General features: G+C 34.1%; 1 pseudogene; it reads left to right on the top strand.

Annotated features, from left to right (window-relative positions):
• Positions 1 to 34,518: 34,518 nt before the first annotated feature.
• On the top strand, positions 34,519 to 41,585 carry LOC133193077 (uncharacterized; annotated as a pseudogene).
• The last annotated feature ends 30,504 nt before the right edge of the window (positions 41,586 to 72,089 follow it).

The following is a 72,089-nucleotide window of genomic DNA, read 5'->3' on the forward strand; positions in this document are numbered from 1 at the left end:
GAGTTTCCTTCCCGCTTGTAACCACAAAAACGTGCATGACAATTACTCTGATCTCTGAACTGGTGAGGAATTAGTGCTTGGAGGTTCTCCCGCATCCCATCTACATCACCTTTGTTTTTGCCAAATGTGTACTTGATACACTTATGGAGATGCTAAATTACCTGATTACTTAGACTCACTACCTTATTGTTGCGTACGTCATAAAGAAGTTTGACAATGTTTAAATACAATGATTCCTGTCAATTTTATTTAACAGTCAAACCCATATCCTTTTGCAATCGCGCAACAGGAGTGTTATCACCATCACCCTCTATAATTTCCGTCTATAATTTCATTCTATTTAATTACAGTCGTACCTTGTTGGATCATGTCCTTGATGGCTTTCAGACCCGCCTCACTTTCCATTGCCCCCGCAGATCCTTTGTGGTTCCACACCCTGCGATGTTCTCTGACTTTTAGCCCTGGTCTATTTCTCATCCATCACTTGAATATTCCACATATACGATGCTTTGTAAAAGTCGTCAGAACCTTATTCTCCTTGCTCATCATGAAGGTAGGACCTGTTAAAAAATCTGGGTTAAATAAAGATACTTAGTAACAAACGTTCACAACTTTAACAAAACATATATGATTATTTTTATGAATTTGGAAGATGATATAATAATATAAGAAAAAATCAATGACATTTTTTTTTATCAGTTATTGATTTATTTAGCATATCCCCCAGATAGGTTCTTTTTGTAAATACCTGTTAAACTTTACAACCTGATCACCTGCAGGGAATACCAGACAGGGCATTGCCACCTGCTTCATCTTCTTTATCCAATGATGAGAACACTTTTTTTTGATCTAGAGACTTAGAGGTTTATTATGAAAACAATGCAAACACAATATTACTCTGCAGTGTGTTCACTTTATAATATTTTTGTTATAACATGTACTCCATTTCATTACCATAAATGTTGATGTTGTGTTCATGTTAGGTACCTCTGCAGAGATTGTGCAGCTAGCCTCTGTTTCTGGTGACTACATCATTAACCGATATCTACCAAGCTGTGCCATCACAACATCTGCAACAGCAGTAACAGGCTTTCATGTTGTAGGAGGAGAACTTTTTTTCCACAAAGGAAAGGTACAGAGTGTTGAAATAGAGACTTGCCTTAATGAATTTAAATTGTGGTTGAGTAAATATCATAGACCCGTCCTTGTGTGCCACAAAGGAAAGGCATTTGATTCTGTTATATTGATTAAGACATTATCAAATCACCCAGCGTATCATTGCCCATTGAGGGTTTTGTAGATACTCTACGTGTATTTAGAGAAGTTCTTCCAAAAGGGACACATACAGACTAGAATCACTGGTGCTAGGTACAATGTCTGTGTCATACAATGCACATTCAGCTGTTGAAGATGTCTAGATTTTACAAGCATTACTAAAGCATCATGACTTATTATCTGAAATATTGTTGAATCATAGTCTCAGTGTTGATTTTATTTCTTCATCAATTGAATATAAAGCAAAGACCACTGAATGTTTGAATTCTTTGCAGCCTTTGGTAACATGTCTTTCAAATTATATGATTAAAAAGATTGCACAGTCTGGTTTAGCATACAGTAATCCGAAACTTGCTTTTGACAGGGGAGAAGCAGAGGGCCTTGAAAATATTCTTTCAGAGAAGCCGTCAGATGAAAATGTTAGAGTTACAAAAAATAAATAAATTGTTTCCAAACTTATCACCCACTTCAGTACATAGAGCTTATCAATTACAAGTATAACTTCTGTATTTGATATAAAATCTGCAATATAATTAAAATTTGAGATTTCATGAAAGTAACCTGAATATTATGACTTTTTTTTCTCGCATGGCTTCAACTGTAAGTATTGATACTTTATTAATTTAAAGATGCTAAAGTGTTTTCTGTGAAACTCTAATGAAGTGTGTAAGTACTCTATTATTATATTTTAATCACTTTATTGATGCCATCTGCATGTTTTGAGTGTGTGTTTTTTGTCCCCCGCTTTCACTGAAAGTGGGAGATATTAATTGTCCCCCGCTTTCACTGTAGTGGGGGATATTAATTTGGGTCTAGCTGTCCATCCGTGTGTATTTCTGTCTGTCTGTAACACTTTCGATTCCGTGCGATATGACGAGAACCCTTTGAGCTTTCGCAATGAAATTTTGCATAGCAACTCCCTATGGCCTAAAGAATAACCCTATATATTTTGAGGTCAAAAAGTCAAAGGTCAAGGTAATAAATTCTGTCTGTTTTAAAACTTTCCTTTCCGCGCGATATCTCGCAAATTCTTTGAGCTTTTGCAATGAAATTTTACATAACAGCTCCCTATTGATTTTGAGGTCAAAAGGTCAAAGTTCAAGGTCGTAAATTTACAAATTCCGTCTGTGTGTAACACTTTCGTTTCCGGACGATATCTCAAGAAGCTTTTAACTTTTGCAATTAAATTTTATACCATAACTCCCTATGGCCTCTCTTACCCCTCTCAAAGTGTCCCGTCCCGTTTTCTTTTTATTTATTTATTGTATTAAAAGTCGCTTGGCACTATTTTCAACACAGGGGCGTGTGGAGAGTTATTTCGTATAATACAGGTTGTCGGCGGACTTTATATTCTAATTACATCTATTAGAACTGTTTAGTAAAAACTAAATTAGACAACATTTATTGTGTAAAATTTTGACAATATCAAACCTGAATATAAACATTACATGTGACTTAATATTTGCATTTAATTTACCGTATAATCAAGTGCCTCCGTGGTCTAGTGGTATATTGCTAGTTGTTTGTAATATTATTCTTATTTGTTGTTCACTAATAAAAGATAAGGAAAAAAATTATGTTGTTCGCCTAGCAAGCGAGAGGCCCGGGTTTAATCCCTGGACGATTCTCTTTTTTTTTTAATGTTTTTTTTTTTTATTTACTAAATGATGCTATTCAACATGTGAAATGAAAAAGTTATGATGTCTGGCGTGTACAAACTCATAAAATCATTATTACAGTGATAAATATTCTGTATATAGTATATTAAAAAGAATAAGCAATCAAAATTTTATATCCATATTGGCTTTTTTATAATTTGCTTCAATATACATGTATACATTTAATAATTCTACAAATACGGGGGGGGGGGGGGGCAATGCCCCCCCCTCCCGAACTGCGCATGCTCTTTTTTTTCGGGGCGGGGGACACATATTCTCTGAATTAGCTTGTTATTTATCATTTAGGCGCATAATTTTTTGTGACATTCTCTATTTTTGTTTTTGTATGTTTTCTTTCATTTTAGTTTTATAAGTTTATTTTGTTTTGTATACGTTTGTCTACCTGTTGTTTGTGCATCTTTCTTTTCCTCAATCTCTCAAACCCTTGCTACTGATGTTGTGTGTTTTACATGATGTTCACTGTGTATTGCTTTATATCATTATGTGTATTTTTTCCTCATTCTACTGCTTCATTTAAATACATGTATAATTGCTTCTTTTTGCACTAAAACCTGTAAGTATATTTTCTTATCCATTTGCTAAATATGTAGCACTGCATACTTTTTTTTATGTATATATCTACTAATAACTTCATCTTCTTGGGCAAAAAATATTTTTAGTTCATAAAAAATGATCTATATGTAAAATTTTCATATAAAAGTACCAGTTTATTTAGGCCCTACCATATTACGAAAGATCACTCTTCAACCCAGATCTTCTGAACCAACATTTTTGATGAAATTTTTTATACTTTACTTTATCAAAATTTCTTTCAATTTTTCATTTGCATGTCATTGATAATCATGGATAATTTCTATTTATAGATTTTGATACAGTTTTAACCACCGGTTTTCAGGAAATAGAACTTGAATGTTAAAAAATCACTTTTTTCAGAAATAATAACAAAATGTGTGATGAAAATAAAAATCATTTTTTATTTCAACTCTTGAATAATAAACTGGAATGTTTCAAGTGAAAGAAAACAAATTGAAAATTGAAAAAAATGAAATTTGTTTCAATAATACAAAAAACATTACAATAAAGGACAAATATCTGCATTCTTGGAATGTTGTTAATGGTTCTATACATTTGAGAGGTAATGATATCAAAAATATCACTAGGTGTGTTATTTTGCCATAAGTGCATGTAAAGTTAATGTAAAGGTTACCTATTCCAATTTTGACTTTTTTTCAGAAAAGCCAATTAAAGGTATTGTAAATATTAAATTTACATTATCTTTACTTGTTTTGTAAAGCCAAATTTTCATGCAGTGTACCATTAGCTGGACATCTAGTCAGACCACGTTATGCTGACCGCACCAGGGATAAGCTTTATGAACGCAAGGAATGTCAGACATACTACTATAATCGAGGAGCTAAGGAGCTGAAACCCTTATCAGAAGAAGATACCGTTCGTATTAGACCCACAGGAAATGAAAAGGGACGGAAAAAAGCATATGTTCAGAACACAGTGATATACGTTCGTACAAAGTGAGAACTGAGGATGGTCGTGTATACCGAAGCAATAGACGTCATCTCCGATTTAGTCGAGAGCCATTCCGTCCTGATCATGAAAATTCAGAGTCTGAACTGCTGACCGAACAATCACAGTGCAATGATAATCCAGTTCCTACAATAGTCAGCAATGAACCAACACCAGCTCCACCAACATCAGAATTACGCAATACACAAGATCCGTACCCGTTCAGCGTCCCAAGCAACCAGTATCATCAAGTCCAATGAAAACACTTAGTGGTCGTGTAGTTGTGAAACCAATGCGTTACCGTGATGTGTAGGGCAAAGGTAGATAGTGAAAGAGGTAATAATAACTCCTCGTCTACTTATTTTAAAGATTAGCTTAGACTTCATGTAAATAATCACTTGCCTTAGTTAAAACACACTGTTTGTAGTTTAGTTTGCAAAGGAAGACTGTGTTGAGGGCATAATAATCCCTAGTCTCCTTAACAGGGCAAATAGCCTTGTATTTGCTTATTTGCTAGTCAGTCTTGATTGTTTGTAAATCTTATTTCTCATTCTATGATGTAATATTGCATGTTGAATGTACACAATGTTTTGTTTCATAGTGATTTGATGACGGTTTCAAACATTCAAATGGACAATCATTCAAGCACAGTAAAGTTTCAGTATTAGCAGAAATTTGTAATCTTAACATTTTAAAGAAAGGGAGATGTGACAGTATTCTATATATATAATGACTACTCCCTATCATTATTATGCATGATACAATGACTGATCCCTTGTCACGTGTTCAATAAAAGTGGAAGCCATGCTTGTTACTTATGAATCTAAGAACTGATTTATGAACAATTACATCGTGAAACAGTTACAAACCGACGTCTCATAAGAAGTCAAAGAAAATGAAGCAATCGAAATTGTCACATCATGAAAAAACCGTGAAAACGTTGAAAGCTGCTCTTGAAATATTACTGTAGCCTTTCAGCATTTACATGTGGTGAGTTAAATCAGCTAAATTAATTGGTTAAAACTAGTGCTACAGTTAGTAGACGCTCACTTATTGTATCCAATCTCCCAAAGTTTTTTACCAAGATCATAATTAAGAAGTTATTTTCCTTCGCTCTACACACTGATAATATCAGTTATAATTCAAAAAAAATTAAAATATTAATAAACGCAATGTACAAAATTAATATAGGAATCAAAATTATAATTTGTCCCCAAACCGTAGAAAACATTGTCCAATGTTTCCACTTGATAAAAAAAAAACTAACACCATGAGTCAAAATGTCCAGAAATTTATCACTTTAAAATGTCCATAACACACAACACAGATGTCCAATAAGAATGTCCGATTTGTTTATTAAATAATGACGAAATGTCTCTTGAAAAACGGCAACATCCACTTGACCAAGATTTCTGTATTTCGGCGACATCTCATGGAATACGTTGAATTTCCCTCAAATTTGGTGACATCCTGTAACATCTACTGGATGATAAATGCCCCGTAAACTCGGTGACATCTACTGGATAATGATTAATGTCCCTTAAACTCGGTGATATCTATTGGATAACGATATCGGTGACATCCTAGATATGAATATTTTACGCTTTTTTTACCAATCCTGATCTATCTATTCATCTACCAGAACGTAGGTATTCTAGTTAATTTAGCTATATCATAGGGACTAACTCACCTCAATAGGTGCCAGACATGGTGAGAAACTATGGATAATAGGAGATGATCCTGATCACGAAGCGGACGCCCTTCCACTAGACTACCACGACCGGACAAAAGAGAATAAAATTGTTAAGTCTGAACAATTGAACAAGACGTACAACACAGTGGAGGAGACAACTCTTGCGATTTTAATTAAACCTTTAACTTGACGTTAAATTTGATGTTAACCATAAAGCGTCAAAATGACGAGCGATACGATCCCGATGTATTTAAGGGGAAAATGGGATTAGAGGCGTTGATTGTGGTGTCTTTATGAACACCAAATCCTATCCTTAATCATTTGCGCATTTTCTATAAACCCATCCCCATAAAATGGAAGAAAATATTGATTGATTGATTGATTGTATGTTGTTTAACGTCCCATTCGAGAATGTTTTGCACATATAAAGACGTCACCATATACCTGTGATGGGCTTCAAATTTAGACCTTTACTCAGCACTCAGGGCCATTGAGCAGTGAGGGTTCTTTAACGTGCCAACGCCTACCCTGACACGGGGCCTCGGTTTTCAAGGTCTCATCCGAAGGACCCGCAACTTTCACTTCAAAATGCCGAGCGCTTGGCGAAGGAACAGTTGCTACCTATTTTTTAATCGACTTAGGTAAGTCGCGGCCGTGATTCGAACACACGACCTTCCGATCACGGTGTGAGCGCTCTACCGACTGAGCTACCGTGACGGCCTGGAAGAAAAGAAAGATTATCCCTTAAATTTCTTACATTAAATTTCTTTAATTTAATTCCTTAAATTGTATTCGTGATATATCAAGGCATTTTTTATCTGAAAATTTTTATGCTACATTGCTTTTTTCACGTTTCAATTCGCTACATAACATTGAGATTACCGGTCTGTCTTTTAAAAATTAATATAATCCAAATAAATACACATGTACTGTCTTGTTTTTCTTTTCTATAAGAAAAAACATATCGATATCGTTTTTCAGAAGGTCACTGATCAAAGAAGAACAACTCTAAAAATATAGATGTAGGCTGCCCCCCCCCCCCTTTAGTTGAGTTATTCTTTCAGTTTTTCGAACAAAAATATTTTTAAAGAATACACCAGAATATACACCTGATACATTTACTGAGAGCTCTGATGAACACAAGAACTGAAAGCCATAATATATACAAAGCAAGTATCAAAAGTGAGAAAGAATTATTTTCTGAAATTAAATACAATCATTATGCATGCATCCCATTGAGGCAATTTTTCACTGTAAACAGTTTCAGTTAGCATTTCCTCGAATAAAAACAAAACAATTGATTACCATTGTAGATGATTATTCAGACACATTAATAATTTTATAATGGATGAAGAATTCACAGTTTGATATATTGAAGTTAATACGGGCGAATTTCAGTTTTATTTATTGAAGCAACAGAAGGATGCAATATCGGGGGAGGGGGAATCCCACCCTCTCGTTCGAATAATTAAGAAACTATATATTCCATTTACATTAAAGGAGAGTTGTACATACACCATTGTTGGTTCACTTTAAAAAAATATAATTCAGTGTACATCGAATTCATATAGAGGTGTGAAACTGATTTCTCGTACATGTGTTTATGGACTACAAACCAGACACGTTGACATAAAGTCCTTAGAAAATGAGTTTCACTAAATATGAAACAAAATACAATATAAAAAAAATATAAGTTGTCACTGTTTATTCTGCATACATGAATGAACGAATTAGTACTTCAGGAATTCAATTTACCAATTATATCTGCAGATGTAACCGATGTTTCATCAAGCTCGAATGGCCTGCGTTGCGAAGAAGAAAGAAGGGGGGGGGGTAAAATTTCAGAAGTTGCTTATTCATCTTCATTTAAATGCAAATGTTAAGTTTTAAGTTTGTGATAAAATATATTGTACAATTCGAAAACCAAAAGATATTTTCCAGCTTGGAATTTTTATGTGTATTTGTAGATTAATAGCATTGTTTTCGTCCAAGTCTGAAAGTCGCTGTGAGGAAGGTAACTTGCGGAGAGAGAGGGGCGGGGGTCCACTACAAATTCAAAACGTGTCGTTTAAAAAATTACAAAAAATTATCAAGATTATTATGACCACCAGTTACACGAAGAAAGTAATTTTTCCAAAATTAAACGATAGGTTTTTTCATAAAAAAAATATTTAATTTGAAAAACACGCGTTTTGACCATCGTTTTTCAGTTTAAATTGTTTTTCTCGATGTGTACCTTTACAAAAATACTCTGTGTGTTTAATAGTTAAACGAATGAGTCACTGAAATTTCACAGTTAGGGTAACCTGACATTTTTTAACCAGAAGTCTCTGATGAGGTAGCTCTACTGGTCTGTACGAAAACATGTAACAAAGAAAAAGTACACAGCTATGTTAAGGCTGTCCGAAAGGCTTAATATGCATTAGATATATACTATTTTATTCTAGCTATGTTTTGATTTCAATTTGTAATCTATGTATGCATGCACAGTTATATTGTAAAGAGAGTTAAATAAGGTATTATAAAAATTCATTTTTGTGATGTCACATGACTGTGTTGATCACGTGACGGACACTTATAAATTTTCTTCAATGTTGCACAAAAATCGCATCGGCACAAGTGAAACACAAAATTATTGTGAACGGCTTGTTACATAAATCAATTAAACGTATTCTTGGGGATATATAAAGTGCTGGGGGCAAGTCTGAATTTTATTTCGTAAGAAAATTTTTCACGAGAAATTCAAGTTACCCACATACAAGGGGTCATTTTCCACTCTTCATCACAATTTATACAAAATGGAATAAATTACATACAATCTCCCAGCAAAATTTAGTTAGAGGACATATTTCTCTAGTAGATTCACACAGAATATCTTCAATTAATCCTTATCATTCACTTGTGACAGTCTAATATATATATATTAGATTTATAAATTCTTACTCTGTCTAACGACGTGTAAGGGGGAGCATTTCACATTCTTTTTTTTTTGTAATTGTTTGACTGCAAATATTCACCATTATAACAGCCTTGAAACAACAATCCATACACATGATTTAAACATCAACGTAAAAAATTCTACATGTGATGTGAAAGGAATGTGAAAGTTATGACACTTTCCCCGTCATGTCTGCTCAATTTGCAGTGACTTGACGTCATATGCATTTATGACGTCATATCTAGGTAGTTCAGAGAAGTTACTACGGCTAGTACACTGTGACATTCTCCGGACAGCCTTATCCTAGCCGCGTAGCACTTGGATTTGAAACCTTGCAACATTCAGCTATAAAAAGAATTATGTATCTTAGTGTAGTCTACTTGTGTGCCAAGTTATATTGAAATCAGACCAAAACTGTAGGAGGAGTAAAGTTTTAAAGGAATTTCACAGAAATTTCTATTTCTAGTAGCCATGGCAAAACCGTTCATCAAAAACTGGTGCACTAAATTATGTATCATAATGTAGTCTACTTGTATGCCAAATCATATTGAAATCAGACCAAAACTGTGGGAGGAGTAGCATTTTTAAGGAATTTCACAGAAATTTCTATTTTTAGTAACCATGGCCACACTGTTTTATCGAAATCAAAAACGGATGCACTAAATTATGTATCTTAGTGTAGTCTACTTTGTGCCAAATCATATTGAAATCGGACCAAAACTGTAGGTGGAGTAGCATTTTAAAGGAATTTCACAGAAATTTATATTTTTAGTAACCATGGCAACGCCGTTCATCGAAATCAAAAACCCATGCACTTAATTATGTATCTTGTGTAGTCTACTTGTGTGCCAAGTTATACTGAAATCAGACCAAAACTGTAGGAGGAGTAGCGTTTTGAAAAATTGTTTACAGACAGACGGACGGACACCTAACTATCGCATAAGCTCTTCTGGTCTATGACCAGAAGAGCTAAAAATCAGGGATTTTATAGTTAGTCGGTTGAAAATTTCTTCTCCTCGTGAACATCCAAAGGGGAGTAACTTTTGGAAGTTCCCGTTCAAATACCAATCGAACGATTTTGTCCAAAATGTGCATATTCATAGTAGATATAGTCTTGTATAAAATATACAAAAATGGAGAAAATAAAAGGACAGGAAATTTTGGGGGGCGGGTGTGTTGTACATCTTTATCCTGCACACAAAAGGCTCGCCATGAGAGTACCACATGAGAATGGTAAGTAACGAAAGACTTAAGAAAGGAGGACATCTTCAAAATGGAAAATTGACATTTTCAAAATGGAAAACTGTAAAAGAAATTGCTAGAACCATAATAAAACTTATTTATAAGTTCATAAAAACGGCGTATCTGTTTACACTTTAAATGGCATAAAGGGGGCTATCAACTTGGGTTGACTTCTCTAAATCCTTATTTTGAGAAGGGGATCTCCATTGATAAAACAATGTTATATTTTCTAAAATAAAAAAAAAAATCAAGACTACTCTGAAAATACGTGAGGAGTTCAACGAAACCAAGATTACTTTTACGACAAGCAAGACAATGGTGGAAAAAAATCATGAAATACAACAAAACCAGCTAAGAGCACGTTTTGTTTGTTTGTATGTTGTTTAACGTCCATCTCGAGAATTTTTCACTCATATGGAGACGCCACCACTTGCCGGTGGAGAGCTGCAAATTTTGTCCTATACTCGGCACTTATGGCCATTGAGCAGTGGGGGATCTTTTTCATGCCAGCAACTACTGCGACACGGGACCTCGGTTTATACGGTCTCATCCGAAGGACCGGTCTGCACGTCCCACAGTGGGATTCAAACCTGTGACGTAAGGATCAACTCCCTACTCCGCGACTCTAGAGCAGACGCTCTAACCACTGCGCCAGCTACGAGCACGTAGTGCAGATGACAAGAAAAAAATAAAAGCTAGCCTATCGGAGATAGGATAAGGGGCAGATATACATCGATTTTTCTGTTATGATTCGTTAATTTCCTCTCTGTTATTCGTCTTCTATCTTACACATCAAATTAATTATAATTTTATTTAGATCCTTTTCTTATGAAGATGTTCTGGACAAACTGAGCGTGTAAAGATTATAGGCAAAAAAAAATAAATAAATAAACAGTAACCTTACTGCAGATGTACAAGATACGGCAAATCACATTCCAAATGATAATTGGGATTTTACGTAAAATGGTAACGTCGTTTTTAATCCCTTATTATAAGTAGTCCATGAGAAGAAAATTTTACTACACTACAGCACACCTACAGGAAACTACCCATCGTATTTTCAACGATGAATTGGCTACTATATGGAAATGAAACAGGAGTTCTGGGGAACAGGTTCGTTTTTTTTGTAGAAACCACATAAACCACAGGACAACTATCATCTAAAAAGTGAATTTGATAACTTTGAGGAAAAAAATAGTGTGACAGATTAGAAGGAAGTAATTGAAATAGAGTTTTGTCTCTTTATTACGGAGATTTTTTTTTATATTCTTATAAGGGACACAGTGAAAGTCTTCTATGGAATTTGTAAGAGTTTCTTTTAATTGAGGTGTCCTTATCAGAGCGTTCCGTATAACCAAGATTAGGAAAAAAAACAAAACAAATGAATGCCAATACAATGAAACGTGTCTAGAGGGTTTCTGAGTCGTTCAGAGCCCATTATCTTATTGATTGGTAGTGTCAAAATTTGAATGGCGCATTTTTTTTTACTTGGCATTCAAACATTCATTTATAAGTTAGTCGTTTTAAAATCCTCAATATAGACAACCGTGTGAAGATTTGATCAATACTTGACAGACCTCAGTGCTTTTGCAGAGACCATTTTCAACAAAAATTGAATAAATAATAAAATATAACTCGAACTTAAAAAACGTGGAGGTGAACAAAATACAGACACTTACGAAATATATACATTTATTTTTACTATTAGGTATTTTTTACATAAAAAAGCAAGCGAGGAATTTTTAACTTATAAAATTAGACTATAAAACATGATACTCTGAATGAGTCAGAATAAATTGTATGTTTGCATGGAAGGATATTAGATAATAATATTGATTGTATATTGCTTAACGCCACGTCAACAGTATTTCAGCCTTATTTTGGCAGAAAAGGTTTTTTTTTAGTGAATGATTATTGAAAATATTAAAACCCATTTCTATGTTGTCTGGGTATAAAAGAGAAATTATAAGCTTTGACCTCAGTGAATGCCAAACATTGTTCAAGTTAAAGCTTAAAGATTTTTGGATTGCTTCACAAAATAAAAGGTAAGTTTAATATAAAAAATTAAAAGAACAGTCTCCTATAATATTAAAAACTATAGAAAAATAAGTACATTAAATCATTTAACTTCTTTTGCAAGAAATATACTTGGTATGCTGATCTTGGTATCAAATATATTTGCAGGGTGTCCGAAGGTCATTTCAAAAATGTCTCAAAACACGAACAGACAGAAAGCCAGTACATACGAGGTATATATAAGAATAATAAGCTATTGTTTTGTTTGTTGTAAGTCCCTTTAGGATTTTTTCACTCATGATAGGATGCCACCAATTGCTCAATGGAAATTGCGAATTTAAACCTATACTGTGCCACGCGGGCGAATACAAATATGTGAAGAGGGTATTAAACATGGACCCCTGGAAATACCAGACGTGGGATCAGATGCCTAGGATTAGCACTGAATAGATTTAAACTTTTACTAAAATAGTAGAAACATTGTTGAAGGTTTCAGTTTTGGAGGAGTGACGAAGAGGTTTGTTATAACGAGGGGAGATAATTTTATTAAGGGTCAATTAACGTTCAAATACGCAGGGTAATCTGCTTAAATGTTTTGAGAAATCCTATCTCATGGAGTAAAACATCTTTAAACTCAAAATCACACGGTGGAAAACGATAAGAAGAAACAGAAGAATATCAACAGGTCTTTCCAGTGAAATACCTAATAATTAGGAATATGAAACTGTTTGTTGTTTAATGTCCCATTGGACAATTTTTCACTCATATAAAGACGTCACCGTACGCCGGTGGATAGCTTCAAATTTTGACCTAAAGACGGCATTTTCGGCCATTGAGAAGTGAGGGTTCTTTATTATGCCAACGCCAACCGTGACATGGTACCTGTTTTTAAGGTCACACTCGAAAGACCAGTGACTTTCACTTATTCCGGGAGCTTGACGAAGATGTTTCCGTCTCAGTCTTGAAACGGGACCGGGAACGAGAATCGAACCAGGTACCTCCAGATCACGAAGAAAACGCCCTAGCACTAGCCTATTGCGACCGGTAGAAACAACGAAAACAGTAAGTTCTTCCGATATACACGGGAGAACTTATAAAAAATTTTATCTCGGGTGGAAACTATACAGTAATTAAATTGCATATTTCTGTTCAAGGAGACAACTGAAAAAGAAGTCTGCGGAAGTAATGTTTTGGATAGCCTTGAACGGGCGTCAGATTTTTCCCAGATACAACTGTCACAAGAAGAACAATCTTCCCAGGTTTGAATTTTGTGTATATTTCTTGCCTAGATGAGGGCATCACCTTATGATCTTGGTCTTCCCCTTTGACCTGGACCTCATTTTTTCTTAAAGTAGTGTTTGGCTCAGTTTCAAAGAAACTATTCAGAATTTTTTTTTGTAAATCAAATTTCATATGCTGATACGTATTAATGTAAGCTATTCAACTTTTTCATTTTGGGGGGGGGGGGGGGGATGACCTTTTCAATGACCGTGACATCATTTTTGAAAACAATTCAAAATATTTTATCCGACTTCATATGCCGATACATAGTGATGACAGCTATTAAAGTGCATCATGACTTCGACCTTCCTTTTGACCTTGACCTCAATTTTTCAATTAAAATTAAGCTCAGTTTTAAGAAATTTTAAAGATATCTTTAATCAAAACTTCAGCTGCTGATACATATTAATGAGAGCTATTCAACAGCATCAAAAAGAAATTTGACCTTCATCTTCCCTTTGACCTTGACAACACTTTTCTTAAATTAAGGTTTTGAACAGTCTCAAAGGAACTTTATATAATTCTTATAATTTAATCAAACTTCGTGCACTAAAACAAAATTTCATGTTGCATTACCAATGAACCCCCACCCCCACCCCACCCCGGTGGGGAATGGCTTGTATGGAGGCGTATTAGTGCCAGTTGGACACTTTGTTACATGTATTTTTCATTTTTCACAATTTAATCTGTAAATTGAACATTTCATCTGTAAAATTTACATTTTAATATGTAACAGATTAAAGTGTCAATTTTACAATTTTAAAGTATAAAATTTTACAGCTTAATGTGTCAATTGTTAATTTTATAGATTAAAGTGAATATTTTACAGATATAAATATTAAAATTACAGATTAAAATGTAAATTTTACAGATTGGCACTAATTTGCTTCCGTACCTATCCGCTATATTTCTAGTTTTGAATTAGGTAAACGAGTTAGTTGATTTATTTTTGAAGGCAGTTGGCGAGAAAATAAACCAGAAACGGAAATGCATTTCAGTAGTACTCAGCATTTTCCTTTCCATATTCGTAGTCCTGTCCATCATATATATAGGACTGTACTATACCAAGACAAGGGAGTGTACAGAAAACTGTAAGTTCTCTTTTGTTTCTACTGAGAAATTCTGAAGGAGATGTGTATATGCACTTGCTTCTTTGAATTCCCTAATTTCTTCAATTTCCTCTTTATAATTAACTCGGTTCCAAACGCAGGCGTCTAGATACATGTAGCTTTAATCCGACTGACAAAATAAATTAATTAATAGAACTTCTAAAAAAAAAAAAGGTACCCAATTATGCCTTTGGTATATTATTAATGAAAAAGGTGAAGATAATGAATAGTTATCGGTCTCAAAAATCCATAAACAATACAAAATATGTAAAGAGGACTTAAAACATTCCAGATGTGGGATCAGGTGCATAGGAGTAAGCACCCCCTGTTGATAGGCCACAGTTTGTCACTTTTAAAAAACTTAAACCTTCAGTTGGCAATAACTTATGAAAGGTTAGTACTAGAACTTTTATATTTCACAGGTGCATTTCTTGTGACACCATCCATTGTATACAAACAATTTTGACCTTGAACATGTAATTTGACCTCTTTTGAAAAAAAAATTACCTTGGTCATAACTTTTGAACAGTTTGTGCTAGAGCTTTCATATGTGACATGTATATTCCGTGCACTAACAAGACCTTCCCTTTGGTAGCTTCCAAACAATTATGACCCTTTGACCTTGACCTTGGAGTTTGACCTTCTTTTAAAAACTTTATCCTTGGCCATAACTTTTAATCGGTTGGTACTAGGGCTTTCATATTTCACACTTATATTCTTCGACAAGACTTTTCCTTTGGATAACAACTTTTTTTTTAATCTCTTGACCTTGGAGTTTGACTTGCATTTGAGAAACTTTTACCTTCGGGGGCATCAGTGTTTCACAAAGCCATCTTTTTCCATACTAGAATCGAATCTTCAAATTAAAGAATTCCGATAAGCAAAAGAGTCGGATCACTAATTTTAATAGGTCCTAAATATAGGGAACCCCGATCCTTCAACTGGCATCGGAATTTCATAAATATTATGAATTCTGTAGAGGACTATGCCAGGCAATGGGCCAGACATGAAAAAGAAGACTTTGACACTTTGTCAGAATGGATTAAATGTATCAGATGTATGTTAAAATCGCTCATAAAAAGATTGAGGGGCAATATGAGAACCATCTATCCTTCTGTATTCAATAATCCAGAAGTGAAAAAAGAATTAGATAGATTACATGATCAGTACGTACTGGTCCCTGCTGACAAAGCAGGTAACAACATTGTCTTTGTTTGTAAGGCCCATTATATTAAATGTATTTTGGAGGAACTTAGATTTAATTCTACAAGTGGTAATCCAACTTATACTCATAGTTCCCTTTCTAAGGAAGAAATTCTTCAAAATCATATGTCAGTTTTGAATATTTTTAATATTCCAAAAAACCAAAATGAATTTGAACTAGTGCTAATTGTAACGAGAACCGTTACAGATGTTCCCCAAACGGCTCCCCAATCCTTTATGATGCCCCATTCCCTACAAGCTTCAATAAATTAGACAATACTTTTGTAATATAGATGGACACTTTATTTTTAAGGGTATTTCATTGGAAAACTACTCCGATATAGCCATATGGGTATTAGCCAATCAAATTTCAGTGCATGTGCTTGCACATATTTTCTACATTTTTCACATTAATTTTCTTATAGTGTCTCACAATACATACATTGTGTGTTAAATATTAAAGAATCTCATTGAAAAATAAGAGAGATGTAACCCTTTAAGTTTTAGCCAATCAGAATTCAGCATACGCGCATGCATGGCCTTGCATTCAATTTTGATAGTTTCATAATGAAGGAGCTCTATGTGCCTATCCATGTCGTAAATTTCATCCTGTTTTTTTGAAAACAAAGGGAGTTATAGACATTTAAAGTTTCAACCAATCAGATTGCAGCACACCTGCATGCGCGTGTTTTCACGAAATTTCCTATATAACATGTTGTAGCACCTTACAATATAGACGTATATTCTAAATTTCAAAGTATTTTGAAAAAAAAACAAGGACATTATTGAGATTTTTGTATCAGCCAATCAGAGAAGAGCGCACGTGCATGCGCGTGAGTTCACGCTAATTTGACCATGTTATCTTGTCTAGACTACTAATATATCTTTATATTTTGAGTTTCAAAGCAATTCATCAAGAAATGTAAAAGTTAGGCTTCATCTAGTATATCAGTCATTTCACTCATTGCTCGCTCGCTCACGTGCATGCATATTCGAGCAAAATGACCTTCGTTCCGAACACCTACACAACATGCCTATTAACCCTAAAAAGGTTTCATGTCAATCGGATGAGTGATTCTATAAGAACACTCCCGGACAAAAAAGGACCGGAAAAGAAAGTAGAAAAAAGAGAATAATAACTAGATACTTATTGCCTAGGCAATAACAGGTTTTCCGTTTTCTTGACTTTTTTGAAAGAAAAAACACAATCATCTCAATAAGATTACTCTAAATAATTAATAAAAGTTATCTCAAGACTTCAAAGATATGTAATTACAGATAAAAACAAACGGAATTACTTTTCTGTTTTCTTTATGTACTTCGTCATGAACGTAAGTGTCCAAACGAATAAAATGTTCATTCTACACCTAAATTATTCACAACTGATCATCCCTACAAGTTTCTATAAAAAACTACTCATGTTTGAGATAACTTCCGGTTTTTCGGTTGGCACTTCCGGTGAAAATAAATTGCATGGTTGTGGTCTATCTAACATCTGCATTAGTCAAACATTACTGTAAGAAGAAACAAAATCTTTAAAAATTCACTTTTTTGCATCGCTTCCTGTCACGACCAGAAGTGACGGCAACGTACGATTTTTACATGATGTAGATAAACTGGTGACTGACTATCAGTTCTGAAAGTTTTAGACTTCAGCAATATACTGTTTCTGAGCAATTTGGTGAACAAAATCTCAATTTGAGGATAGACAAACATGCGACCGGAAGTGCATTTTCCTAAAATGCATATGGTTAACGTCACACTAGACAATTGCAGTCTCAATAACATATGTAAAAATCATTTCAAAAACTTTATCTATAGGCGATATTTTTGGTAAAGTTAAAAATCCCAATTACATACTTTTCTCTTATAACCAGAAGTTGTTTTTTGTCTCCAGTGAGACCAACATATATAGAAACTGTGAAAGAGATTCAATTACATGATGCAAGTTTTATTTCAAAAGAGAAAAGTTGAAATTTTTGGTTTCTTTGATCACTACCTGTGAGGAACGGAAGTGACGGCTGACTCCATTATCCCAAATGGTTTTGCCTACTCCTTAAGTTCTATTACTCATAGAAGTTCGGTGTCTTAATCTCTTACTGTTTTTGAGATCTCACTTGCACAAATTCTTATTTTGCGGACAGTAAAACACGCGAACGGAAGTTAATTTAACCAAGATATCTGACGTTACTCTAGACATTTGCAGTCTAAATAACATATTAAAAAACCATTTCAAATACTTTATCTATGAGCGATATTTATGGGAAAGTAAAATACTCAAATTATGTACTTTTTCGCTTATAACCGGAAGTTGACGTTTTTGTTTCCGTTGGGACCAACATATTTCGAAACTGCTAAACAGATGCAATAATGTCATGCAAGATTTAATCAAAAAAAGAAAAGTTGAAATTTTCGATTTCTTTGATCACTTCCTGTGACGAACGGAAGTGACGGCTGACGGATTTAAACATATTCCACAAATCAACTTATCATGATCTATAATCCATGAAAGTTTGGTGTCTTAATCTTTTACCGTTTCTGAGAAAACGTCCGGACATAAACTCTTTTGAAAACACGGAAATCGGACATATCTGACGACCGGAAATAAATTTTGCAAAATCCTTCAAAATTTTTTTAGTTTATTTTATTTGTCATAATCCCTGAAAGTTTCAAGAAAATCCATCGAGCCATCTCTGAGAAAACGCTTGGACAAAAAATGGAATAAAAAAATAACAATAACTAGAATCTCATTGCAAGCAATGAGAGGTCTTCCGTCCGGTTTTGAAAATAAAAACGTTAATTCACGCTTAAAAGGTGATAAAAGAAATTCAAGTAATCTGGAGATTTAACCCGGGTCGTCAGCGTGAAAATCCAACTCGCTAACCATTAACCATTCACTTTTTTTGCATCACTTCCTGTCACGACCGGAAGTAACGGCGATACAAGATTTTCTCGCGATTCAAATAAACTGATGACTGACTATCAGTCCTGAAAGTTTTAGACTTTAGTGGCTACTGTTGCCGAGCAATATTGTGAGAACAAATTCTAATTTTGAGAACAAGTAAACAAGCTACCGGAAGTGAATTTTATTAAAAAAAAATCTCTGACGTTTCTCTAGACATTTGCAGTATCTACAAAATGCATAAAAACATTTCAAGTACTTTATCGATAAGCAATATTTATGAGAAAGTTAAATATCGAAATAACGTTGTTTATCACCTAAAACCGGAAGTTGACGTTTTTGTTTCCAGTGGAATCTAACATATTTCAAAACAGCGAAAGGGATGAAATAAAGTATTGCAAGTTTTAATTTAAAAAAAGAGAAGTTAAAATTTTTGATTTCTTTGATCACTTCCTGTGAGAAGCAGAAGTGACGACTGATGCGTTTAACCAAAATGGTTTTGCCTACTCAACAGGGTCTGTTACTCATGAAAAATTTGGTGTTTTAATCTTTTTCCTATTTCTGAGATCTCGCTCAGACAATTTCTCATTTTGAGGACAGAAAAACACGCGACCGGATGTGAATTTTACAAAGATATTTAAGGTTACTCTAGATATTTGCATTCTCAATAACATATCTAAAATTCATTTCATATACTTTATCTAAAAAGAATATTTATTGGAAAGTAAAATACTCAAATTATTTAGTTTTTCTCTTATAACCGGAAGTTGTGGTTTTTGTTTCCGGTGGGGCCAACATCTTTCGAATCTGCGAAAAAGATGCAATAAAGTGATGCAATTTTTAGTTTAAAAAAAAAGCTGAAAATTTCGATTTCATTGATCACTTCCTATGACGACCGGAAGTGACGGCTGACGCTCTTAACCCAAGTGATTTTGGCTACATCTTAAGGTCTGTTGCTCATATAAATCTGGTGTCTTAATCTCTTACCGTTTCCGAGATCTTGCTCAGAAAACTTCTCATTTTGAGGACAGAAACAACGCGACCGGAAGGGAATTTTACAAAGATATTTGAAGTTACTCTAGACATTTGCAGTCTGAATTACATATTTAAAATTCATTCCAAATACTTTATCTACAAAAGATATTAATGGGAAAGAAAAATACTCAAATTATGTAGTTTTTCTTTTATAACCGGAAGTTGACGTTTTTGTTTGCGGTGGGACTTACATATTTCGAAACTACAAAAGAGATGCAATAACGTGATGTTAGTACTGATTTAAAAAAAGAAAGTTGAAATTTAACGATTTCTTTGATCACTTCCGTAAGCGACCGGAAGTGTCGACGACGAACGAAAAGGTGCCCTCTCCAACCTAAAAATCATGTTTTATCATCTCTAACAAGTCTCCAGTTCATATCTTTGTCCATTCTTCAGAACACTCACGGACAGAATTTCATTTTAAAATCAGAAAATTGTCCATAACTTGGCACTGGAATCGAATTTACCAAAAAACGGAATTTTATATAAAATTCATATAAAGACATTTTATCCCTGAAAATTTCAAAGAAAATCATTGAAAAGTTTTCGAGAAATCGCGTGCACAAAATTTTGTCTAAAAAAAAGAATAATAATAACTAGATGAGATCTCGATGCGAGCAACGAGTAGGTCTTCCGTTAGATTTCTGATAAAGTCTTGATTGGGAAATTTTGATTGATAAAAGAAAGTAAAACAACTTTAAATGTAAAAAATATTCATATCAATTCTTCAAAATTGTTTAGCAACTCATAAAAGAGTGAAATCTTTCAATTTCAAACTTCCGGTCTTTTTTATTCACTTCCGGTATGACCGGAAGTACTCAAAATGACTTTTAACTCCTCACTGAGTGTGGAGGAATCATCCCTCAAAGTTTCGAGGAAAAAATGAACATTTTTTCGACTACTTCCGGTTCGGAAGAAATAACTTCCGGTGGAAATAATATGACTCGAAACAGTCTATTTGCCTCTATTAAATCATTTCAATAAGAAAATTTTTTTAAAAAATTGCATATTTTTAAACTACTTCCGGTGGACAACGGACATCACGGCAACAAAAATTATACAGGTTTCTCAAATTTACGAGTCACAATCTATCATCCCTGAAAGTTTCAAGACTCTGTCTCTATCCGTTTTTGAGAACACTCACTGACAAAATGCCATTTTAAAAATGGAAAATTGGCCATATCTCGCGACAGGAAGTGACGACGACAAAATAAAAAAAATGCATAAAATTCAGTTTATTTGCCATCATCGCTGAAAGTTTCGTGAAAATCTATGGAGGCGTTCTCGAGGAATCGTCTGCACAAAATCGGTAAGAAAAAAAAATAATTATAATAGTGGAAAAGAAACAACAGAATCAGTAGAAGGTCTTCCGTATCCAACGGAAGACCTTAATAATAATAAGAAACAATGTCTTCCGTGGAAACGGAAGACCTTAATAATAAGAAGAAGAAACAGAGTAAAAACAATTTGTTCCCAAACTTCGTTTGGGGGACATAATTACCATATTTATATTGGATTCCGAAACTTCATAAAAATCCTTACAAACAAAGATACATAGCGGGTTCCAGTAAATGTTCAACCAAGCCTCTTTCTTTACTCCTCACTAAGATATTAACAGTAGTGAAAGAGAAACTTCAAGAGTACTGTGCAACAATATATTCGAGAAGTGGTGTAAATCAGATGTGGATACTTAAAAATTCCAAGGAACTCTTGGAAAATTTGAAATCACAAGATTTTATCAAAATCAACAGCTTAAAAACTTACGACTTTTCAACTTTATACACAACCATTCCCCCAATAAATTAAAGTCCAGGCTTTTTGATATCATTGACAGCTGCTTTTTCAATAAAAATGGAACATGAAAAAATGGAAATTTACTTACCTTGTCATTGGTCATTTGCAAAATTATTTTGTTAAAAAAACATTCTGATTGTACACACAAGTACTCTGAAGTTGACATTAAAAAGATGCTTGAGTTTCTGATTGACAATATCTATGTGGTAATTGGAGACCAGGTCTTCCAACAATCTATTGGAATTCCCATGGGTACCAATTGCGCCCCGTTATTAGCAGACCTTTTTTTGTATTCATATGAAACAGAATTTGTCCAAAATCTTGTACGTGAAAAGAAGAAAACATTTGCTTTGGCCTTCAACTCGACATTTAGATATATCGACGACGTATTGTCAATTAACAATGGCTATTTTCATTCTTATGTCGATACGATATATCCTTGTGAGCTTGAGATAAAAGATACCACAGAGTCTGACACATCTGTTTCATAATTGGATATTTTACTTGAAAAAGAGTTAATGGTAATCTAACAACCAAGCTTTATGATAAACGTGATGACTTTCACTTTTCAATCTTCAACTTCCCTTACTTTTGCAGCAATATACCTTCACCACCTGCATACGGGGTATATATCTCTCAGTTGATTCGATACGCAAGAGCATGCTCTACGTATGTACAATTTCTAAAACGAGGTAAATTATTGACAAACAAATTGATGAAACAAGAATATCAGCTGTCTCGTTTAAAGTCATCATTACGTAAGTTCTATGGTCAATACAATGACCTTGTCAGCAAATACAATTTATCATTGAGTCAAATGCTGATTGACGTTTTTCATACAAATTGTTGGACCGTTATTTACACACTGAATTGTCGACGGATTTTTCCGTTATTTCCCGATCATGACAAGGAGCACACGGCGGGTGTGACCGGTCGGCAGGGGATGCTCACTCCTCCATGGCACCTGATCCCACCCCTGATGTTTGGAGGTCCGTGTTTGCTCCGCTCATATTTGTATTGTTTGATGGACTTTTGAGCCTGAATACTGTTCGTTATCTTCATATATTTCACGTAAACAGGTTGTATGTATATGGAGTAAGGTCATCATTTTCTCACTGAATTGTCTTCAGATTTTTCCGTGTGCCCAATCCTGAAAAGGAGCACATGACAAGGGATGCTTACTTCTCCGAGGAACCTGATCCCACATCTTATGTTTTGTTTCAATGGATTGTTTCAGTGGAATTTCGAGCTTGATTACTGTTTGTTATCTTCGTATCTCATAATGGAAACAGTTTTGTGCGTAATTTGAATTTTTTAATGTTTCATATCGATTACTTTTGTGCTTGTATTGGTCGTTTATACAACATTTCTTAATTAACATATATATCTGAAGCTTTATATATTATTGTACATTTATTTAAGTACATTAAATATTTTTACCAGTAGGGGTTGTTTTAATGACTTAATTGGAACTGCACACTTCTAAATTGCCTCGGGTGATGGATCAATAAATAGAGACGACAAGCGAAAGTATTTGAAAAGCTAATCAAGTTCAAATAATTTTATCTTTTTAAATGTTTAACTCGAAAATACTAAAAGCATGTGTTGGTAGCGTGGAAAAAAATATTGTACCAGCCTGTAAATGATGAAACTTGACATTGACACACTCAAAAAATTCGACTATCGTTCAACTAAACATCCGCCTATATATTCAACTGAGCTGTCCGAGTAAAATGGAATACCTTCTTTACACACAGAATCACTTAAAAGTATATGTACTTAGTCAAAACAGCTTCCTCATACCTATTTGTTCAGCATTTGCTGATCATGCATTCAATTGTTGATTGATTGTATGTTGTTTTACGTCCCATTCGAGAATTTTTCACTCATATAGAGACGTCACCATATACCGGCGAAGGGCTTCAAATTTTGACCTTTACTCGGCACTCAGGGCCATTGAGCAGTGAGGGATCTTTATCGTGCCAACGCCTGCCGTGACACGGGGCCTCGGTTTTTAAGGTCTCATCCGAAGGACCCGCAACTTTCACTTCAAAGTGCCGAGCGCATGGCGAAGGAACAGTTGCTACCCATTTTTTATCGACTTAGGTCAGTCGCGGCCAAGATTCGAACTCACGACCTCCCGATCACGGAGCGAGCGCTCTACCGACTGAGCTACCGTGAACGGTACTTTTAAGATAATTGTATCATAAAACAAAGGATTTATATGAAATATAAATAAAGCGAAGTTTTGACAACTCAACTGTACTGTAAAGGAAGAAAAGAACAGCAAAATGTAAGTGCCGGAAAAACAAAAGTTGTGTCTATCGCTTAGTTGTTATCGTCAATGTCTACAATGTCAAGGTCATTATTTTTATCGCGAAACTTGTAAACAAAATTGAATTGGAGCAAGCAAAAGTGAAGAATAAGTTCTAATCATCTTTATTGAAGATTGTATCAAAATCCTCGGTCATCCAACATTTATATCTATGGAATTGAAACCATGGTAAATTCTTCAACTTTTCTGCGCATGCGTACAATAAAGAGGAAGAAGCGAAGCAAAATTTTTGTGTTGGGGCAAACAAAAATCATTTTTACTTTTCTTATTCCACAAAAGTAGATTTTTTTAGGTTCTGAAACCTGTAATTTTCTGAAACCTAATATCTTCAAGAATTGAACAAAATATGCGAGTGTCATGCAAAAATTCTACCTTTGTCAATTTTCCCCTTTTTCCGTCACGGTGTCTCTTTAACGTTTACAACACCGTACTTTTATTAAATTTCGATTTCAGCAAAAATGCTATTTGCAGATTGTAACCTTTTTCACCAGTAGATTCAACAAAGAAACAGGTTTATTTGGACTGCTTGGATTTGGATTCTCTTGACTTGGCAACGAATACAATTTGGAATACGGGTATGTTAATGTAAAATTTAAAAGGAAACTGTATTTCTTACAAGAATATTACAATAATTTTAACAGAGTTTGTATTCAATGTATCTCATTGATGAATTATTTCACACAGGTTTCGCAGGAAGTCGAGGCCATAGGTTCTTGGTTTGTATCGCTGGATACAATTCCAGTTCTGAAAAGAAAAGCACAATTGTATATCTGTTGTCAGATGAGGAGTTTGAAGTAAAATTATCTACTGAAAATACTAATTCAACACCATTCTATACTGAAGATATAACTCAAAAGTCAAACATCACCAAGCAAAATCCCACTTTTATGATAAAAGTATCACTGATGCCTTTCGAGGTTCAACAAAAAGCTCTGCTACTCGAGACGACGCGTAATGTATCGGTTATGACCATTGATAAACACAAATATACATCCGATAGCACACTGATTTTACCAGTTACGGCGATATCTAATGCCTATTTTATTTCAACTTATGAGCGATTCGACAACAGTCAGAGAGATGTCCATTTTGTAATAGTTGCTCTGAGTAAAGCTACAATTATCAATATCATTTTCAATTTTGAACCTGACACTCCGTTAAGAATAAATGGAATTACATACCGGAAAGGCAGTAAAATGATTTTAGCCTTGAATGAGCTTGAAAGCTACAAAATCAAACACAAATCTGACTTATCTGGAACTTTTATTAATGCATCGTCGCCTATTGCTGTTTTCTCAGAGACTGGTTACACTGTTCATAAGCAAGACACAAACGATTCCGAAATTTTCAGTACAGTTCTTGAACAGATTCCACCTATAAACAGATTGGACAAAATTTATATTGTTCCTCCAATTATTAACAGGAATGGAACAACCCTGAAAATTGTTTCACCATTTGAAAATAACATAAATCTTGTTTCTGGTAAAAATCAAACAGGGATACATCTTAAACCTTGGGCATATTTTCAAAACACATACTTTAATGGTGAAGTAATTATGATACAATCAGAAAAGTCCTTGTTGGTAACAACTTTTTCTTCCGGATTCGACACCCAAAGTAATCCTTACATGATAACAATTCCAGGTATCAGACAGTATGTGAGCAGATACTTAGTATTTGTACCAGAAAATTTCGAAGAAAATTATCTTTGTATAATGATTCAGGAGCAATACCTCTTTAACCTAAGATTAAATGGTACAGCAATTGTAAATTACTTGAACCCTGGTAATCTTTATTCGACCGTTAAAATCATGAAACTTCATTTTACCGTCTTGGTTATGCAAGTGAGTAGTGGTGTTCTAGATGCCGAAACTAGTAATCATGCTGCATTTGGATTAATCGTTTATGGTCACAGAGAGAATGGCGGGCATGGTTATGCAGGAAATACAGTTATACCAGGAAAATGTAATTCAAATTAAATGACATAAACAAAGTTTAACAGTGGTTTGATACATGAAACTTCATAATTAGTGCCCTGCAATGATTTGCGGGTGCCCTATAGTAATCACTCTGTCATTCTTCCGTCCCCAAATTTTCTGTTTGTTTGTTGTTGTTGTTGTTTTTTTTTTCTAATGGCCTTTTTTTTAAGATTGACCCAATTGACTTCAAATTTGGAATGTTAGTTGAATAGGCAGTAAGACATATTTTGATGCTAAATTTGGTTCTCTATGTCATCCGGTTTGGAGCTGGGGTGGTGGGGTAGATTCCTTAATTTTATATAAGAACGAATGGGCAAAGAGAGATAACTGCTTTTAAATTTGTTTTAAAGTTAAAGTCAATTCTGAATGATGTTTATATTCTCTGAAATGTGGATTTAATTTTGGATAAAATACCGTACACAATGAGTTTTGATTTTAATGAATTCTAATTATAGGAAACATATAAAGATATCCTTTTTTATTATTTTATTTTCTTTCTTTCATTTTTATTGAATTTATTTTCTTGCTTGCTGCAGAAAACATAGATGCTTGTCTTTATCTCACTTTAGGATTAATTACCACGTTGTCTGCTAGGGATGTTTGTCTTGAAGTTAAGGTCAAGCCTGGGTAATGTTTGCATTCACTGAAGGCTTGTATTTTATAAAAAGCATGTTTCATTCTTGTTTAAATATACATTTAATTGAGTTATTTTAAGATATTTTACTGCTCTATGTAAATACTAGGATACTATTTACAGGTTGTTGGATATTTAGGAATTATCTTGAAATTTTTTTAATAAAGTTGCTGTTGCTTATTCTTCTTCATATATTTTTAAATTTTTGTAATCAAGTAGAACTCTCAATCCATAAGCTGCACTCTTATATTTCTGGCCCCTTAATTTGCAGGGCTCTTTCTGACTGGTCAGTTTTCTAGGTGAATCAAATATTAGTCATTTTTATCTTAATAACCATCAGTGAATACTGTAAACCAACTATTTTTCGCGTCATCTTTTATTTGCGATTCGTCAGTTTGATTTTCGCGATTGAGAAAACATTCTCTACAAATACAAAGCAAAATAAATTGTTCGCGGCGATTAATCTTAGCGAGTTTATGTACGTCGTGAAACTCGTGGATATTTCTCGCACGCGAATAAAAATTGGTTAAAGTATCCATTTTGTATGTCATTTGTGAGTTCTCTAACAAGTATAAAGATTAACTTCATGTATTATTTGCTTAGAGGTCTAGCAATGAACACAAAGATTTAAAATCTCCAGAGATCTTTACCTTGTATTATTTTTTTTTGGAAGTGTACATTATAAAATTCATTTACCTTGTCTAAAATGGCGACTTGAACAAGAGTTTCCTCAGTTTTCTGGCATTGCCTTTGGCTATCTTACTGGATAAATTCTAAGAGTCAAAAGACGAAATTGTACATTCTGACGTCACCACATATTGGAGATGATGACTGAATAACTTAGGAACTTGTATTATTTACATATACTCTGAATTTTCACTTCTTTCATTAACATTTAAGCATGTTACACAACTAACAACCTTAGCCAATCAAATTTCAGCACACGTGCTTGCGCGTATTTTCAAGACTTCTCACATACATTTTCTTGTTTATATATCAATGTCTTAAATTTCAAAGAATTATATTGAAATATAAGAGATACAGCATATCAAGTATTAGCCTATCAGATTTCAGCATTCGTGCATGCATGTTCCTTACAACCCATTATACATATCTATGTTCTAAATTTCATCCAGTTTTGTTGAATACTAAAAAAATTATAAACCAATTAAGGTTTCAGCAAATTAAATTTGCAGCACGAATGTATGTGTGTGTTTCAACGAATTTCCAAATAAAACAGTCATATTTAATTATATATATATTTTATTTAACCTATAACCTGTATCTTAAACTTCAAATTATTCGGTTAAAAAAGGAAGCTGAGATTATCGTTTAAGCCAATCAGAGTGAAGCGCACATGCATACAAATAATCTGAAGCACTCACAGAATTTTTTTTCTTTACAAGAACTTTTATGACATCTTTCCAAAAATCGTTGCCAACGTAATTCAACAATTCCGAAAGCTTTTCTTTTGTTAAAAATTAAGATACAAAGTTTATATCTTTTTGATTAAAAATCAATAATATAATTGCTGCCATGCTCCACTTCTATCTGTAAGGACACTCTTAACCCATTTAAGCATTATATATGTAATGAAAGAAGGTAAATGGATTATATTTTGTTTCAACTTTTCCAGAATCACTTGGCCAATTTCAAACAAACTTACAACACATCCTTAGGTCATGGTTAGTCATGTGTACAAGGTAGCATTCTCATGTATTGTAGATTCAAACTAAAAGGGGTTTTATTTAAGGGAATATTATAAGAGACATGAAAATAAATATTCAGGTGAGTGATGTGGCTCATGGACTGCTTGTTTTGATTTTATGGATATATTAACCCGAACACTTCATACAGGCGTATTTAGTGCATTGTAGTTCAATTGCAAAACTCTCTCTTCTCTCTCTCTCTCGGATAGTTGTCCATGCAGTATACAAGCTTATGATTAATGACATTGTTTACATTGTCTAACAATATTGTTGAAAATTGTAATCTACTACATGTACTTCTATGACAGAAAAAAGTTTTAGGTTTGTAAACTACTGTTATTTCATGTATGTGTGGTGACATTGTTTTGAGCCTTTGATTGTAAATGCTGTGTTACATTTATCTCATACAGTACAATGTTTTCTTTTACAACCATAATACAGCTACATATTACATATAAAAAGTAAATAGATTTTTCTTCTATTAAAGTATGTAAAATTGCATAAATAACAAAGCATATTTTTATGCGAACAGGTATATTACATCACAGAATATTACTTGCATGTATACCTGAGTAACTATGTGCAACACAACTTTATAATTTATATGTAATATATTACCAAATGATTTCTTAATTAACTCAGTTATTATGAATAATTATAATTATGAATAATAACTGAAAGAAGAAACACTAAATATGAAATTCTTTTATTTTATGTGAAATACACCTGAAGCCTTACCTTGCATATTACTGATAGTACTGATACACAGGAAGATATCATGTCTAGTAATAATTTTAAACAATAAACAGTTGTCATGATTATTATGGTATCGATATCTTATTGTTGTTGTCTTTCTTAAAAGAAGATTTGTTCAGAAAAAATGTATGATAGTTATGTATGTGTGAGAGAGAAAGAGCTTTCTTTCGAGGTAAGATAATTAAAGATTAGGTGACAAAAATCTTGCACAGTGTACAATATACATCCCCTCCCCTCCCCCAGGGGAAGGATGGGACCACAATAGTAGACCAAAGTTACAAATAGGAATATATGAAATAAAATCTTTAAAAAACATTCTTCTCAAGTACATAAAGAAGGGTCATGATTAGTTATATTAATATTAGCATTTATTTCAAATGGAAGAATTCTTTTTATGGCTGCAGGAATAGTCACTTTATTATAAAGGATGATATTACTGTGAAGTACACTAAAGATAGGTAAATCATTATATATCCCAAATAATATGACAGATTGAAGATTACACACATGGCCATCTCTACATCATTTACCTTCAAAAACAGAGCTCTAGATTAAAAACAAAATGATTTTCAAACTTGGGAGGAAAATAAAATCGAGAACTTAATTTATATTGTAGAACTATGTTTACATTTACCTCAATCATCTTAAAAGAAATTGTAAACAAGGTGTTGCTTCATTATCACCCCATCATTTTTCCCAACTAACCGTACCCCATCATCATTTACAGGAGGCATAGATCCATCCTGGTTTGAAAGCACATCTCCCCTGTCAATCCAAATATTGTGGAGCACAACACAGGCCAACGCATGTATAGCTGCCTGAGGAGGTTCTGTAGCCATCTCATTGCGCACACAAGAATTCTTAATCTGCAGAGTGCTTCAATGAACCGCTGTTTTGAAGGTGTGGCAGAGTTAAGGAACGGGGTCATCAATAACCTCCTACATGGTACATGGAAAGCCCGAGTTTTCAAGTAGAATGTTGGCCTAAAATTTGCATATTTTTAATATAGAATATATTTTGATATTTTTGAAAAAAAAAAAATAAAGAAAATACATCAATGGAAGTATATTTCAAAACGGGAAAAAAAAATCTTTTTTTGAATAAGAAAACTTATTTTGGAGAATTATTTCTAGTCAGTCACACAAATATAAACCACCTAGTGTAATGTTTGGATTTCCTATCTTTTATTATCATAAGTTTAATAATGTTCTCAATAAAATTTGCATTGTATAGACCTACTGGTCTAGTATTAAATAATTCAGAAGTGTATTTCAACCATTTATTAATAAAATACACAGATTTTTCGTGTGCAATTTACATTTGACCCACTGTCCTCTTGTTGCATGTCATTTTTCATATTTCAGATGTTGAAAAACTTTGTCTTGTAATAGAAAATTATAAATAGCAAAAAAAGATTTAAGTGCTGTTACAGCATTAAATATAAATAATTTGGTAAATAAACTACATTGTACTCGAAAAAAAGAAGATGGAAATATTTATTTATATATCTTCAAACTTGTGTATTAGTAACTTTAAAATCTGCAAAATCATTTTCATGTTTCCATTCAAAATTGTAAGGTTGCTTTTATATCAGTGGCAGCTAGGTTATAAGTTTCTGTAAGAGAGGGTGTGTGTCACTGTGTTTGCTTATTTTGGCTAATTAATTGACTGAGGCATCCCTGATTTGCATATAATGAGGTGTAAACTGTGAACTAACTAGTGTTTAACTTTCATTCCATTGAAGACAGATAATATTATTAAAACAATTAAAAGCTCTCAAAACACTTATTTCAATACAGAATGAAATTGTGCTATTAGTTTAATTACTTAAAGATATATTTAATTTGCATGTTTAATACTAATAGTTCTAATTTACTTTATTTTTTTTAAAAAGACACGTACAGAAATGTATAACGTGTGCTGTCAACATACGGGCAGCCCAAGTACTTCTAATGAAGTAATTTACAATAAAATATTAAATAATTTTTGCAACAAGTCAATAAATACGGAGGTTCAGATCCAAGGTTGAAAGGAATAATTAATTCCTTGGCATATTTTATTGTAGGAATCATGTCTCCACTTTCCATGGTAGAGAATCCCTCATTTTGGCATTAAGTCAAGTGAGAGTGTTAGCCAGAATAAAACCTTGAAAGAATCTGCACTGAAACTGCAGGAACACATTCAAACTTCAGTGGATAACATCAACATTTACCATTTGAATATTGCTTTGATATTTGAAGGAATAAAAACTTGGAAGTAATCGATAATTAATCGATTACATCTACAAAAGTAATCGACTACAATCACAGGACAAAAATGAGTGTAATCGATTAATAATCGATTACACAAAATTCCTCTAAGTAATCGATTATTAATCGATTACATTTTTTTACAGTAATCGTGCTCATCCCTGAATAATGATGAATATCTATATGATCAGAAAGATCAAAATTACTTTTAACCAAAGGCCGTGAAGATAAAAAGAATATAATTCCCTTTATGCCTCCTCCTTCCTATACCTCCACACAACATAAACACCATATATGTTGAAAATGTATTTTATTGATCAAATAAATCTTGATCAACCATCTTAACATAATTTGTAACAGGTGGAGCAAATGTGGGGATATTTACATTGGTTACTGCAGGATTTCCCATCATTGTATCTGAAACAATGGGGACGAAAAAGCTGGTTTCTAGAAACCTAACCTTGAACCATTTGACCCCCCATCTTCTTTATAAGGGCACGACTGTACAACACTTGATCAAGATGCCTCCAAGACATTGTCGAATCAGACCACTAGGGAGACCTTTGTCAGACCGATGAAAATCATCATTACCATGTCCAGTTGGAAGCTGCCTCTCAGACTCAGTGACTACTGATGCAGGAATCTGCTCAGTTTGTTTTGATGGTCCATTTGAATTACTCTTAACTGTTGGATTTTTGTTATGTTCTGGACCTCCTGATGCCTCCACTTGTGGATACTGGGTTGAAAGGACCCCAACCTTCTGCAACTCTGCCAATATGTTCTCTGTTACACTCTTAGTTATTGACTGAATAATTTCACTATTTTTAGTGTCACTTGCACTTCCACTACTGTATTAAAAAAAACCCTGAGAATCTAACAGAACCCTGAGGAAGTACTGAGTTGTACTGAGAAAACCCTGAGTGGTACTGAGGCTACTACTGAGGAATCTGAGGTAGTCCTGAGTTGCACTGAGGTTTTCACTGTGGTTACTGTTTTGCTACTGAGGAGCACTGAGGTTAGCACTGTTGCTACTGTGGAAGTACTGAGGGACACTGAGGTGCTTCTGAGGGTACTGAGCTGATACTGTGTGATACTGATGTTTTTACTGAGGATACTGAGGACATACTGAGGGGCACTGAGGTTATTTTTCTATATTAAAATGTCAAACTTGCATTAGAAAAACATTTTACCTCTGAATTTAGTTATTGCTATAAAGATCTTTGATTACTGTACTTTAACGTTTGGTGTTGCCGTAATTTAGTTCAAATATTGTCTTCATTCTGTCTTTTATTAATTGCTGATTTCCGAAAATCAGGTTATATAACATGCATCTTCGACATTTCTTCTTTTCTTGATCATTTCACAGTTCCCATGGAAAATGTTTTCTACCACTTTTCTAAAAAAAAAAAAAATATGTGTTCATTTATTATTTATTTATTTTTATTTGTTGTCTTACTTTATTTATTTATTTATTTATTCATTTATTTATTGTCTTATTTTATTTATTTATTTATTTTTATTTGTTGTCTTATTTTATTTATTTATTTATTTATTGTCTTATTTTGTTTATTTATTTTTATTTGTTGTCATTTTACTATTTATTTATTATTCTTGTTTAAATTTTTCCCTTCAACTGCAAGGATCTAACAATCTCTTATACCGGTTGCAGGATGTATGTTCATGCATGTATATATACATGTAATTTATCACTTTCCCCCATTTTAGACTCCTTGAGAGTCATAATTTTTTTTTAAAAAATATCTATGATATATCATTGTATATTCTGAATAAACCAATTTATATATCAACATTACAATGAACATAAAAAAGAAGCTACTTTACCACCGTGTTGCTTTTTTTTTTCTTTTTTTTTTTTTTTTTACCAAAGCACAGTAGTAGAGTATAACATTTTCACAAATTTGTTATAATTTATCTTTTGAGAGAGGGAGAGATTACTTCTAGTATCCCCGAAACACAGATCGACATGTAACTGCAGTGTTACCTTATCAAATGTTATTTAATGTTATTCTTCTCCATTTCATTGATCGATCATTCTTGTCAATTTCCATATATATAATTTTTTTCAATGTCAGTCATTCATGATCTGCATTTTCATTTTATCTACGCAACTTGAAAATAACGTTTTTCCCCTGTAAAACAAATATGGAGTGTATGTTTTCCATGTCATTTATCCAAGCATTCGTTTTATTATTATTTCACACCTTCATCACAAAATATACCGAGATATAGATTGAGGATTGGAGGAAATACCAAGTGGCTTTTTTTTGGGGGGGGGGGGGTGGATTTTTCTTTTTTATGATAATTCCTGCCGATTTCAACTAACAATATCATAACTATCAAAAAAGCTATTTTATTAATTAATTTTGTTTTTATACATATGTGTGTTTTTAGTTTACAGAATTGTTTTTTTTTTATGTTTATAATCAGGATGAAATTTATACATAAAGATGAGCACCTGACTCGACCCTCCACGACTCAGAACTATTTCCTAGTTTGTTGCATAATTTATATTATTTTCTTTAAAAAACAAAAAAAAAAAGTGTAGACACATTATTATTAATTCTATGATTAGTGATTTCACAGTAAAACATTTTAACATTCTCTAAGTCTTGGATACTAAAAAGACTTGTAAAAAACGGCTTTTTACCTGAAGGCTGTACAGTACGTAGCGTGTTTTTTTTTCTTTTTTTTTTAAACGAGTAGTACATAAGATCATAATTATGTGAAATTTTGCAATCAATTTTTCAAAAATATTATTACTGCAGAATAATCTCTTGATGACAGTGTTTACACCTAAAGTTACAAGTATTTTGACTTCGCCTGAAAGAACTCCTTTCGTGTATTTAGATATCGGAAATAGTTTTCGGCTGAAAAAATCCTTTCGTGTATTTAGATATCGGAAATAGTTTTCAGTTGTTCCCTTGTTCACGGTAATTTGTACACATGGCTATAATACCTAACCATAGTTGTTAATCGAACTCGCTCTAAGATACTCTAACTCTGAACTCAAAAGTAATTACAACTGCTAAAGAAAATGGATCTTAAATGCACGCATGCTGAAGGAGCTGTGCGGGGAAGAATCTACAAGATACATAAATTCAGATGGAAAAACACCCAACGATGGAAATGGTCACATTTTATTGAATCAGTCAACACCTGAATTTGGTAAGATTGATTTATTTGCCATTTAATTAGCTACTATTTTATAACATTGATCAATTCTATAGAATCATAGACTGTTTCAAAATACACAAACAATAGGATAGGTATTGAAAACCACTCAGGTGTTTATATAAGTTTCATTCATGGACTGCACGTGCAGACATTCGTACATGGACTTTTTCTTTGTCAGCTTCGCCAGGGGAACATCACTGTCCGAGTCACTGTCTGCCTCAAAACCCCTGTTGTCTACTCCCCTGGAATTAAAGAAAAGAAATATGAAACTCGAATCAATTTTACTAATTCAACATGTTCAATCACATTGTTTACAATTGAAAGAGAGACACTTTTCAAAATAAATTTAGTGTAATAATTAAATAATGTAATTGGTCAGTATTACTCAAGTATATCATGAAATTGCATTTAAGAAATTTTTGACTATACATGTGTACAGTATATGTTATCACTCATATAATGTTTGGCAGAAATTCTTTGAGGTAAATTTAACATAAAATTACAAATTCTGAAGACAAACTTATAAAATAGTATTTACCTGCATGGTATATAAATTAAGAAATGATTTATATATCTCACATGTCTAAAAACATTTGATTTATGCAAAATAAAAAATGATAAATGTTAGGCATTACCTCTTTTTGGCATAATATCTCTGCCACTGCATTGCCTTTTGAATTCTCTTCTTTAATTTCTGGAAATCAATGGTATAGTTGGGGAATTTCTGTGACAAGATGACCTTGACTTCATCCAGAACAGAAGGGAAGGAGGTGTATTTCCCACTGGTGGGCAGAAGTCTCTCCACAGTTGCATTAATGAGCCTCTGCAATCATAACAAATACTGCAGTTTAACCCTTTGGATTTAATCACATAAATAAGTCATTTTTTAAAATTAAAATATTGATTTCTCTTTGATAAGAATGATAATTTATGACAGGTAACAACACTGTGGAATCAGGACAACTTGCCCCACTCAAGACAGCTCGCTCCCCATTATAGAGACAACTCGCCCCCATTATTTTTTTCTTGTGAATTGCAAGAAAAAAAACAATTATTATTCAAAAAAGAATACACTAGGGTACACTAGCTGTACGTCACTCTTTTTTGTTTCAATTTCAGTTACTGCATACAGTACTTTTTTCTTTTTTTAAAAAAAAGTTTTAAAAGATTTTTATCATGCAAAGATATTCATACACTGATTGTGTAGTCTATAACTTGATGAATTAAATCTATTAATTTAAGGCAAGTTACAGTATGATATATAATTAATGCATGTTTACACACCTGCATGTTTATGTTACACATGTGAACAGACTAGAAAGAAGATTATCCCGTCCAGCATGTTCAGATTGGTGAACATTTTTTCATTATTCTATGCATGATACAGTGCAATACATGGCTCCAATTATTTTTATTTGTGTAAAAATTATAAAAAATATCTATGTGCATAGAACAAGAATGCCAATAATTCTTTTTTAAAAAATGTGTTTAAAATTTGTGAATTTAAATTTATATGGGCCAGTGGGTGGACAGGAAGATTTTGAAAATACTTTGACTTTATATATATTACATAACATATTACATGTTCATGAATACACTATTTCTGTCAGACTATCAATACTATAGCTAAGTTTAATGAATATACTATTAATAAACAATGTTTGTAAATTGTTTATCATGTTAATTGAGAACTTTGATATTTACCTGAACCACACCATGCTCAAATGTCCCCTTTTTCCACATGTTGTCTGCATCTAATGCCTCCTGTGGAAAGTCAAAGTTGTTTGTTTGGGTCGATGCATTAGATTTTGGTTGGTTACAGGAACACACAGTTCCCATAATCAAACGAGCACTACACACACATTGAAATGTACATTTCTGCACTGGTTGGTTGCCTTGATGCACAGAGACACTTTGTATATTAGGTCCAAGATACTGATAAGTATAGTCAGAGTCACTAAAAGTCAAATTGTTGAAACTGGAGGTACTCATCGTGGCGTATGTGAAGGCTCCTTCTTACAATTTAGTTTGAAATTAAAGTGAAATATAGGACTTCACAATTAACTACAATACTGTATTTTAATAAAACAAATTATCATCTCAATGTCAGAGGTTGTTGTGATAACCAGTTACCCTTGTTTTTTCAGCAATTAATGTAAATCCATAGATCATTCTGCTAATCTCTGATACAGGATAATTAAAATACTTAAAATGCTTATCATTATAATCATAATGATAATTTTGTTGTTCAATAATTTTCAACAAGCTTGCTTTCATTTCTTTTCCAACATATTTTGAATTACAGATTACATGTACCAATTAACTTATACAAACATTTAATTTGATTTTTGTCATTAATTCAAGCTTGATTCCTTTTTATATGACTGAACCATCATGGTATATTGTTGTTCAATATTAAATATGATTAATTTAAACTATAAGGATATAATCTGTATATATTAAAATTATTTTAATATTGAATATATATTTCTTTATTTTGCAGTATAGAAATTTTTTTTAACATACACCAGTAGTGTAAGAATACAAATTCAAATAAAATTTTAAAAAATAACACACAAATACAAACAATCAAAAATATGAATACAGATGGAAAGGCCAAGTGTTTTTAATTTGTATATATAGCTATAGGGATCACATTTTTATGATGTTTATAGAAATAATTTAACATGTTTAAAATATGAAAAAAGTAAGAGCAGCATCCATTGAATTAATTTCTTTTTCAAATAAGAAAAAGCATTTAGGAAACTTCAGTTATTATTATTATTATTTTAAAATTATTTCACATGCAAACTCTTATATGTTATTTCTCTTAATTTCAGGATTTACTATGTTTTGTAATCATCAACATGAGAAAGAGAATCTAGTGCTAGTTTCACAACAGAGGGTGGCTCAAACAGCTGACTTGCATGGCCTTTCATCTCTATATACACAGGGCTTCTGTGTTAATTGGAAGTTTCACATCAGAAGCTTCTTTGTGTAAGTCCAATTCACTTAGTGATTAACAGTTCATCTCCAGTAACTACTGAATCAGTGAAAGAGTGAAGATGGGCTAACGTTTGAGCAGACATGTTTTATTTTTATTTCTGTATTTTACACCTCATTTGTTTTATTCCCAGTGAAAAAATGCAGAGATCTTATGGTAATTTTATTTAACTGTTTTGAAAGCATGCATTATACTTAAATATAAACTTTTTTTCCATTTCAAAAATTTTATTTTAAACTGTCAATGGAATAAATATGCAGATTGTCAAGCACTGAAATTAATTAAAACTTGAAATTGCAAATCTTATTTCTGTTCAATTAGTTAGTTGTTTTTATTTAAATATTATTTTGTTTTTATTGTAAGTTCTGCATATCAATTGATCATTTTTATTTTCACAGAACAGCAGAAATTTTGCCTGTGTCAGAAGTGTGAGGGAAAATGGATTCCCAGATCAACTTTCTACCTTCATGAAAGACAGTACGTGAAAAGTATTAGTGCCCCAACAGTTCCCAAATTTCCATTTGATGAGGCTCTTTTCACAGATTGCAGATTCCAGCAGCCATTATTTGAAGGATCAACAACTAGTGTTTTAGATGCAGTGACAAAACACATGTATATATTTAGCATGAACCATGGCATGTCAAAATCAGCAGTTTCAGAATCCTTCGCCTGTGAAAAGTCATCACTTCCACAACCAAATTCCCTGCCACAATCATTCCGAGAAGCCAAAGATTTCATATCGCCACTCCTTATGCCTCTGGAGAAGTACGATGCCTGCCTCAATGACTGCATACTTTACAGAGACTTAAAAGACAAAGAATATTCTAGCTTGCTTAACTGCCCTATCTGTAGTGAGCCAAGGAAGAAGAGAGGAGTTGTGCAGAAGAAATACACGTACATGCCTTTAGGACCAAGACTGAGTCGCTGGTTTGGGACTTCTAATTTGGGTAAATTGCTTTATTCAAATAGAGGAGTATCTACAAATGGAAATCTGAGGGACTTTACAGATGGCACAGTGTACAAGTCATGGTATGAAGCTGGTGGGGTATTTGAAGAAAAGCAGGAGTGCCATACAGTACCATTATCCCTATTCACAGATGGAGTGAATCCAAATAAGCATATGACTTGTCAGAAATCCATGTGGCCTCTCATTCTGACATGGATTAATTTACCATTTGAAATCCGCCAACTGCTAGGACCTATGCTCTTGGTAGGAATAATTCCGAGTGGAATTAATGGGAGTGAGCCCAAGTCCCTTGAACCATATTTGGAACTACTGATTGATGAAATACTACAACTCTCGGAATTCCTAGTGTACAATGCATATGAAATGGCGCCAGTTAATGTGAAAGTGGCCTTACTGCAATACCTATGTGACATTCCTGCATATTCCAAAGTTTTCCGTCTATCTGGACATGGTGCACTGAGATCATGTCCATACTGCCGAGATGTAGGAGAGTACTGTAAACATCTACACAAGACTATCCATCTCTCAAATCGTAGGTTCCTAGATTCAAATCATCCCCCGAGGTCTGAGGATGGCTTTGGTAAAAGCGGGTGTGAAAGGGAGAAGAAACCAACGTCCTATACATTTGAAGAAGAAATTGAATTCCGCGAAGAATTTGAGCTGAAAAGAAATAAATCCCAGAAATCTAAACACCAGAAAGAAACAAGTCTGAAAGGAAAATATTCCCTTCTGAAACTCCCGTACCACAATAGGATGCAGCAGATGCAACCAGATGGGATGCACACCTTTGCAGATTTTGTAAATCATGTTTTAGAAATGTTGACTGGAAAACTGAGTTCACAGAAAGTTGTGCAGTGTGAGCATTCATATGGACGATTTACAGACATTGTAGTGGACGAAGAACAGCTAGAAAGTAGGCCAAAGAAAAAGAAGACTGGCAAGACCCATACTTCATCCCAAGACAGTTCACAGAAAATTCCTTGGGAACTTACAAAGAAGCAGATTAAGGAAGCTGATAAGAGGGCCTGTGAAATAGTATACAGCCAAGCCAATGGGATTACACCTGGGCCACATTTCTCCAAACCCTGGACTTTGAGAACTATGATTTCCAAGTTACAGGTAATGAATAGTTGTAATTGTGGAATTACTCATTATCTAAGCTGATGTCATATAAACATGATAAATAATATGCATATAAACATGATAAATAATATGCATAATAGATACAGTATCAAGACTCTTGTGTGAATTAAAACAAAGTTACCAAAATAATAAAGATATAATTTTCATTATTATCCTTATTTTCTTAAATGATTTACCGGGGTAGTTATCTAATACATGGATTAATACTACTGTATTTACATCTCCTCCTGCCTTTTCAATATTTTTTTTTTATTTTTGTAAATTTTCTGGAAATAAAACATTTGTTTTATAGATTTTTTTGTCTTTAAAACTTTTATTTAGACATGTAAAGTGCAGATTTCATTTTCTGTATGTTTATTTACAGATCCTTTGATTAAAACAAATGTGTCTTTTTCAGTTTGTGACTACTGGTGGGCTTCAGTGGTGTATAAGAGGATTTTTACCTCCAAAGCAAGAGGAAACTCTTTTTATTTGATACCCTGAAAAGAGTTATTTCCCCATCCGTTCATCAGGCAGACATTGAACAGCTGCAGACTGATGTTCATCATGCTCTGTGTCTAGTGGAAAGGGATTTCCCACTGTCTCTTCAAGTAACGTTTGTTAATTGAATTTTACAGTAAAAATGGAATAATTTTTTTTTATTCCATGTAATCAATCAGATTATTTCCCTTTCTGGAAATTTTAGTGACATTCTCAAGCATGTTAAGAAAAAAGGAGAATAAAGACATAGGCATTCCATGGAAATTATTTATGTATTTTCTTTTTGCTACAGAATTTGACTACACATTTTATACATCACATCGTGGATGGTCTAGAAGAGTTTGGCCCAGTTTATGGTCGTTGGCTATTTCCCTACGAAAGGGCAAATGGATGGATTAGCCGTCAGTGCTTGAGAAAGGGGGTTGAGGAGTCAACTGTGATGGAAACATACGTAGTGAGTTTAATTAAGTTTACTGCTATTATTTTCAAAGGAAATTACTATTAAATGCATTCTGTATGTTTTGTTGATCAACTCGAAGGATGTTTGCATATGTGTTCAATGTTGGCAGAATTTTCTCATTTTCTTTTAGTTCTTATCAAGAAATATTTTAAAACTTTTGCTATGAAATACAAATTCCTTAAGATCATGTTAGAATAATTTAGAGTAGAAAGAACTGTGTATCACGGTGTGACCATTTGGAGATGCTTAGTTGCTTACTCCTCTTAGCCACCTGATCTCACCTCTGGTGTTTTTTTTTCTTTTGAAAGCTGTTCACAATTTGTATTGTTTGAAAGGTTTCTTAGATTGATCAATGTTTATTTTCTTAACAATTTTCACTCTTTTTTTCTTTATTTCAGATTTATGATTGGTGTGTTCACATGGTGTTGAGTCAACGCTTCAAGCCTTCAGAGATATACAACTGTGACAACAAGCTTGCTCACCTTTCAGAGAAAATAGCAGCTGAGTACAATGAGTCTCCAACACTGGAACCACAACCATTAACGCCTCCACCAATCAGCAACAAAACTCGGCAGTTGACACCACAGATGAGTCAGCACATGATAACATTCTACAAGTGTGCCCTGAACATCAACATCTTGAACTTTGATGAATTTGTGGTAGAAAATGACAAAAGCTGTGATTTTGTGGACACAAATGGACGATGTCATCAATTCATTGCTAAAGGATGTAAAAGAAGAAGGACTTCTATTGTGAAAGTTCCTTGCCCAAGTGGGACTCAGTTCGGGCAGATCGATTCCTTTCTTTTTCATTGTGAACAGCATTACTCATCGTTGGGTTGTGATAGACATATATCCCCTCGCTGACAATGATAAAGGACATTTTCATTTCGATTCTACTATCGTGTGTCAGAGACTTGTGCACCTTAGTGCTGTAAGCAGACCCTTAGCGCATGTAAAGACAGCAGAAGGAGTCTTGTGGGTGTTGGAAGATTGATTGATTGATTGATTGTATATTGTTTTACGTCCCATTCGAGAATTTTTCACTCATATAGAGACGTCACCATATACCGGTGAAGGGCTTCAAATTTTGACCTTTACTCGGCACTCAGGGCCATTGAGCAGTGAGGGATCTTTATCGTGCCAACGCCTGCCGTGACACGGGGCCTCGGTTTTTAAGGTCTCATCCGAAAGACCCGCTACTTTCACTCCAAAGTGCCGAGCGCATGGCGAAGGAACAGTTGCTACCTATTTTTTATCGACTTAGGTCTGTCGCGGCCGAGATTCGAACTCACGACCTCCCGATCACGGAGCGAGCGCTCTACCGACTGAGCTACCGTGGGGTGTTGGAAGAAGTGTGTTATATGATTGTCAAGACCTGCATTGATAAATTTTGTACGGTATCTATGTGTTATTAACAAGTGAAAAGTGCATACATGACACTTATACTTAGGAAGGTCAAAAACTGAAGCTTCAAGTGTATAATGGTATACTAATGAAATATATGTGTTTTGTCATTTTGTAGCAAATAATTGGTATTCTTAGTCCTCATGCCATAGTTGATTTTTTTTTTTTGCTATTTGTGTATTTGAACATTAAGAAGTCCATGTTTGTTTTTGTAGGTTTATAAATACACTAATGTACCTTTTCTCAGTGCATATGTACATAATTACATGCAGCAGTGTGTAATCAAAGAGTCTGTCCATCTTGTCTATTATAAAGTTAACATCGTATAATTTAGTTTTACTTGGTATGTATTCCGTGAACAAAAATTCTCTTCCCATCATTCAGTTTATCAATATTTGACCTTAAAATTAACATTATGTAAAGGATGTTCATTTATTAGTTAAATATTTCTGAAGCATGTAACATAATTTACATTAATGAACATGACTTTACCAAGACACTGATGTGTTGTTTTATGTTCATCAATTGGTTGTGTTTGATTACCTAAAAAGAATAAAGAGGTGAAGATGAAAAAAAATATATTTAACATGTGAAATTTGTCTTACCAAGCTTGCAGTGAATTACGTATTATAAAATTATTGAGGCAAACTCCTGACTAGAAGCATTGCAAAATGACACCACTGCGTGAGAAGATTAAATTAAAGGTTTCTATGTACCAGTACTATATCATGCTAAATAGGAGATAGAAGGGTGTGGCAATAGGCCTAATTATGAATTAAAATGGTATTAGTATGAAGGATAAGTATTTTAATACTTGTTTCTTGATATGACTGCATGTTGAATAAGCAAATTGAAGGTTTCACATGTGCTATATACAAGTTGCGTAGGAGCTTACGTCAACCAGAAATTGGGCTTATTTAGGAAGGAGGAGTCAATATATTAAAAATCCTTCTTAGAAATAATTTGCAAAGAAATAAAAGGAAGACAAAAGTATACAAAAAGGGGGGTGAACACTTTGTATGAAAAAAGCTTCCATGCATGTTAGTGTAATAATGCACAGCGGTCAATCGAACAATCAACAGATAACGGCGATGTTATTTGGGTTTTTTTCACACAGGCACTTGTTTCGTAGTAAGTAGGGGTGCCCCGTATACGAAACAATTGGTAAATATAAGTAGGGGTGCCCCGTATACGAAACAAGTGGTAAAAATAAGTAGGGGTGCCCGGTATACGAAACAAGTGCTGTGTTTTTCACTCTTTATTTGCTTTGCGGATTATCGACATTTTTCAATTAGGTCTTTGATCAGCTAATCATGCATTTCAATTGTTGTCAAACTACATGTATAATATAAAATATACTGGTATCATTTAGGACTTAAAGGTTGTATAATGATAGTAAGACTATTATTCTTTGTGTATGTGTTGAAGGGGGGGGGGGGCGTAAGTCAAAGGAGAAGATACAATATGTAATGCTAATAATCCGAGCTCAGCTAACAGTGTAGAGAGAATGACATCATAATTATTTAGTCTGAGAATGTATTTAATCTCAATAATTAGCATCACAGATTATTTTTATTATTTTTTTTATTTTATTTTATTTGTATGTGTGTGTTTGAATCTTGACATAAGCAGGTTACAAGTATGCAGATAGATTAACATTGTATTTTAATAGCGCCTAGTTTTTCCGTCGGAAAGTTCTACATTTATCTTGGATGGCATATTATCCCTTACCAAACAGCAGTGGAGATTTAAAAAAAAATATTGATTTCATGAATTATAATCAAGGTTTATTTCTCAATGATTTTTTTGAAATATAATTATCAATTTATATAAATGCGACTTCATTTTATAAAAAATTCTTTTTACTATTATGAATTTTTTTGTACCAGAGTGTACATACAAAGCGACTATTCACACGGTACAAGAAAGCGTTTGACGCGTGGCTAGATAATTGTTTTCAAAACATGCAAACTTGGATTATCAGGTAGCACAAGTAGCTGACCTGTCAATCAGATCAATAGCTATTGTTTTTTTTATGATCGACAGGCGGTAGATTATTGATCTTGAATTAGGTAGATTTTGGGGGCGTTAACGTGAACTTGAAAGTTTAAACACGATTTTTAACACGCGCTTTAGGTCGTAAAAGTCTGGAGACCGTCCTTGAGGATTTTCTGTAAGCATACATTTGTACTAGTCTTACATTTGGTCACTAAATACTGTAACACACAAGAAAGCGAGACAGTGTATCAGGATTGATTGATATAAAAAATACACTTTGGGGTTTTAAGTATGTAAAAAAGATATGACTATTCTTTAATGGAAAAGGTACATGTAGGGGTACAAACGGGAGGTGGAAAACATGTTATTTTAATTTGTGTACCAAAACAATTTTGTAAAAATGGTTTTAAAATTTAAAAAAAAATAATCTAAAATATAAATTAACGTAGATTTCCTTTACAAGAATATACCGTGTTAGAAATGTATTTCATTTCTTAGATGAGGAAAATTGGTACACAAATAGCGAATACTTAATGTATTTCAGACCTAATGTCATGTAATGATTAGAAATTTTTAGTACGCCAGGACCTGATATTACAATGTAATAAGTTGTCAAATATTGATCCGCAGCCTTTCTCATGAGCAATGTGCAATTTAAGCTGGCAACAAAATGTTATGCCTGTCATCCTTTTTGTGTCTTGAATAATTAAATTTTACAATGATGTCAAACAATAAGACCACCGAAAGACGATATATTTTCTTTAATTTATATTAACTTCGAAAATTTTTTTTTTTAAAATGCTTTAAAATATAAAGAGAAAACAGTTTTAATTAGATAGATAAAAAGGCTTAATTTATAAAGGGTAAAGAAATTTCCTATTTACTCAGTACGACAAAGGCAATTTTTTTCTCTCATGAAATTTATTGTATTTTATTTTATCAATATTTTGTTCTAGATTTATATAACATTTTTAAACAGCCTTTAGTAATCAAGACCAACAATCTTATGATCATCTACAGAGTATTTGTACGGATGTTGCGCAGACTATGTGTATACACAGTTAAACACAGCCTATTGTTACCCCTGGGCTGAAAACCTCCCAAATCACATAGAATATACAAAAAATGCACTAGCACAGTAGCAGGTGTCCTCGCGACACGTGTCTCCATTGTGACACGTGAGGACAGGTGCCCGCGACTACAAGGATCGTCGCAATGATTGAAACTTACCTGATTGATTTTTAATTCAAAAAATTTACACATCTCTATTTCAATTCCTATGCAATTTTTTTAATACAATTTTGCCGAAAGTAAATTTTTAAATTTTCAGTTAAATTTTAAGTTAACTTTACGTTAAAGAATACATAGGTTTTGTTCATTGGAAATTTGAGTCAAAGCTTTTGATACGGGTGTTCAAAATGTCCATTATCAAGAAAATGGGTGTAAACCAAAACATATGTGTCTGAAAATGGAAACTAGGTGGAAGTTTGTAATTAATGCGTATTTCAAATATTTGATTATTTCATTCTCGGGAATCTAGTAAACACCCTATAGCGTTTCCAGTAAAAAGAAATTATATGGAAATACTAATGTCACGAACCCATTGGTTTTCTTGAAGTTTCCAAGCTTGGGAAACCTGCCGCTTTTCACCCTGTATCATAAACATATGTTGCACATATAACTGTACAATTTTGATCATTTTTAACACCAATACCATGCTGTCGAAACTAAATCTCCTGTAAAATTATTAAAACAAAAAATAAATTTCAGGAATCATATTAGCAAACAACTTTCGAGAGGCTCCACCTCTCTTAAGTTTTTCAAGCAAATAAAATTAAATAAAATTAGGAAAAAGTTTTGAAAATCAAGGAGTCTTGAATACTCTCACAACTGACAGCAAATTACATTTTTCAACACTTTTCAAAATTGAGATGAATTTAAATTCAATAAATTTAATTTTTTAATTAAATTCCAATTCAAATAATGTCAACACGCACCATATCAAACTGATGAACATAATTCACTTTTCAATTCATTTATACATGTAAGTGATCTTTATAAAGAAAACAAATTTTTATTATATTGTATATAACATTTTTAAACAGTTCTGTTTTCTAATATATACCTAAGTGTAAAAGTATTTATTGTTACTGCAATTAAAACAAATGCCTGAAAATGTTTTCTTGATTATTTATTTAACTTGAGAAAATAAAAGATGGATATATTATATATATTAAGTCCCCAAAGAGTAGGGTCGGCGGATCCGTAAATAAAAAAAATACTGTAAGGAAGATATGCGTTACATATATGTACAAATGCAAGTATTAATAATTATTTTTCTACTCCCTTTTAGTCTTAATTTAAATGTAAATTTGTGTTTGAAACACCTCAGTGCCCCTCAGTACGTCCTCAGTAGCCTCAGTAAAAACCTCAATATCACACAGTATCAGCTCAGTACCCTCAGAAGCACCTCAGTGTCCCTCAGTACTTCCACAGTAGCAACAGTGCTAACATCAGTGCTCCTCAGTAGCACAACAGTAACCACAGTGAAAACCTCAGTGCAACTCAGGACTACCTCAGACTCCTCAGTAGTAGCCTCAGTACCACTCAGGGTTTTCTCAGTACATCTCAGTACTTCCTCAGGGTTTTGTTGGATTCTCAGGGGTTTTTTAATACAGTAGTGTTCGAATGTTAGTTTCACTTTGTACAGTTCTTCGCTTAGCTGGAGGCTCGGTCCCTGCTTGCTTCTTCTTTGGACCCATAACTAAGATCTACAATAACAAATTGTTTATTAAGCACATGCTAAAATATTAGCATGCTACCATACATGCATATATGAACATGCCATTTATTAGAGTACAGGTAATTTCACCTGCTAAATTTATATAACTTTATATATTTTCAGACAACAACCTTTGTTCTAAAATGAACCTGGCATGTATCTGTCTTTACACAGTAATACAACCTTATGAGGCTTTAATATTAATAATTTAGAGTATACACATACTGTATACATCATGCTTAATATATAGCATGCGTATTTATTTATTTTAAATTTTGTTTATTATCTTTTAAATATTAAATATCTGTAACTGAACATACCTGGTGCATGCTAAACAAGGTCGACAAACCTTTAATCGGCATAAAAACTATTCAGAAAGAATGAACAACAATCTACTCAACACAATATGACTGAGCCACAATTAACTCAGCACCAAATGACTGAGCCACCATTTACTCAGCACCAAATGACTGAGAAACAAGTATCTGCTTAATATAGCATTAACCCAAATAGGCAATTATTTTTATTTATCATTGTTTTTAAATATAAATATATAAATTTTTCCGAGAAACAACAATGTATTCAAATGCTATGCTGCATTCATCACCTTTTTAACTGTACTAGTTCTGTTGAAACCCTTAATGGCAATTACGATTCAAAGAAATACCGTATGGCATGAAGAACAGCAAGTCTAAGACTCCTATAGAACTTCTTAGTTCTTATCACAGAAAGGTGAACACCATCCCCACTTAGAATGCCCAAGAGACTTTGCATCAGCCGCAAATGACGCCAACACGTGAGGTTAGGGTGGTCTTTCAACATGTCTTTTAACATCTGAATCACAATGCGGCGCTTAGATTCATATATATCAACACTAACTTGTCTTGGTTTAGCACAAATAAAAACTTTACAAACAACAATGTTTTTTTATGAAGTTAAATCTCGTAGTCAACGATGCAAGCCATTCTACTAGTCGGTATGCAAAGACTTCTGGTCTAACTGCCTTAATAGACATGTCGTTCCCACCTAACTGAATCACAATAATGTCCGGTCTGTATGTCCGTAGTTTCTCATAAAACACAGAGTCAACTTCCAGTGTATCTAACCTTCCACCACTAATTCCATAGAAATATACAATGCACAAAGATAAATCTAGTCCCAAATTATTTAAACATCCATCAATTTGCCCCAATCATCGTTCAAGGCGACGTATAAAACTGTGTCCAACAACTAAGACTTTCGCCATGTTTGTAAACAAAGTTCGGTATGGCGGTCACGCTCGGCTGTGCGTAAAACAAAACGACCAAAGTTTTAAGTCATTTTTACCTGTAGAAGTCCTGTGTGCTTCACATAACGTAAAACTGCAATTTCTTCAAACGATGCAGCAACTTTTAAACCGTAATCAATCGGCTAAAACAAAATTTTCGCACAAAATTTTCTCTGTGATTCTAGGCTTCTATCAGGATAATGTTAGAAAAGAGTGACGCTATCTTTCAGCCAATCAAAACTGAGTATTGTTAAGGGGTAGCATACGGGCATTAGCTTTGGTTAAATAATTGAGGCTCCCCATGGGTAACAAAATAAAATGCGTACAGCTGTCAGCATAAAATCATTTACATGTATTACATAAATTGCATTGCGGAACCTGTGAACATCTAAAAGAAGGAACTTGTTATAATTTTAACGGCTGGAGATTTAAAGTGAATGACAATATGTCGTGTAGTACACAAAATGTTTTATATGTTATAACCTGTCCAGGGTGAAGTGAATATTATATATTGTTGAGACCAGTAACACTCTCCGTACCCGGGTTCGTATTCATAAACAACATAGCAACACGCCGGAATACAGACAGATATCACTTTGTGAACGTTCAGACGTGTGTGGACAAAAGAAATTTAAGATATTTTCTTTTTATAAAGTAACAGGAGGAAATTATATTTGTAGACGTCAAAAAGAAAAACATTTTATTTGTACGTTAAAACCAAAGCTTAACAATCTGATTTAACATAAATCAATTTAATAATTTTGCATTTTTATCAAATATTTCCCGCACTTTTTACCTGAACGCAAAGAGCAATTGACTATGACGTCATAGTACATTTGACTTCACTAGTACGACGTCATATACTCTGCGTATCTTTGTGTAACGGTACCATGTTAATATTGTTGTTTATTTTGTAAAGCTTCTGAAGATAGAATAAAGGGCCTAAAGCTTTACTGAGGTTTTCGTGTTTTTGTTCTTTAAGTATTTTATTCCGACCACTGAAACTATCTATCTATCTATATATCGTATGAAGAATAAATTTTATACCATTGTATTACATGTTAATACATGTAAATTTATATTATTATTAAAATGTTAAATCAATTACTCGTAAATTATGTCTCTCCTTCCAGGGGAGACATATTGTTTTTGTCGATTTTCTTATTCTTCTTCATCCAAATTTTGTCCAGGCCGTAACTTTAATACCCTTTGACATTAAGACTTTAAACTTGGAACATAGATAGATGACATTGAGAAGGAGTGCAAGCTACCAACATTTTTGACCTTGACCTATTTATATGGTCAAGGTCAATCTTTTACATCAAAATAGAGTTCAGCCCATAACTTGAGATCCCTTTGATATTAGGACTTCAAACTTGTAACATAGGAAGAAGACCTTGAGACAAAATACACTGCATTAGAATTTTGACCTTGTCCCCTTTCTGCCTTCAAGGTCAAATAGGGAAAAAACACGATCTGACCATAACTTGAGAACCTTTTGACATTAAGACTTCAAACTTGGAACATGCAGAGGTGGTATAAAGGAGGGATGCATGCCACCAAAATTTTTGACCTTGATTCAATTATTATAAGGTCAAGGTCAATCTTTTACATCAAAATAGAGTCCAAGCCATAGCTTGAGTACCCTTTGATATTAGGACTTCAAACTTGTAACAAAGAAAGAAGACATTGATACAAGATGCAACACACCAAAATTTTTGACCTTGACCTCTTTTCTTCCTCAAGGTCAAATAGGGAAAAAACTTGATTAGACCATTACTGAAGAATCCTTTGTTATAAAGACTTCAGGCATGGAACATGCAGAAGTGATATGAAGGAGGGATGCATGCCACGAAAATTTTTGACCTTGATTCAATTATTATAAGGTCAAGGTCAATCTTTTACATCAAAATAGAGTCCAAGCCATAGCTTAAGTACCCTTTGATATTAGGACTTCAAACTTGTAACATAGAAAGAAGACATTGTTACAAGATGCAACGCTTCAAAATTTTGACCTTGACCCCTTTGTTAAAGGTCAAATAGAGAAAACATGAATACACCATTACTTGAGAACCCTGACATTAAGTTTTCAAACTTGGAACATGGAGAGGTGGTATAGAGGAAGGGTGAATGGCAACATTTTTTTCACTTTGACCTATTAATAAAGACAACATTGAGACTAAATGCACTGCATCAAAATATTTGACCTCGACCACTTTCTTCAAGGTCAAATTAAGAAAAACATGACCAGACCATTACTTGAGATCCGTTTGACATGAAGACTTGAAATTTTGTACACAGAATTTGAGTTGAGATGCACTGCATTATTATTTTTGACCCTGATCATATATTTGCACTCATTAATGTTGGTAAAGAAAGGGAGACATGTGTTTTTTTTTTTTTGTAAAAAAAAAAAATACCCACTAGTTAAAAAAATATGATTATAATTCCGAGAAATGACATGTGGAAGTAAAATTGGGTTTCGGTCTTGGGACTCCAGTCAATGAGGGAGGCCTATCTTATCCCGGTGTATTTATTTGTAACGATACAAAGAGCATGTACTGAATAAGGCACTTCTAATGAATTTATGAAGATCATATTTTCACATTTAAACACATCTAGGATTTTTCTAGAATTAATAATTTCAGTTTACAAAGCGAAAGCTACAGTAGTTGCAATGGAACAGCTGTTAATGAAACCCATCAAGACAATAGGTTTTCATTTGATAAAGGCATTTTGGAAACGCTAACGATAGGAAAAGATTTCAGCGCTTAAATTTTACCTCTATCAGGTATATAAATCGCGAAATATGTTTAATACATGCGCACTTGTTCAAGCGTGAGGAAATCAACAAGGAGATGCACATGACAAGGTGCAAAAATTTTATATCTAGCAGTACATTTGTATTGTAGCGTGAAACCTTATAATGTAATTATAAATAGCAGAGGCGGCTGAATTCCCCCAGTTAACTTTCTGAGGACCTGGCAGGTTCAAAATATACAAATATTTGATCAAGCAATATATACAGATAAATGTTGAGGCTACCTGTCTTTAATCAATTATATACAATAAATTAAAGCTATGCTGGCTCTTGAGCGATCGGCTCTTACAGCTCGGCTCTTATGGTTACCGGCTCTTACAGCTCGGCTCTTTGAATACCGGCTCCTACAGCTCTTTTCTTTAATACTGGCTCTTACAGCGCAGTTCGGCTCTTTACAGCTCTTGCTGGCTCCCACAGTCACTTTCTTAATAACAAACAATATCTAAAGCCAAGAAAGACTTGTTCAGTCACATCTAAAGCTTTAGATATTTATTTATTATCATTAACTAAAAGTTACCTCTGGTCATTAATGGTCCGCCGCTTGTGTTTTCACTTCAGCATCAACTTCGCAATTAACACAGCTCTGTCGCTTCACTTGTATTTATACCCTTGGCCAACAACGCCATCTAGCGGAAACATACCTAAAATACCGCTTGTACCGGAATAAGTTTTCCCGGACTGTTTCAGTATCAATAGTCATGTGTATTTACTTGTACAGTTTAAAGTTTATGTTATTGATTACTTTTTATTATATATTGATGATTGATATCGCACTGTAACAGTGTCATATTCCTTTTTTTTTTTTTATTAGAAAATATATCAGTGGTAGAAGATTCAAATATGAATGTATTTATCCATGATATATATACGACTGTGAACTACTAATTCGATACATTCTTTTTCATTCTATCAACTATCAATAAAATATAAAAATACATTTGTTGATTTTCTCAACGCAAGTTTGTAAAAAAAAAAAAACTTACAGACTACTGTTGCCATGGAAACGGACGAAAATTGTCGAATTTTGCACAAAAGTCTTTTGACCGATTCCTTGAACAAACATGAAAATTTGCAGAAATAATAATCAGTAAATCTTGTTGTACATTCAAAATTCAAAATTCTCAAATTGTCAATCTTTGCCATGGAAACAGAGGAAAAGTGAAATTTCTTTTGACTTTGGTTTTCTCATAAATTGCCCAGGGAATCATTTTGAAAATTTAAAAGACTGTTCCTAACATTGTGTCAAAATGGTTTCTTACAATAAAAAGTTAAAATCTGTTGCCAACAATTGTCATAGACACGAATAAAAAAAAAAGTTAAATATGCGCTCATTTGTTCTCAACGGTCGCTTGAACAGTCCTGATAAAACTTCACAGAAATGATGTTTGGAAACTCTAGTTGTGCAGTCAATATTCAAAATTTTCTAATTGCCAACCGTTGCCATGGAAACAGAGGGATATTGAAAAAATCTTTATTTTTTTTCTCTCACTAAGTACCCAGACAATCTTTTGAAAACTTAAATGGTTTAATCAAAATGGTTTCTGCCAAGAAAAAAATGGAATCGACGGTCATCGTAACGAAGTGGGGGGGGGGTAAAAATATATTTAGGATTCTGCAACATGAAAGTCTTCAAGGCGAGGAACATTACAGAATAACTCAACGCAGGAATCTGACAAAAATTCGTTCATCGTGTCAACTAATGGGCGCTCCTTTCAAGCAGTACCAAGGATGACTAGCAGAGCATTTGCTTTCTCATTTGCGCCCTTGCCTGCAATATATGTCATTTCCCCAACAATTTCATCTTGACGTTATTCTGCACATTCAGTTTGTGCTGTTTTGCACAATTTGGCCATATAGATGTATGCTCTCTTTCTTCAATCCCCGTTTCAGGTCCCTGTGGATTGCATCAACACTCTTGTAGTTGTAATAAACTTTTTTTAAAAATTGTTTCCTTAATGCCAGTGATCGTTGTCTCTAACTCAAACGTATAATACTTTGTCTTTCTCCTTCGCCTGTTTCAAAACAACATTGCCCCTTTTATAATCAATAATGTTGATTTTGTCTTTGACGAATAAGCCATTTTTTAAATTCAGAGTTGGATGAGTGAAAAGTGCAGGCCCGGATCCAGGAATTTTTCCAGGGGGAGGGGGGGGGGGGGTCCACCCCAGTCAAAAAAAAATTCCAACCTAGAAAATTCTTGACAAGCAAAAAAAAAACAACAAACAAACAAAAAACCAAAAAAAAAAACACAAAAAAAAAACAAAACAAAACAAAACAAAAAAAAACCCCGTAAAGTCCTTTCCCAAACGTGAAAAACCTATTTCGGTAGGGGGGAGGGGGGGGGGTAGTCGTTGACTTCTAAAGCTCAATACTTATGACTTTTCGTACCAACTTTATACAGATCCGCGTTTTCTAGGGGGAGGGGGTGGTCCAAGTTCACTTTTAGCTGGTTTAGTATATCTCCGGACCCCCCGACCCCCCCCCCCTTAGATCCGCGCATGAAGTGAGACATTCTGATAGATGATGGGATGTGAGTCTAATTAATGTGTATTTTATTGACCATTGCATGTATATATGCCACATGTTTTGAGGAAAAAAATCATGAATAAATCACATTGTTACGATAACTTTTAATTAGATATGATTTACATCTATTAGATAAAGAATATTGCTTCCTAAGTCTGAATTATACCTGTGCTTAGTGAAAACTTGACATCAAATTTTCCGTTTTTCCGTTCCGTTCCGCTTTCCGTTCCGTTTTCCGTTCCGCGTTTTAGCAACACCCCAGTTTTGGACAGTCGGTCGGGAGAGGGCAAGCAAACAATTTTTAAAGATGGTCCCTTACAAATACAGTATTGTCAATAATATTGCCACATGGTCTATTACAGTCCCTGAAACGTTCTACTTTCCCATTTTTCCGTTCGCTCACCGTTCGTTCACCGTTCGTTCAGCGTGCGTTCAGCGTGCGTTCACCGTTCGCTCTCCGTTCACAGTTTTGCGTTCACCGTTCACCGTGCGCTCGCGTTCACCGTTCACAAAGCGTTCAGCGTTCGCTCTTCGTTCCGTTCACTTTGCGTTCACCTTGCGTTCAGCGTTCACCTATCGTTCAGTTGTCATTGCCATTCGGAACTTCCAAGTGAAAGGACTTATCTTTTTGTAGGTAAGGAGTTACAGATTTTTTAATTTTATACTAACATATCGTGTTTGAAGAATCATTATTTCATGGGGGGGGGGGGGGGGGGAATCTAAGATATATATTTTTATTATTCTTACTTAGCTATTAGGTTATTTATTAAATTACTCTGGAAAAAAATGTTGTTATAAGCACATCCTGTACCTATGTAGAACGATGCTGAAATATTAAATTTAACTAAGGCCAATGTGCAAATACTTCAAGCACTGCAACATTTTGTTGTTTTGTTAAAGACGACAAATCTTTAATGGAGATATAATTATCCAAGTCAAATAATTACGCAGCAAAATTACGAAAATATTTATTTCTAACGCGTTTTTTTTATTCAATTACTACAGAAAATATGATAGAACTAGTTCTGAGAGTTTTACATAGTACTGCGGATATCCTGTTAATTTATTATCTTTGGAGCGAATTAAATTGATAGTGTGTTTAAAGGAAATATTTATTTAAAATGTAATGCACTACAGAATATTCGCTACTATAATACATGTATGTAAAGTCTATAGTTATAGAGAAAAAAATCTTTCTTCACCGTAACTTTATATGTTTGCTATTCGATATAATTAATACCCCCCCCTTTTCCCCCTAAATCGGTTACTTAGTACTGTATTTCCAGAAAATTTTAATTAACCTGTTAAAAAAAAAGTTAAGGTCTTTTTTAGAACAAAAATTTCAGTCTCAAAACAAACAGGCATCTAAAAAAGTCACAAAACAATAGTAGTTCAAAATGTACACGTGTCGGCGGTGGTATTTGAAATTGGCAGAGAGTATGTTTCAAATTCAAGTGTTAATGCCCAATATATTTTATTCACTAATTATTCAAATGTTGGTATCAAATCTAGAAATGATAAAAATAAATGTTATAACTTGTTGGAAATACTCGCACTTCGTCTTCGATGTGACGAAACTTTCACACTGGACTTCGTGTGAACTTGAAGCAGGAAAATAAAAACGAGTAATACTGTAAAACAGATGGATATGATTTGTTGATTAAAAAAAAAAGTTACTTTCACTGTCTAATATATTTAGAAAAAAATATCAGAGTTATTGTTTGATATAGGTGCAAACATTTAGTGAAGCCTGAAAGGAAGGGGGGCTGAAACGGAATCTCCTCTCTCTCTCTCTCATTTGTCTGTTTGATAAAAATTATAACAGCATATTACTTAAATATCAAGTTCTGAAAATTAAATTTATAACAAATGATATGAATATGTATCTTTGTATTATCTTGTCTGAGTATAATCACGGCCATCTACAGATACATGTAGAAGTCTGCTCAATGAATCATCATGAAAAATAGAAATGACACATAATATATTATTGTATTAAACATTTAAAATACGAGCGTATAAATGCAAAACGTCCACTGACCTTTGTAATTATTTTTTTTTAATTACTTTACATGAAATCGCCTTGACACGGAGATACATATATGAATGGATGTTACAATCGCTTTAATTCATTCTTTAAGTCAGAAGTTTTCTCTGATTTGTTATCAAATAAGAATAAACATTTTTATTTTCCAACTAAAAAAATATCTTTTATACTTCAGCGTTCGGCAACAATTGCAATGTTTTACTGCGTTAAAAATCGTGTGATTAAAAACTTAATGTGCATGAATCGTCTTTCTTAGGACAATTTTGGAGAATTTATTTTATTTACTTATTTATTCATTCATTTATTGGTTTACTTATTTATTTATTTTTTTTTTTTGGCACCTGACATTATAATACAATAAAATAGTTTCAATGCAAGGAAAAGATCAGAGGCATTCCGAATATATCGTTCATCTTGCGTTCACCGTTCGTTCACCGTTCACTTTGCGTTCGCGTTTGCGCTCCGTTCGTGTTCTGCGTTCGCTCACCGTTCAGCGTTCACACATCGTTCACCAAGTTGCGTTCAGCGTTCACACATCGTTCACTCACCGTTCGCTCTGCGTTCGTTCACCGTTCGTTTAGCGTTCGCTCACCGTTCAAGTGGGAAAGTAGAACGTTTCAGGGACTGTAGCTGTATCTTATGAAATGTTCTGTTTGTCTCTAAATGATCTCTACTCTTCTTCGGGACAATGGCGATAATGCAGGTAAATGTTTCTGGTGCATGTATCATCAAACTGTGAAAGTGGCTGCCAAGGAACTTCATAGTAGTCATTTTGTTTCATATTCCAATTACTGTTTTTGAGAGAATGGAGAATTGAAAACAAAGGTTTATATTCAATCTCAATATTTTCATTGTAAGTCTTAACTGTAACATTAAGATTTGTAATTTTTCCAATGTCATACAGAATTGAGAAATCTCTGATCTCGTTTTATTCCGCGAATTTCAGATGAGTTAATATGGTTATATGAACAGAAAAGAGGCGAACATTGGAGCCAATTGACGCGTGAATCAAAATCAATTCTGTTCAATGCTTGTGATATCGTAAAGGGGTTCAAAGCGTAGAATCTCATGTTGATGTACAAAATTAGAAATATTGTCACTGGATATGATAATTGCTTTTGGTTTCTCAATACTGAAATTGTTGTTGTTAGTTGTTCCTGTACCTCACCTTTGCTTTTTATTTGCACATCATGGCCTCTTGCTGTGAGTTCTATTTCAAGGTCTGATCTTTTTAAGATTGGAAAATGGGGATGTGTTTGTTTGTTTGTTTATTGGTTAACGTCCCTCTCGAGACTTTTTCACTCATATGAAGATGCCGCCACTTACCGGTGGAGAGCTGCAAATTTGACCTATACTCGGCACTCAGGACCATTGAGCAGTGAGGGATCTTTTTCGTGCCAGCAGCTACTGCGACACGGGATCTTGGTTTATGTGGTCTCATCCGAAGGACCGGTCTCCACGTCCCACAGTGGGATTCGAACCTGCGACGTAAGGATCAACTCCTTACTCCGCGACTCTAGAGCGAACGCTCTAACCACTGCGCCACGCGGGCGACGGGATGTGTTTGTTACTGACTGAAAAAAAAACCTCCTTCAAATAATCGCCGATACATGGCTGAATTACTGCCACCTACTCGGCGTCAAACAATAATTAATCTATCAATCCATTAAATATTTTAAGAGTGTCTTTTAAGAAATGATTGCGAATATTGTATGCATATTTTAAATTTTCTGTTTCTTTAATGTTGCTACACAGAGAGCTGTAATTCCTTTCGCTGCTTAAGTGGACCAGCTTTACCATACTCCCGCACTAATTAAAGACTAGGTTTATACCAAATTCCCTTGGTGAGTCCTTCTCCTATCTTAAATTTTTATAGGGACGTGGACACAGTCCAATTTTCTGTAAAATATCATGACTTATATATTGTTATAGCATTTCACACGGAAATATAATAAATGCGTGATCAGAAATTTCTTTTATCTAGAATTGATTGAAACTACGAGTTTCGGGACGCGTTTGATTGACATATCTTTGCACATTCACCAAGAAAACTTTATGCTTAATACTTAAGAAAAGTAGAAATTTTGTTGTGTATTAATGAAAAATATTAAAACTGTTTTATAATCCAGAAAATTCAGAGTAAAAATGAAAAAACAAAACCAACTCACCAGTTTTGTCAGCCCGTGTTCAGCGATGTGTGCAAAGTTTAGCAAATCGAACACACCCTGTTAAACGTAAACATTAACAATAACGGAGCTCGTGCCCTGTTAACAAAAACAGATATTTGACGTGATGTAAAGAAGAATGTTGAAATCACATGAATTCTAAGAATATTAATATTCATGTGATTTAAATTTATTTAACTAGTTTTTTTCCTTTTCTTTTTTGGAATAAGCATAAAAATTTTAAATGTAAATAATGCAACTATGTCCAGACCCGTTAAGGTCTATTACCCTAGCCAGCGGATATAAAACTAAATATCAGTATATGGACTGTTCAAATTTAGATAACTTTGCCTGTAGATCTCCACTTTCCCTGTACGTGTACAGGGGGATGTATTAAGTGTTCATTGGTTAAAGCTACATTGTCATGGGAGTTCTGATGGAAGTGGGGGGTGGGGGCTTCGTAAACATTTTTATGTACTGTTAAAATCAATTTTAAACACCGTATCATTTCAAGCTGTATTTTCATGGATGGTGCTCATCATAACGATAAAATAACTGTGATTTAGTGTATCAGAGTGATAGTAATAATACATAGTATATACATGTAATTGATATCAATTAAATATCAGAAGTCGAATGCTTAAACATTTGAACATGATTAAGGAATGAGAAAACAACCATATGAGAATTAATAAATCATAATGAATGAACGGCTGAAGATGAAAAAATACTAAGTGTTTTCCTGCAATAAACTAAGTAATTTCTAAGAAATACACTAAGGTATATGAGAATTGAGAATACATGTGGAGTACAATCTAAAACACTTAATTACAGAATATGTGAACAGTTCTTTACACAGATGAGGTTAAAATATACAAACCTGTTCATGCCAAAATGTTTTCACGTCTCATTTAATAGGAAATATTATGCATTGCATAAGTTAAAAGAGTTGTTTGTCTTCAAGTTGCATTAACTCATCTTTATTAAGCAAGTAAATTATTTATTAATGTGATATATGTATTAAAACAGTATTTTAGTGTATGCATTATACATGTCAAACCTCGTATTTCGAACTCGATGGTACTGATGAAAACTTTAAGATATCAGAGTATTCGAGGTAGCAAAGGTAAAATGCTCAAAGAATAAGTGGTTGAGACTTCCAGATCACCTCGTCATATCCATAAGGGAAAGTGAAACACGAGCATTCTTAAAATTTTCTGCACTAGTGCGTGTGAGAAATGTGTTTTCTGATTGGTTGAAAAAGCCTCGCCTTGTTTACAAAATGTAATAATGGCGATTTTCTGAAAACGTCAATAGCTTTGTACCACAGGAAAACCGTGCATACTGTCAAGGAAAATATTTAAATACCCGGTAACATAACAAACAATAAATACAGCCGATAGGTTCTGTTTGTGAACTACTGCATATTTATTTGAGGACAGTTTCAACAAGCAGAAATACGGAGCTACTGGTATGGTCCTTTTTCTTTATTATTAAATTAGTTTTAACAAATTTATGCTATAACAGTTGTAAAATGAACCTACTTATCAGTTTCTTTTGTAAAAAGAAAGTTTAACAGGTTCTGATATACATTGCATGCTAAGATTAAATATATTTTATCATAATTTAATAAAATATACCTTAAAAAATAAGGCATAATTAGTTATTCTTCTTATTTACCATAGAGAATGTTTCATTTTCTCCTGCTTCTACTCTTAAGCAAGCAGTAAATACATATATACCCCCCACCCACCCACCCACCCCCAAAAAAAGAGAATAAATAATACAAAATTTATGTGCAGATTACTTTCGTCAAAAATTAAATGAAAAAAGTCAAAACAAAACAAAACAAAACAGAAAACAAAAACACCTGAAAGTATACAAAGCACAAAGCGTTTTTCAGTAAAGATTGAAGGTGCATCGTTTGAAGACAAGAAATAACTCCGATTTATAGTTTTCTTGGATATTAATGATCAGTATAAATTACTTCACTTAAAAATTTGCAACCAGAAGTCATTGCTCTTAGTGATATGATATTTGTCAAATTTAAAAACATCCCATATACTAGTTACATACATGTATTTTGGTGAACTCTTTAGATCTTTTACAAGTTTTTTTTCGTACTTTGTAAAATAGTGACTATCACATAACATTGTACTTGCTTCAATTCTGTTGTATACGAATTGCAATTGTATTGTTTAATTTATTTGCCACATTTGAGCTTCAAAGTGGTTTTCCTTACGTTATAAAAAAAATATTGCTTCAATTTTGATGACTGCTCATAGCGTGGATATTATGCACCGTTAAAGTAATTTCCAAAGATTCAAGAAGTCACGTAGCAAACCATATTTTCACAGTTTCGATCTCAGTGCATGTCCATCTGCTTAAGAATTTACTATGCAGTAACAATAAAATGTTGAGATAATGAACAGTAATCATACTCAGAAGTCCAATTAAACATACAAATTACGAGCAGAACAAACATTGACTATTGAAAAGAGAGGTTGGATCAGGTACAATGGAAGGCTGAGCATCCCCTGCCGGCAGTCAGTCACATCCGCCGCGTGCTCTTTGTCATGATCGGGTAAACGAAAATCTGTGAACCAAGTGTGAAAAAATGGCCTAACAACATTTAAGTGGTGTTTTTTTTTTTTTTTTTTTTTTTTTTTTTTTTTGCTATTAGGAGGTATGGCCAGTTGGAGGTCTCTTTAATGAGATGAATCCATATTCTTTGGAGGGTTAAGATGGTGGGAGTTAATGCATCAGTCAGTTTTAGACTTAACGTAAGATTGTATTTGCGGACAAGATTGTATTTTGAAACGACCTTATATCAACCATAGAATTTGTGACCTGTTCACTTTAAAGCAAATTGTTAATATCCTCATAGGCTAATGTTTCATGTTAAGCTTATGTTAAATGTCTGAACGAACTGTTACTTGATATATACAATGGTTGCCTATTGCAATAGATATATGTTTATGTGGTGCTTCATAAATTAATAGGAGCCGACGAAAAATACCGGACAATGAATTAGTATACTGTACTGTATTCTTTTAAACCAACTGTTACCTGTACAAACTATCGCGTCATATTTCATTTTATTCCATAGGGAAACTAAAGAACATATGAGGTAGGCGTTAGCACTTATCAATTTCAAAATTAATGATACTTATCTTCATTAAGGTATCGTAAATCAATAAGTTAAGTGTGGTGACATTTCAAACTTAGGTAGGGTAGTCGGTATTGCATTGAATTTTTTTATCAAACCAATAATTGAGGGTATATTAGTTATCCATAGAACAAGTCCCCTGTATTGAGAAGGAATATCTTCCTAGACGAGATTACGTTAGTACTTCTCAATCTACATATACAGTGTAGGAATCGGCCTCTGAAATGCAGCAGGATATTTTTTCTGAGGAGGGGGGGGGGGGTATCCTTAGGACGTGCTCTAAAGTAAAATATAATTGTTATAAGCAATTCATATTTTAATGCAATAATCAAGAGTGCAACGATAAACCGTTTGACGGTATATCGCGGTATATTTTTCCCCGGTTCAATATACGATACACTAAACTGATATCTCGGATCGGTTCAATCGGTCCAGAATTATCCGATTCGTCCGTTTTGATTCCTTGTTTACAGTTTCAAAATAGCTTTCGCGCAAAACGTGAGGTCAACGATAACGCATTAACTGCAGTTAAACTCAACTCCAGCATCTTACTGCCCTCAGATTTAACACGGAGAAAGACTTTTCATTCCCAGTGTGATTAAAAGTTATAGATGTTAGGACAAATGATAAACCCTTTAGATCTAACGTATTCTATTGTAATACACGGTATCTCATCACGCATGTATTTCGATGAAAATTCGCTGTCTTGTTGACAAAAACGTGTTAACACAAGAAATATGACAACTGGTTTTCAACGTAAATAAAAGGAATAAAAGAATGAATGTTCCTTTTTCATTCCAATTTAAAAGGATTATTAGGAAAGGTCCCCGTAGTTCCTTGTAAATGTTCGTCATTGGTTTAGATAATATTGTCACAACTCAAAGATCTACCTTTAAATCCAGTTCAAGTTAACAAAATGATATTTTAATTATTATCGAAGAATATGAACATTTGATATAACCCTGTCAATTTAAAAAAAAATATGACAAACTTGAAAGACTTCTTAACTTTGTCATGTATCGTGATACGTATCGTATCGTGAGGTTGTTGTATCGTTGCACTCCTAGCAATAATTTAAACGATAACCAACAATGGTCAATTCTCATAAATCTAGTAAAGAATAAGTATTATGAACAGGACAAAGATCCAGAGACTGGAAACACTAGTGTTTTTAGGAGGAGTAAACATCCCCTTTCAAACGAACGAGCTCCGTGATCGGGAGGTCGTGAGTTCGAATCTCGGCCGCGACAGACCTAAGTCGATAAAAAATAGGTAGCAACTGTTCCTTCGCCATGCGCTAGGCACTTTGAAGTGAAAGTTGCGGGTCTTTCGGATGAGACCCTAAAAACCGAGGCCCCGTGTCACGGCAGGCGTTGGCACGATAAATATCCCTTACTGCTCAATGGCCCTGAGTGCCGAGTAAAGGTCAAAATTTGAAGCCCTTCACTGCTATATGGTGACGTCTCTATATGAGTGAAAAATTCTCGAATGGGACGTAAAACAATATACAATCAATCAATCAATGGGACGTAAAACAATATACAAACAATCAATCAATCAAACGAACGATCCCTCGGTATTGATAAAAGGGGTAATCCGTAGTTAAAATGCTATAAAATCAATGGCCAAAGAGTTGTTAGAAATACGACTCAACTATACGTTTTTTGGCAAACGCTCAAAATTGATCTCATTAAGAATACGCTTTTGAGTATCGTTATTAGTTGAAAGACATAAACACATATACAGATTATTGTAGAATAGGAAAGTTGTCGCTTGGAAAACTGAAGTCTTCGCGCATTTCATATAGTTTAGTTGTTTGTTGGCCATCATAGGTGAAATAGTCAAATATGAAGGTGCTGTGGTGCTTTTTATTTCGAGTTCACTGGGATATATCGCGCTAACATTTGAATGCAAATTACTATCGTAAATTTGTAAAACGTCGAATATTATATAAATAGTGCACGTTTTTGAGGGTAACAGTTGAAATTGACACCCCAAGGAAAACCATTGTCAACCGACGCGTCAGTTGAAATTGACACCCCAAGGAAAACCATTGTCAACCGACGCGTCAGCGGAGGTTGACAATGGTTTTCCTTGGGGTGTCAATTTCAACTGTTACCCTCAAAAACGTGCACTATTTATTTTATTATACTGAATGTCTTATTGATTTCGGATGTCATAAAAAAAAAATTCGGAGATCGTCGTTGAGTTCACGCTTAGAAAGCTTTTTCACTCCCTGCTTCTATTTTTCTCAATAAGAAAGCTTCGGAAAAGATCTACCAACCTCTTTATTGTTTGTTTGCTACTCAAAAAGTCCTTTATCATCTAAAGTTTGCACTCGCAAGGATGTTTCGTCTGTCGTTTGTTGTTTTCAAGTAAGCTACATTAGATGCAAGCTTTTATTGACGTCGTTTTTCGCCTTCTTTCAAACGCACAACTGACGTTTTGAGAATTCTACGTTGAACCGTACGCGCATGATTTGAACGCATGTGATATTTTCGTAATGTTACCCGTTGTCAAGTGTGTTGCTAACGCTGAGGGTAACATTACGGACTGTTAAATGCGTCTAAACCAATCAGATTTTAGTATTTAACATGAAAGTATCAAAATCAAAATGTTCAAGTAAAACACATCAAGAGTGATCTTTTTTCCCTATAGATGTTTGTGGCTTTTTAAATAAGTAACATAATGAAATTTACGAGTTCATGTTTTTGAAGAGCAGTTGCCTACATGTACATTGTATGTTGTCAAGTCTGCTATTTAATTTATTGTTAGGTATGGTATTAATGCTATGGAGAAACTCAAACATTAATATTTGTTTAAAGAACAGAATTCAAATACATCGCATCGCTAGGAGATAATACAGCTACAGATATAATGACATTTTTAATATCTGTATGTTCTTCTATTTCAATTGCACTGCCTTCTACCGTACTGAAAGTTTATGGGCCCCATAGAAAAAAATGGACACTACAATTCTTTCTATAAAATTGGAGATACTCATATACCTCTGGATAAATTTACTGATAATGATTTCAGAGAATCTTTATCAAATAGTGCCATTGTGTAACTCTTATTTTTCATTTGATATGACAGATGTTTGGGCTTTACCGTAGCAGAACATGGAGACTGCCATTATTTCTCTATTATATTGGGGTTCTCAGCTCTAATCCTCAACTCCTTTTATACTAGGGAATAAAATTTAATGAGACTTTTACAGAATCTCTATAACATATTGTCATTGTGCACCTTTTATTTAATGTTCTGAGCGGACAAATATTTGGGGCAATGGATTTTGCCATTGTACTAATACGGGAGTGTGGGTTGTCATTTTGTAAGCTCGATGTTCAGAGATCGCAATAACCGCAAATTCAAGTTTGAGTAAACAGCAATTTTAAATTGAATATGTTTTCATACTTTTGGATGCTTTAAAACTACATTCAAATTAAAATAATATGCAAGACCATGAAAAAGGAACTGTAATCATGAGGACGTTTGGAAAAATATATGCGAAATGATTGAACCCCTTAAAAAAGACCTAATGTTGAATTTCTGGTATGGTTTTGGCATGAACTAAGAGTAATTATAAGCTGTTAGGAACGATGTTATGAATTTAAGATTTTCAAACACAGCGTTTTTATAAAGATGTGACTAGATCCCTCATTATAATGAATAATTTCATTGTTTTAGCAATTCCAGTTATGAAGATACCTTTTGATTTAAAACTCTAAATGTAGAAAGATAAAATAGCTCTCAAACCAGATAAACGCAAATGTTCCGGGTGTGGCAAATTCTATTGGATTGATTGATTGATTGTATATTGTTCTACGTCCCACTGGAGAATTTTTCACTCATATAGAGACGTCACCATATATCGGTGAAGGGCTTCAAATTTTGACCTTTACTCGGCACTTACGGCCATTGAGCAGTGAGGGATCTTTATCGTGCCAACGCCTGCCGTGACACGGGGCCTCGGTTTTTAAGGTCTCATCCGAAGGACCCGCAACTTTCACTTCAAAGTGCCGAGCGCATGGCGAAGGAACAGTTGCTACCCATTTTTTGTCGACTTAGGTCTGTCGCGGCCGAGATTCGAACTCACGACCTCCCGATCACGGAGCGAGCGCTCTACCGACTGAGCTACCGTGAACGGTAAATTTTATTGGAGAAGTTATAATTCGAAAGGATTTCAATAAATATTTTTGAAATCGGATAAGCTTACTGCAAACGTGTTTTCCTAAATTTTGCCTCGCAAAATCATACCTAATATGAAATATATAACGTTTGTACCTTACCTAGCTATAATAATATTTAAGGCATATTCATCATAGTTCTTTGTGCCCTCTCAGCGATACAACTTTTTGTTAGCAAACCTATAAATTTAGTTTTACGTCACAAGGCATGTATTGGAATCATGTAATATGAAGAAAAGGAACAGTAATAAATCTCAAAAGTCCATTGAAACAATAAAAATTTGGTGCAGAGCAATTCTCTAACAAGATGTGTTTGTGAAACACTGATGCCCCCGTATGGCAGCTTATGGCAAAGGTTAAAGTTTCTCAAATGCAAGTCAAAATCCAGGCCAAAAGATAAAAAATGTTGGTACCCAAAGAAAGTTTTTGTCTCGAAGAATATACCTGTGAAATTTGAAAGCCCTAGCTGCAATTGTGCAAAGTTATGTCGAAGGTTAAAGTTTTTTAAAAGTAAGTAAAACGTCAAGGTAAAGGTCAAAGTTGTTGGTATCCAAAGGAAGGTCTTGTCACAAGGATTAAATATGCGAAGTATGAAAGCCCTAGCACCAACCATTCAAAATTTATGGCCAAGGTTAAAGTTTTTCGAAAGTAGGTCAAACTCCTAGGTCAAGGTCAAAAGGTGAAAGTGTTTTTTATCTAAAGGAAGGTTTTGTCACAAGTATTACAAACGTGAAGTTTGAAACCACAAGCACCAACTGTTCAAAAGTTATGGCCAAGGTTAAAGTTTTTCAAAAGTAGGTCAAACTCCAAAGTCAAAAGGTCAAAGTCGCTGATATCCAAAGGAAGGCCTTGTCACAAAGAATACACGTGAAGTTTGAAACCCCAAGCACCAACTGTTTAGAAGTTATGGCCAATGTTAAAGTCTCATAAAATTTTGCAAAAGTGGGTCAAACTCCAAGGTCAAAAGGTCAAATATGATGGTACCCAAAGAAATGTCTTGTCACAAGGAATACACATGTGAAATATAAAAGTCATAACTCTAACCAATCAAAAGTTATTGGCAATGTTAAAGTTGACAACAGACAGACAGACAAACAGGACAAAAACAATATACCACCTGGATCTTTCGATCCAGGGGCATAAAAACATCAGAGGTGGGATCAGGTGCTATGGAGGAATAAGCATCCCCTGCCGACCGGAGTCACTTGCCGTGTGTTCCTTGTCATGATGAGGTAAATGTGATCATCCTTAGACAATTCAGTGTAAAAAAAAAAAGGCCTAAGTTGTATAAAAATTTCATTCAACATTTGACCTAATGATAGATTGTATTAGCTGACAAGTTTGCGAAATGTTAAAACGGGAATGTTAATTTTTTTTTCTTTTTCATCAACTTCTTTGTCAATAGCTTGCGTCGTTTTAGAAGTTATTTGTGTGTATAACATGCTTTAATTGCGTATCGAATCAACTGGGAGAAATAAACTCCATATAGAGGTGATAGCGGTATATTGCTACATAAGGGGAGTTCACGACAGAAAAGATAAAGTCATCACGTTCATCACAAAGTTTTGTTTATAGGTTCCAATTAACTATACATAATATATACATATTTAATCTAATATTATATTAAAGAGAAAGTTAAAAACATACCAGTTACGGTTTTTGTGAGAAAACTGTAGGCAGGGTTGATACATTTCATTTGTGTTTTATGGAAAAACGTCCTTAATATATCTGATTTTTTTAAGCTAATAAAGCACATCTTTCTGTTGTGTTAATCGAAAAATTATTCCCCGATGTACATTGTACCCCATTTGACCAAAATAAAAAAAAATAAGCATCATTTAATTAATTTGTGAAGTTTGAGGAACCTTCGTCTCCTTTAAATTACTTGTTGTTGAGCTAAACAACACGGAGGAGTCTCCAAACAATGTCTACCTTTTTTATACAACACTGATCCCGATCCATTTTAATTTTGGGGTCGAGTTCAGAATTTTTGACAGAAAGTAATAAAGCTCTCATATATATCGAACATTTGCCAAAATTCAAGTTCTGTAAATAAAAGAGTTATTTTAAAGGCGACGTTTTAAGACAGATATGCTCAGACAGGACAAAAATAATAGCGTCGTCATCGTTTGTATTCGACAACAGAGGCCCAGACAGTCTTTATATGGATTTAAACTTTAGATGTCCGATAAATTGTTTGCCTTGAACTGAAATTTGATACATGAGTTCCTTATAATGAAAGACCTGCATTGTTAATTGTGCTGTGCAATAGCAAAGAAATTATTTTGGGTTTTAAAGCGCAATTTACAACGTTTTAAAATCCACTAATGTCATTGGAAATTATTAATACTAAAATAGGTTGGTATATAATTTTCCAGCATTGTGGACAGAACAAATGCAGCAATGAATGTTGTATTAAAAATTAAAAAAAAACATGTCATATTCGACTGGAGAAGCTTATAGGACAATAGATGGAAATGGATTACAAAACAATTATAACAATACCTTACTGTTGAGCTGAAATAGATATCTTTCTTTAGCTCTGTGTACTTTTTTCCCTGTTTGTTGTTCTGTAAAATAAATCGCATTTTGTAAGAAATTACAAAAGAGTTAAAAATAACTTTATACATTATGACTTCAGTAGATGGTTGTAAACTGCTTAAATACTCTTGAAAAATCCCAAAAACTGAATTAAAAGAGAATTGCTGCGATATATACTGTATAACGCCACCGATGTCATACAGTGTATTTGACCCCACAGAAAATGCAGAGAAATACAACACAACAATTAATAAATGTAACTTATTTATTCATTAACGTGCTTTTTTCCTTGTCAACCTGGCTATTGCTGTTTGTGAATAAGTATTTTTGTCAATAAAATATGAACACTTTATAGAGAAAGGTAAATGCAATGCCCTGAACGTATGATAATATTATCAACGTTGTTGACATATATCCCAAAAACGTTGGTATTAGAAATATACAAGTAATAGATTTTTCTAAAAGCTTATCTGATTAAAGCCTACAATATCTATACTACGAGGGCCGTTCAAAAATTACGCGGAATTGTTGCACAGAAAATATATTTGACGACATAATCAAGCAAAAAGTCACAAATAATATAAAAGAATCTTCACATATATGGTCATCAAAATTTCGTATTAAAATATTGTAAATTGGTATCGATTTCGGTGATTTAAGAGGACATATCATGAAGTCACGGCGCAGTAAAACATTCAACGTCACGGGCATTTTAAAAAATGGGAGCTTTCATTTTCTCAATATTTCACCTTAGTATTTGATACTGTGTAGTTTGGGTTACCTTCTCCACTCAGAATAAACATCCATATACCATTTCTGATCCAGCCTAAAAACTATAAAACTAGAATTGTGTATTTTAGTTTGTGTTAAACCCCAAAACTGCTGATATTTTTGAAGTAAAGTTTGATAGCGGTCTATCTAAACACATTCTTAACAGTCCAGATCAGAGTTTTTTCTATGTACTTCTTCCATCCTTCCCGGATTACATTGCCATTTGACTAAAGTCTAACAGTCTAAAATTCTTTTTTACATTTTGTAGAGATGTGTCGAAAATTCCGCTGGTTTACTACATGTTTCATCAGGCTTATTTTGGGTCTCGGCGTTTTCTCAGTATGATTCACGATTTGATAAAAGTGCGCTGCTCCGTCAAATCACGAGACGTCACCTTTGCAGTTGATTTTTAGGGGTCACATTGGAGAAAAATTACGTATTTCTGTTAGTACTGAAAATATTACGTCAGATATCTAAATACTTCATAATCCAACAATAAAAAGAAATTTTAGAGAAAACTGTTGAAAAATATCGTGAAATATGGAAAATAAATGAATAAAATTTTCGATACCGCATGTTTGTTTTTCAACATTATTGCCATGCTCCGTACCTCACCATCCGCAGTATCAAAACAGCAATAATTTCATTAGATATTAAATAAAATCAAAGAATTTTACCAAGAATGTATTGGAATCTTTAAGAAATATGTTCCTGTGAAATTTCAGTTCTATATGACGTCTGTAAAAGTAAATAATAGCAGAGTCCGCGTAATTTTTGAACGGCCCTCGTACGTTTAAATGACTAACATTTTGCTCCTATGCAGGGTTAGTATTGTTTGAAAAGGGAAAGGATAAATTTAAAGAGAAAATCCTTGTTCAATGAGCTGAAAGGAAAAAAAATGTTATGCATGCAAGTTATTGAATATAACAGGTATCTGATGCCGCAATATAGACTGCGTCAGGGAAAAGATTATGGTTTCCCACATAATCCACATTACCATTTGTGCAGATGAAACATTCCACATAATGTACAGATACATTACTCTTCTGGAGGCCCTCCAAAATGTGGTCTTTGTCCTTGGGGTGGCCAGTATTTACAATAATTGTCATAGGGCCCTTCAGGAGCTTAATGGTTTCCCCCCGTCCTTACTTTATCCTGTTCCTCGACTGATATCGTATAGCCCTCTTTTAGAATGACAACTTCATATGACAGACTCAATCACACATTCATCCACCTCTGTCCATTCATCTTCTTCTTCCACGGCCTCACCCTCGTCCTGCAGTGCACAATGGACTCCTGTTCTACACCATGCAAACTTATCCTCCTTGACTTTACCTGATTTTTTTTTAACTCTGCCAGATCTTCTTTCACCCATGCTCTAAGCTCTGACCTCTTCTCTGGGGACATTGTACCAACAATTGCCATAAGGATCCTCCAATGTATGAGTGCCGCTGGTGTGTTTACTTGCAACATCTTGAAGTTGTCTGTCAGAGGCCACCTCATCTTACGGGTCAACTGACCCATCTGATGCAGTGTGCTCTGCATGATAGGGTACTCCCGCGGCAAGGGTATCTTCTGGTTGACATGGTCCACCAAGTCCTCAACTGTTGCTGCGGACCTAAAAGGTACTAGGCCAGTGCAAGAAGACAGAAGGCCCTCAGAATGTGATAGTCTGGTGAAGCATTGAGCTCATTCCAAGGTCGGTCACAAAAAAACTCTGGGAATGTGGTATTCCCAAGCATGGTGCTTTAAGTGCTTGGACCGTCCATGGCATCCCTTCACTGGACAGGGAGATCTCTTATCCACTAGATTACTGCTTCTTACTAGGACGTCCTCAGGCTCCTGTGCAGGCACAATACTTGTATCCCTTCTTCTACGCTTAAATGGTGGAAGCCCCTCTTCCCCATTTGATGAATCCTCTTCCGTTTCGTCCGAGTCATGGACTAGGACCGCATCATCTGTTTGATATTCATCATCAGTCATATCAGTTTGTCTGCTGTGACTTAATCTTCAATCTCTGCGTCTCTATCCATAACTATAATGTATCAAGAAACAAAAAAAAAAACAATTTAGCCACAGTGTATAAAATTTGCTTTTATACTTGACACCTAGGACAAATATACATCTTCAAGGTAAATGTATCTGCTACCTCTTGAGTGATTGCGACACATGCTCCATGATACCAATTATCACATGTGTCGCACCGTATCATAAGACGTCCGTCATCATGTTTGTCACAAATACAAAAGGTGTCAGTAGATTCCGACTCAAGAACATTTTCTCCATTTCGCAGACGATGCTGACATCGATTTAGCCAAGCAGGTACTTTTCTGTCAGGACACTTTTTCAATCTGTCATGATGAAGACTGTAATCTGAAGTATAACTTTGTAGAGGTATGCGGATATTTTCTGAACAACAATGCCTGATCCCTTCCAGGGTGGGTCTAGTTTTTAGACTGTACGTTAGTCTTTGCGCTATCCAAAACGTAGATAAGATCACCAACCGCATAATCTCTTGTATGAATCTTCATGTCATAATCTCTTTTCATATAGACTTGATGTGTCTTCAATACATCTCTGGCTACTTCATGAGCTGTTCGTATAGAATCTTGTAATCTCGACACATAATCCTCATGATCAATAGACGCATTGCTTTCGGGTGGTCGAAAAACTAGATCAGCAGGTACACTCACTTCTCGGCCCAACATAAGTTTGTTTGGTGTGAACCCAGTTTGTCTGTTTACAGATGATCTAATAGCACCAGCAAGCTGAGGTAAATGTTCATCCCAGTTATTTTGTGACTTGTCCACAAAACAGCGTACTGCATCCATAAGTGTTCTATTAAATCTCTCGACCTGTCCATATGCTGAAGGGCGATAAGGCGTTGTGCGACTCTTATGAATCTGAAGTACGTCACAAATAGACTTGAAGAGTCGGCTTTCAAAGTTTCTCCCCTGATCAATAAATATGTTGAGGGGAAAACCAAATCTAGCAAAAAATTCATTTACAGCAGCTCTAGCTGTGAATTCAGCTGTTTGTGATGGTGATGGGACACATTCAACCCATTTGGTGAATTGATCCACCATGACTAAATGTTGGCGTTTTCTGATGAAGAATCGGGTTAAAGACCCAAGAAATCAAGGTGAACCCCTCCATTGATACTCCAGCCTGGTACTTTATCATAGGACACTTTGCTTTTCTGTTGGCCTTTTTTGTGTTTGCTGCAAACGGCACATGTTCGAACGAAGTCTCTAGTTGACTGATTCATGTTATACCAATAAAACTTCTCTTTTACTCTTAAATATGTTCTTGACACACCTTGATGTCCCATAACTTGTAAGGCATGGCATACTTCAAGTACCTCGTCTACCAAAGTTTTGGGCATAACCAGTCTTGGTTTTCAGCCATTCTTTGAGTTGTTGCGCAGTACTCCTTCATCATCGATGAAAAACATTTATTTATTAATCCAGTACTTCTATGCTGCCTTGCTGCTTATAAAGACGTCATCCTCAGATGGGATTTTATTTGACACCAGATGGGGCAGTATCAATCCAAGATCCGAATCATCCTTTTTCTGAATCTCTTTCAGTTCTTCAGGTGAATACTAGTATTCAATCCCCGCAAACCCACTAATAGGGGAAGCTGTGCATACGTGATTACACTGTTGTTCCTCCAACAACAGCATTGTAGTCAGTGCATTGAAAATTCCTTAGGTAAGCGCAACGGAAGTACACCAAGAATGTATCACTTATTACGGTAACGTCCGAGAGAGTTTTGGCCTGACGTAATAATCTCTCTCGGATGTTA

The sequence above is a fragment of the Saccostrea echinata genome, unplaced genomic scaffold (genome assembly GCF_033153115.1).
Source record: "Saccostrea echinata isolate AGI-Se365-2 ecotype Australia unplaced genomic scaffold, CSIRO_AGI_Sech_v1 ptg000027l, whole genome shotgun sequence".
Classification (NCBI taxonomy): Eukaryota; Metazoa; Mollusca; class Bivalvia; order Ostreida; family Ostreidae; genus Saccostrea; species Saccostrea echinata.